This window comes from Hyperoodon ampullatus, assembly GCF_949752795.1.
Source record: "Hyperoodon ampullatus genome assembly, chromosome: 4".
In the NCBI taxonomy this organism is placed as follows: domain Eukaryota; kingdom Metazoa; phylum Chordata; class Mammalia; order Artiodactyla; family Ziphiidae; genus Hyperoodon; species Hyperoodon ampullatus.
The window spans coordinates 150176715-150248803 of record NC_136917.1 but is presented as its reverse complement, the minus strand read 5'-3'; the positions used below and the strand labels follow the sequence as shown (position 1 = coordinate 150248803).

The following is a 72089-nucleotide window of genomic DNA, read 5'->3' as shown; positions in this document are numbered from 1 at the left end:
TCCCTGCTAATCATACATATTTTATTTTCATCCAACTTTCTAGGCACCTTAATTTAAAAAAGAATCCCATAGTGAAGTACTTAGTCAACACGATGAAAGTTCCCTTGCTTGTGCAATTTCTGTTTCATGACAGCCCTCCCTTTTTATAGTTCTTTTCATCTCTTTACTTTAAGGACTTGTTTTAGACTATAATTATTCTTGAGACCTGTGTTAACACAACCATTAAATCTTGTATAGGTGGATGATAAATTGGGAAGCTAACAAGTTGTACGATCTTTTTCTCAGAATTCTTCTTGTTTGAACTCAACCACCATAAAGCAATATGAAGAAATATCTATATTTCAGAAAGCAAAACGTACACACACAAACACACACACAAAATTTTACTGCCAGAAAATCTAGATATTATGAAAGATTATGGATAGTACCTTGAAAATAATTCATTTCTATTTGCCTCTTGGCAAGTGATTTGGGGAAAACTTCTAAAAAAGTTATGTCATAGTTTACAAATTTTACTTTTGGTAGCTTTAACCATTTTAAAAGCTCTGTGGGCTTCCCTGGTGGCGCAGTGGTTGAGAGTCCGCCTGCCGATTCAGGGGACACGGGTTCGTGCCCCGGTCCGGGAGGATCCCACATGCCGCGGAGCGGCTGGGCCCGTGAGCCATGGCCGCTGAGCCTGCGTGTCCGGAGCCTGTGCTCCGCAACGGGAGAGGCCACAACAGTGAGAGGCCCGTGTACCGCAAAAAAAAAAAAAAAAAAAAAAAATCTTAGTCTTCCCCCTCCATCTCTCCAATAGGAAATCATTGAATTGGCGTTTCCCTTAAAATAGAGGTAACGTGGAATTCAAAGGTTTTTTGTTTTTCTATAAATAAAAACACTGAAGTGAAAATAATCTTATTTTCATTTTCAAAAATGACACTTCAGAACTTTATCAAAAATTCCAGAGCGAGCAAAATAAAGATTGTACCCAATACCCTCTTTTCCCATATAGCTGAAGCTGCATTTTATAGATATTTCAGCCCATACCTATCAAAAAGAAAAAGAAATTCTGGGACAAAAATCTGTATTTGGGGCCTCTAATGCTGATCCTTTGCATCTTAATTAATGGTTGCCCATGACCTGGAGCACCAAGTATTGCACTTCTGGCATTATTTGTAGTTGGCTAAGATTCAATTAATTGAAATTTTTTGCTGTTGCTGAAGAAACTGTGAAATGGAGTATTTATAATCATGGATACCTGATTTTTATTTACAGTCAATTGAGAGAAATTTTACAACAGTGACTGAGCTGCAACATCTAAAGTTCAGGATGTCAGAAACACTTGACTCTCAGATGCTTTTAAAATGTTTTTAAAAACATATATATAATATGTACTTTTTTTCTTCCTATGGAGAAAAATGCTCATTTTACAAAAACTTTCTACTGTGGAAACTTCCTACTGTGTCGTGGAAAAAAATAAAGTTACATTAAAGTCCACTCATCAATTGCTAATTAAATAATTCCTGATGCTCCAAGTGGACCTATAGCTGAGTTTGACAGTATTTTATAGGACTAAGTTATATTTTGACTTAGTTTTAATATCCAAGGAAACTCATTTCATAATTGGTAGGTGTGTAAATATGCTGGAACTTCCGGTTCTTTATTTTGTTAGGAAAAATATATTAGGAACTTCTCTTTCCCCTGCCAACTGAAATTACGGAGCAAGTCAGCATGCTTAAGTACCAAACACACCTTTTTCTAGGGATAAAGAAAAATAATATATAGAAGGAAAGGTTTTTTGTTTCGTTTTTTAAGCAGGTCGCATTTTATGATATTTCAACTTCATGTTTTTTACTAATATTAAGTGGCCCAACGACCGCAGAATGTTTTATGTACTATTGTTGCACTGCATAAGATCAGCTCTTGGTAAGCGATGGTATCAAAAGCAATACTGGCTACTATTTATTCTCTGCTTAGGTGGCAATGCAGTAAGTGTTTTATATACTGTATCATATTTAATTTTTATAACAAATCAGTGAGGCTTAACTCAGCTGTCTGAAGTGGCCTGGCCAGGCCCATCAGTGGAAGTTCAAAAAGCACATTTAAGGGAGGCCTGCTCCTAAGTCAATGTCATTTCCCAGACTTGCACAGGTTGTGGCTTTTTAGAGGATTTGAGAAATTTGGTAATCAGCTTCAGCAATACAGGAACAAACTATAATAGGACTGATGTGGGACATGCTGATTAAGAGAATAATTTCCTTCATAATGGTAGTTACCGTTAATGGGATATGTACATTTTCTTTCTCCAAAAGATTTCAAAATTATTTTGAATACTTTTTCTTCTGAAGCTACTTTTGAATACTTTTTCATAAAGCTACTGAGATAACAGGGCATATCCCAGAAAGATTTCATTTTGTTTTTCTAGTAGATTATCAACTGTTTTCCAATATCTGTCTTTACTAGCACAAGCAGTATGGTTTACATTAATAGATGAGGAAAATGGGGATTTTGAAAAGATAAAGCTGAAAAGTTGGTGGCATATTAAAATTAGAACAAAAAACTCTATCATCAAAGTTTTCTTTTTCTACATATTATGCTCTTTCTATTAAAAAGTATTTTTCTGTGGCTTTAAATAAGTAAAAGGCCATATTACTGACCTATTAAAAAAGTAATGTGAACATTCTGATTTTCTACCATGGAATAATTAACAGGTGAATGAAATTGAAAAGCGCTTGATTTGATGACTGCAGAACATCAAATAACAATGTACAGTTATTTTGAACAACAACTTCCAGTGAGAATTAGCTTTCTGCGGGCCCTCATTGTGCTCTGGTGCCCCATTGTTTATAATTACACATGTACACTGTGATAGTGCAGTCGTTAAATTAGAAATTGAATTTCTTTGACAACTGCAGTGAAACTTGACAAAAGATGAATGTGATTTTTTTTTTGTTTCCCTTCTTCCTTCACTTATTTAAACATGTATTAATTAACTTGTTCTGGCAAGTGTTTAGTAAACACTGAGCAAGGGCATTTCTTTAGTGGTATAATTAAAATTCCCTTTTAAAATGTTTTTCATGATATTTTATGCACAATTTGACTCAAGTAAACAGAGGTTCTAATTCAAGTTTGTAAATGAAGACCATCAGAATTGATAAAACACCCAGCAACCCATTCAAGCACATTGTCTTCCTGTCTAGTTCAAGTCTAGTGTGATGGTCGGTTAACATTAGCCTGAATCAGTTAAGATGTCCCCAACTTCACAGGCCCCCTTCTACTTTAGTTAGTCTCAGGGAATAAACCTTTAAATGTTGCAGTACCTCTTGAAGTTGTTATACAATATTTATTCAATTAAATTTCTTCAAAGATACTACACCAGGATATTATGAGAAGGATCTAATTTAGGTTATGGATACTCTGAAAATAAAGTGTTGCATAAAACACACTGAATGAATGAAGCTATCCAAATAGCAAGTAGGGCTTCAATTATTTTTTCCCAGTAACAACTTGGTGTAAAAGGTTACATCTCTGTAAATAGTGCTGTCCTTCTGGGTGAGAACGGCCACTGTAGCTTTTCAATGTTAACAGGTAAATGTCCAAAGCACGTCCTCCCTTTTTTGCCATATTTCTCTGTGTGTGTTGGGGGAGTGGGGCTGGTGAGGAAGGTGAAGAGAGATGGAAAAGAATTCATTTTGCCTGTAATGCAATAACTGACCTGAAATGAGAGATATTTTAAGAGAAGCTTTAAACTCCCAGTCTTTAAATTATTCATACTTTTTTTCCTTTTAGTGATGCTGTAAACAACTCCAGAAAGCAAAGCTTTAAGTGCAAGAATTGTTGGTAATTAATAAGTGATTTCCTGGCTCTCAGGATCACTGATGTCTCTAATGATCTGTTTTTAATTCATGGGGGTTAAAACAGATTCTGCCCGATCACTTCCTTCAGACCTCCGGGTACTCTACCTGAGCCAGCTAGGGGTGAGAGCAGAAAGTTATTCCCTCTGGCTCTGAACTGTAGAATCGGAGCCTGCTTTCCAGAGGTAACAACCACTTCTGCTTTTGTAAAAGAAAAGCAAAATAGAATGTAACCCCGACTCCAGCGGGGAGTCTGCCCATTGCTGGGTTTACTTAGCAAGCCCACTAAGCTCTCAAACTAAGCTACCTTTTCAGCCTGGCTTTTTGTTTTTGTTTTTTTTTTTTTTTTTGGTGATAAAAGTGAGATTTTGGTGTCTAACACTCCTTCGTGATTGTTGTTGTTTTCTTAATTTCTTTGAAGTTTGAAAGAGAAAGAAATGCTATTTATCCGGTGCTGCCACTTAAGACCCTAAAACTGTACTAGTCCCAATCTGAAGATGAGGAAATCGAAGCACAGAATATCAAGCCACTTGCCCACTTCTCAAGACTAATAAGTACTGATGCTGGGATACATGTGGGTGAACTGGCTCAGAGTGTGCATCTAACCACAGTGCTGTTCTATCCGTGGATATCAGCACACCAGCCCCAATGTCACACGTGAGAAACAAAAGGTCAGAGAGGTGGAAGAGCTTGCCTGAGATAAATAACGCGGGGAGTAAGAGAGAGAAGGACAGTGAGGCCTAACACCCAGCAGCGCTTCTAAATACCACTGTTGTGGGACTTCCCTGGCGGTCCAGTGGTTAGAACGCTGCGTTCTCACTGCCAAGGGCCTGGGTTCAATCCCTGGTCGGGGAACTACGATCCTGCATGCCGCACAGCACAGCCAAACAAATATCACTGTGGTAACTTTTGACAGTATTGCTTGTGTTTATCCTACATATCCATGCCTTCTCAAACCAAACATTCAAGATAACTTGGAACTCTTCTTAATGATTCAGAATCCTTATCATGACTATTCATGTGCTGGATTTCCTCAAGTGCTGTGAGGTTTTTGTATGTCCATTATTTTTTATATATATATATAAATTTATTTATTTATTTTTGGCTGTGCACGGGCTTTCTCTAGTTGCAGAGAGCAGGGGCCGCTTTTCGTTGCGGTGCGTGGGCTTCTCATCGCGGTGGCTTCTCTTGTTGCGGAGCATGGGCTCTAGGCATGTGGGCTTCAGTAGCTGTGGCTCGCAGGCTCCAGAGCACAGGCTCAGCAGCTGTGGCGCACGGGCCCAGCTGCTCTGTGGCATGTGGGATCCTCCCGGACCAGGGATCGAACCCGTGTCCCCCGCATTGTCAGGCAGATTCTCAACCACTGCACCACCAGGGAAGTCCCTGTATGTCCATTCTTACAGTCATTAGTCCTATCATCAATTCAGGTGTTCAGTCATCCTTACATTCAGTCGCTCATGCATTCATCCATGCATCCACTTATTTTACAAATGTTTATCTGGTGTCACTGTGTGTAGACTGTTCTCAGCATAGGAGCACAGAGTGTCGCCTATCCACCAGGGCCGGCTCCTTACCTGTCCACTCTGTCTTTAGTTTTCTGCCTGTCTTTTGAAGCCTTTCTCTGGGCCTTTCAGCCACCCTCTCCTACTAATGGGACTCCAGCCTCCAGCACTCCTTACACTGTCTCTTTAATTTGCTGGGGATTTAGAAACCTGATGATAAATTTGTTCAAATTTTGTCTGAAATGAAAGTAAATAAAACCTAGATGCTGTTTCCATGAGCAAAATACAAATGAGATAGTGAATGTTATGGTTAAAAAGGAGCCTCTAGGGCTTCCCTGGTGGCGCAGTGGTTGGGAGTCCGCCTGCCGATGCAGGGGACACGGGTTCGTGCCCCGGTCCGGGAAGATCCCACATGCCGCGGAGCGGCTGGGCCCGTGAGCCAGGGCCGCTGAGCCTGCGCGTCCAGAGCCTGTGCTCCGCAACGGGAGAGGCCGCAACAGTGAGAGGCCCGCGTACCGCAAAAAAAAAAAAAGAAGGAGCCTCTAGATTAACTGGGTTTGGTCCAGGTTCTGCCAACCACTAGCTGTGCGCCCTTGCGCAAAGCGTCCGGTCCCTCCAAGCCTCTGTTTCTTGTGTTTGGAGTAAAGGATAAGAATGGTGGTCTCCATTTCAAAGAGTTGTTGTTTAAGACTACATGTTTACAGAGCATTTATCCCATTGCATGGCACAAAGCAAACTTTGTTTGCTGTTCTTATTTAGCTTATACATTTTGTGACAACTATTTTTACCTCTCAGAGACCTGTACTGTGGTTATATGTTTAGGGGAGTTGTGAAGATTCAGTTGTAAGGTTGCAGCTATAATGAGCCAGCAGCCTGGCCTGTGACTCCTCAGAGTGAGTTCAGAGCAAGGACTCCAGAGTCTGATGCCAGGGCTAGAGTCTGGCTTCATCATGTACCCATTACCTGACCATAGACAAGTTACTCAGCCTCTGTAAGTTTCAGTTTCTCCTCTGCAGAAATTATAAGAATATTATCCACCACACAGATTGTCATCAGAATTAAATGAAGACGTATTTGTGATGTGCGTAGCACAGTGCCTAGCACATAGTGAGTTCAGGAATAGAGCACAGCAAATTTAACTATTATTATGAGCTAGACTTCCTATAATTGGCAAAGGCTTAGATATTATATCAGCAAGGATAAATACAACATCTCCACTCCTCATAGCACTTTCATGAGTATGAGCCTTTAAAAAGCACCTGTAACGTGCCAGTCATTTCACAGTGACTTAATGGTAAACCCAACCACGTGACTCCTTTTGCAGTTTAATAAAGTTAAATCTGTTCCGAACTCCTCACGCCCTCTACGACACCCCTGTAGCTCCTAGTCAATACACTCGGGCTGCCTTTTCAATGAGCTATTGGAAGAAGACCAAACTCACTGAAATCATGCGCACTAATGCACAAGTGGGTTTTGACATCTTGCAGTCTTGTTCAAGCGTCACTGTCTTAAATGGCTGTGCATTCAAAAGAAGTAAAGCTGCCAGAGAGCCTAATGTGCAAGCAGGGAGTAATATGAAACCAAGTCTTTCATAGATTTCTGCAACCTAAACATACATAGTTTGCTACAGAAATGTTTAAAATTCATGCCATAAATAGCTAGTTAAAGGCATAAAATGCTTTCTCTTCTCCTTTGTTCATACAAGTTAAAGAGAGCATCCACAAGCCCAAAGGCCCTGTGGAGCTGGGCAGTCAGGGAATGAAGCAAGCAGGTTTCATAACTCATAAAGGAATGAAGCAAGCAGGTTTAAGAAAACTGCAGAGAATGTGAGATGGCAAAAGACAATTAAATGACAATTGAACACACAGTGGGCAGGCATCAGTAAGGATCATGGAGAAGCACCAGCACTGATTCAGGAGGCAGCTCCCTCCACTCCAGAAATGAAGATGTCACCAGAGCTTCTGTGGTTTCAAGTTAATCCAGAAATAGGCATGTACTGATCTTTTTTTTTTTTTTACATCTTTATTGGAGTATAATTGCTTTACAATGGTGTGTTAGTTTCTGCTTTATAACAAAGTGAATCAGTTATACATATACATATGTTCCCATATCTCTTCCCTCTTGTGTCTCCCTCCCTCCCACCCTCCCTATCCCACCCCTCTAGGTGGTCACAAAGCACCGAGCTGATCTCCCTGTGCTGTGCGGGCCGCTTCTCACTAGCTATCTATTTTACATTTGGTACTGTATATATGTCCATGCCTCTCTCTCGCTTTGTCACAGCTTACCCTTCCCCCTCCCCATATCCTCAAGTCCATTCTCTAGTAGGTCTGTGTCTTTATTTCTGTTTTACCCCTAGGTTCTTCATGACATTTTTTTTTTCTTAAATTCCATATATATGTGTTAGCACACGGTATTTGTCTTTCTCTTTCTGACTTACTTCACTCGGTACTGATCTTTAAAGATGAGTGACTGACTGCAGTTTCTCAATTGTGAAAGGCAGAAAAAGAAATGTGCAGGAGGCAAAGTGTATCCTCTGCTAAGATATTCTTTGACAACTTAGGTAGTTGTGACCATCTTACTAGCTAAGACCTCACATAGAATCATTCATTTTATCCTCACAGCCATCCTACAAGGTAGGCACTATTAATATCATTCCACTTTATAGATAAAAAAATTGAGACACACATTGGTCCCCTATTTGCCCAGCCAGTGTTGGGTGGGGCTGAGCTTCTAACCTAGACATGTGACGTGCCGGAGTCTGTTCTTAACCATATTCTGATACTTCCTCTCACAATAAAACAGTTTGGACTCCCCCCCCAAAAAAATGTGGAAAACGAACTGTGTCTTTTTGATTCAAGTTTTGGGGTTTTTTGTTCCCAAGTGAGTATTTCAAGCCAACAAATATTCCTTGAGCCTCAACTACATATAAAACGCCCTTTTATGGTGCTGTAACACATTTGATTTTATCTTCATTAATGCAATGTCTGGAATATGATTTTAGAACAAGGGTAATACTGTTGAAATAGGTTCATCTGGAAACACATCAGTTTGCAAACAGATTGGCGTATGATCCACAAATATAAACATTTACAAAAAGTTCGGGCATCATTCGATGACTGCTGCCATAATGATTCATTGGCACAAGAGGAATGCTATGTGATGAAAGATGCCAAGGCTGTTTGACACATTTCAGTGGAGTTCATTACACACACGAAATGGAACCAATTTTACTCAACAGTGACTTTGACATTTACAGAAAAATGAAATGGAGGCTTTGAAATGAAGACTTCATGTGAAATCTCTACCAAAAATTTTAAATTGGTTCTATCCTTATGTCACCACTTCTAGAAGATCAGCCATGTACTATAGACTTATTTTTATTCACAGCAGGTGGCAACCTATTCAAAACAAAGTTCCTTGGGTGATCAGAAAATCAATCGTGAACGAACTTAATTGGCTGTAAAACTCTTCTCTTAGAATAAAGAACGTATATATATTTTTAAAGATTTACTTGTAAGAAGACATGTCCGTTTGGCTTCACTCTGTTTAATTCATCCTGATATCACAGTCCTGTTTCTTTGATTTGCCGGTTTTAATGGAGTAAATACCATCCTTGTCCCCACTGCACCCAAAGATAGTGTGAGAATGGAGAGATTTCAGGCTCTCAAGAGTTGGAATACAATAGGGTCAGGAGAAATGTTAAATAGTTGTAAATAACCAGCTGTCTTCTGCTTCATTGACCATAGAATGTGAGAAGATGTACCAAAAATTCGGAAGGGATTTATGGTACATATGCTAAAAGCATTACTAATGGGTTATGCCAATGGGTTAGGATGACTTATGGGTAGATAATATTCTGTGAGCAGCATCATGCAAAGTGCTATGCTCTAGTATTTCTGTGCAACACCATTTATTTGAAGAAATAATTTCATAACAGATTTTAAAACATTCTCTTACTAGGGTAAATGGTTCAAGTATATTAATAATGTTGCTTTATTGAATGCTTACTTGCTTTCAATGCCAAAGTTAAGGCTCTGCCTGCCAAAGAATGAATGTACTTGGTTTAATTTGTAAGCCTAGATGGCATTATAGTAATATTGCACTGATTAGAATTAATCAAGAACACCAGAACAAATGTATGCTAAATCTGAATTCTAAAACTTTAAAGTAATTACATTGCTTTTAAATCTGTCTAATATTTGCTTGTTTGTCTGTAAATAGTATAATAAAATCAGTATCTCAAAGCCAGATAATATAGTTGAGTCATTCAGACTGTTATCAAACATAAGTCACTGAAGAAGCAATTCAATCAATAGAGAAGTTTTCTAATTAGCATATTAATTATTTGCAAATAAAAGGTGATTCCAAAGTACTCCAAGGAACTTGAAGACATTGTAGTTTGTCTTCTCATTATATATCTCCTATGAAATATTTTTACATTATTAATTTCCAATGATCTAGTGGAAAAGATTTTGCTAATCAAAGGAAAACTTCAGCCCAGCTTCTGACATTAATTATCACATATTCTAAATTGGTAGACCCTGAATTAATGAGGCCCAGGCTTCTTCTAACTGCCATGCATTAAAATAAAAGCTAGACTTGATTATGTACTCTTGTGAAGATTGAAGTATATATGCATATTGGCTGCCAGACAAATAAATTTTCAAAGTATGTAATTATCAATGTTATGTGGGCTTTGCCCCACTATCCGTAAACATCTTAATTACCTTCTACACATGACTAAGAAAAGGCTTCTGCAAAGATTCAAACTATTGCCTATAAGAAGTAGAAATCCACCCCCCCCAAAAAAAATACAGATTCTAGCAAAAAGAAAATAAAAAGTAGAGACTTGGTCTATTAAGTAATCTTTTTTTTTTTTTTTTTTGCGGTACGAGGGCCTCTCACCATTGTGGCCTCTCCCGTTGCGGAGCACAGGCTCCGGACGCTCAGGCTCAGCGGCCACGGCTCACGGGCCCAGCCGCTCGATGGCACGTGGGATCTTCCCAGACCGGGGCACGAACCCGTGTTCCCTGCATCGGCAGGCGGACTCTCAACCACTGCGCCACCAGGGAAGCCCTATTAAGTAATCTTTTAACTTCATTGCTAAACTGTCATTGGGCTGTAGTTAGGCAGGTCAAGTTTTATTTTTATAGAGTTTTTGATATCTCTAACTCATTTGCTGTTAATGTCATGAGGGGATGGGGGCAAAAAGATACAATATCCACATTGTTTTGTATTCTTTCCATTCCCACTGTCTAATCTTCTGGTTCTTTCCCTCTTGAATAACCATACCTGCTATTTTAAAATTCATTGTCTATGTAGGCCATTACTTTCTTGTCATTTTAGTTTACTTTCTGAGACCTACAGAACGAGCCAGCACATCTGATTACTACTTGCCATGTGGTTTTCCTGTATTCTGACTGCTCAGAAGTCAGCGACTTTCCCACATTTCTCAAAGTTGTGCTATACCAGGCCCTTTCCTTCCTTTCCTTGAACTCATGGCCATTTATCACCTTAAGAATCCTGTTTTTTGCATTTAAGGTCATGTTTGGAATATGGGTTTTTTTTTTCATTTCATATTTTTAGATTAAAATCTCAAATCTGTATATCATTAATTTCAACTATATCAAATTCTTATCCAATATAATATCAGCATGTTAAGTTACAAGAAGACATGTATGTCCAGTCCCATTTTCACAAGGGCAATATTGCTACATTGAAGCTAGGTCTGATTTTTTTTTCACCTGAATAAAGTAAAGATGATTTTCAAAACTTTAACAAAATGGAAAGGGGAAAAAAACACATAGATTGTATGAATGACTCTGTCCTCCAGTGAACTTTCCTTTTTGCCCATATTCTTCCTAAGGCAGGCAGTGGGCATAAAGCTTCTGCCTTCTCTGTTTCTACACCGTTACTGTGAAATACTGAATCGAAGTCTACACAAAGGCAAACAATTGGCAAACGGACTAATTCTGATTTTTAAAGTGCTTCTATTCTTTAATTTTAAGAGAATTTGACTTGCTTGGAAATGCCTCTTGAAACATAAAAAAGTATTTAAAGCCTAAGAGGTAACCAAGCTATCTTTTGCAGACTTTTGCAAGCTGCTGTAGATGGATTCTACACTTGCAATGCAAATAATAGTAACAATAGTAGTAGTACTAATAATAACAGCTAATACTTATTAATACCTTACTGAGTGCTAGGCACTGTTTTAAGTGCATGCAATGACTCATTTAATCCACATATAACACCCTATGAGGTAGTTACTGTAATTACCCCCATTTACAGAAGAAGAAACTAAGGTGCAGTGAAATCAAGCATTTTCCCCAATTCACAGCAATTTAAACCCAGGCAATCTGTCTCCAACGCTGATAATCTTAACCACTATGCAATCCTGACTATTAAGAAGTATTATATGAGAATTGCTAAGTTATGTATTCAACAGTGTAGAGTTTGTTGGAGTTTTTTTTAACTATAGAATTTCACAGAGAAATCTATCCCTTTAAACAGCAAATATGAGTGGATCATGGTAATTTTAGTAATTTTGCATATTGAGTTTTAACAAGGACACACCCTACCAAGTTGATACAAAAAGAGCTGGGTTATAGCAAAACTACATGTTCTACCATACTTGGAAACTCTGCTTAAATTTGTACCACTTTAAAAGCTTATTACCAGCCAAGCAGAAAAAAATATGAAATACTTGACATTTTGGTATCTGCGATATTCAAAAGAACTAGTATTTAATAGTCAAGTGGCAACAGCTTGTAGAGTTTGCATACAACATCCACAGGGATCGATTTTTCTTTAAAATGGGCTTTAGGAGTCTGCCTTTTAAACAGCTGACACCTCCATTCTCTGCATCCCTCTTTCCTGCCAGCACTGTGGGCCACACACTGAGTGCAGCAGCAGATGTGTAATTCTTCACTGCAGGATTTGTCTATGCAAATAATGGAGAGTGTGGGAAATTAAGAAAAATGTAATTTCCACTGAATCAACTTCAGTGTAATCTCTACTACTAGAAATGAATAGATGTCTTTAGAGGGCTTTTCTCCGTATGGTCTCTCAGTCCCCTTTATATACCATCCACGAGAAGAGAGAAGAACCGCCGTTACCTAATTGATCATCAGTCATTCCACACCTGTACCAAGGCCACATAATGACAAATATAGTTACCTGGCATTTTTCCAGCATGACTAATTGTCACAGTACTAATTCACTCACCTGTGGAAGTTTCAACTTCCCCGGCCTGCTGTCAAGAAGATGCATAATAATGGAATAAAGCTTTAAAAATGCTGAACACTGTGAAATATTTCACTTATATTCCAACAGAAAACTTCCACTTAAACATGTGTTGGGTGGCTATAATTATTCATTGCTGAGGTTAAAAAAAAAAACTGGTCATATATACATTTACCTGGTAGAAAAATAGGAGAAAAGGGAACAAATCTTTTCTGACATAGAGGGAAAAAAAATACTGATCAGATTACCTACAACCTGTTTCTTTATCTGCACTTATTTATTAACTGTACCAGCTTAATTACTACTGTGTTCTACATTACAAAGCCCTTCATTTTTTTATTAGTATTATTTAAGAAAATATATTTTCTATATCAAATAGTAAGATGAAGGAATAATTTATTGGATTTTTTTTCAAGAAACATGGGAAAGTTTAGGAAGGAGATATAGGCATGTATTACTTAACTTACATAAGATATTAAACCAAATTGTGACATCTTTGCCAGGCACTCTGGCCCAAGGATTTGTTTCAAATGCTAGGTTGTGTTTTTGAAAATTAGTATTTGTCATGGAAGATTATTACCGCGATTATAATAGCTGACTTATCTGAAGATCTTGACGTCGATTGCCCTCACTGTGGTATTGAGGTATATCTGATGTACCTGTGAAAATTACATAGAAACTGTTGGACCAATTTTAATATATATACTTGGTTGCCTCTGATACAAGTAAAATTTAGAGAGAAAAGCCCACCAGGATTTCCTAAAGAAATTGGAATAGAATTGTTCATTTTATTCTTTATTCTATTAAATACAAATTCCATAGGTTGTTCATTAACCCATCCTGTAGTGTTAATTGGGTTGTATGAGGAAAAAAAGTTTCCTGGTCAAGTTTGGGAAATACTGGATTAAATGCAGGCTTATCATCATTGCTACAAAATTTCACTTCAGAAACGTCAATATGTATAAAAAAATATTTTTCAAAAAAAAAAACAAAAAAAAAAGAAACCTCAGTATGCTAATGAGCATCCTGAAGGGAAGGCATTAGGTCTTTTCCAAGCTTATTTGACCCAGGCTGTTCCATCACAACACATCTCCGAAGCCAAGAGTCTGCAGAACAGGCTTCTGCCTCCACATCACAGGTGCTCAATACACTGTAGTGAAATTTCAACATTATCCACTTTCAATTGAATCAAAACTGTCTGTGATATTCTTTCATGAGGATAAATATGCAAATAGAATCAGAAACACAAACTCATTTCTTCTAACCAGATCTCACCCCACATACTCAGAGGTAAAAGAGTAGTGAAATAATCCACTCTGGCATGTTGACCTACAGCAATGCTATTACTTAAAATAGGATTTTTAAGTGATAGAAAAGGAGAGAGGAAAACAGCAGCTTCCTACTTCCATTTAGCATATCTGAAAGACTGTTTTCCTCATTTCAAAATTGATTGACAATTTATTTTTTGTTGTTTTGCTATTCAAATTTATGTCCTCTTTTTTTCCCAGAGCTTATTTGCTCTAACGCTGAATTTTAAGCATCTCTAAAAATGCTTAATATGTTATTATTCTTTCCAGATATCCTCTGAGAGCCAAGCCAAGAACATTAAGGAAGAGAGGAGGAATGAGGCTGGATACAGTGCAGTGAAAAAAGACACTTCAGGGAGAAGGGTACCCACTACTCAGAGACTGGACTGTGTCATCAAAATGAGAACTTACCGATACTTCTTGCTTCTCTTTTGGGTTGGCCAGCCCTACCCGGCTTTCTCAACTCCATTATCTAAGAGGACTAGTGGTTTCCCGGCAAAGAAAAGGGCCCTGGAGCTCTCTGGAAACAGCAAAAATGAGCTGAACCGTTCGAAAAGGAGCTGGATGTGGAATCAGTTCTTTCTGCTGGAGGAATACACAGGATCCGATTATCAGTACGTGGGCAAGGTAGGATTCCACTGGGCTCTTTGACATTCTGGTTTTAAAAGCCTGAAGAAGTTACTTCTCATAAATAGATGGGGAAGATGTGAAATATTCCCCCAGTACAGTAAGAACTGTTGTTTATCTGGTAAGACTTTTTTTTTTCACTTGAGTAGTTTCAGGAAGACTGTAGCAAGAAGCTGAGAAATGTTAGCACTGCAACAAAGAAAGAGAAATGCTTCCACTGAAAACGAAACACCTACAACCAGCTGCATAGGATTATCATAAATCCTTGAATTTTTACTTTAGCTTGAAAAATGTGGTCCAGCTATTCTATAAAGTAGTATGTATTAAAAAAAATAGGAATAGAGCGATTAAGCTGTAAGGAAAAGAAGTTTCCTTTTTCTCATTGTGAAAGGAAACATTCTGAGCTTTAGTCCTTTGGCCACATTCAAATTAACTATTTTTTAACTCTGCTACCTACAGAGCCATCCATTCTCTGAGCAAATGGAGCCCTTTGTCCTCAAAACCCACCACTGCCTTAAATTTAGTTGTTACTGCTGTTGCTGCTGTTTTGTCTTATCTCCAATAATTGGCAAGAGCCAGGCATTTCAAAACTTATGATTTAATTGTGGCAAGGTTCACAAAAGAGAAAAAATGGTTATGTAAAGGTGTTATTTCAAAATATCATCTGACCATCTTATTGACTCCAGAAAGTAAAATGAGGACGTATCGCTTATTACAACCCTTCCAGATTACTGGAGCTGAGTCAGGGAACCAGCTTAGTTATACTGTCATCATGAGTTTCACTGAAATTTTATCATCAGCTACATTCCCACTGCAGAATATCTGCATCCCGCAAATAAGTGAAAAAAGACAGGGACACAGGTTTGTACTTCGTAGGTTCTCTGTTTCAGAACATGGTATTGATAAGAAAAATAATTGTCATACATCCTTTACATAAACAAACTGGGAACAAACATAATAGAGATGATAAAATGTCTTTATGATTACAGCTACAATTTTAGAACATCTATATTTGGATATCACTCAAAAAGCATAAATTTTACAGATTCCAGGGGCTGCATGTTCACGCTTCAATCTGTTATCAAATATCCCTGAATAACCCTGTGCCAATATTCTCTTTAAGCATTTACCACAATAAATGAAGGAAAGCCATCCATGGCTTGGGCTGAGGTAACCAGGCATCGTTCCAGTGAAGTGAATTATTAATGTGGAATAAAGTAGGAGAGGAAGTATTCAGTGAAGGGGTGAACATCAACATGGATCCCCAAGGGTCTAACCTTGTATTTGCTGTGAAATTCACATACTGTGTGACTGCTGAAGACAGTCCACTTACTTGCACTTCACTCCATTTCCTCTGGGAAATTTGAATAGCACTACACTAAAGAGGCTAAAAAATTATTGTAAAAATAACAATAATCTTATAATCTTTAAAGCACTTTCTACAATACAAATAACATTATTGTTATAGAAGATTAAGTTTTTTAAAGTGCTGTATTTAAATAATTGATCCCCCCTTTCTTTTCTTTTTCTTCTCAAATTGTGATGCCATTTTACATAAAAATACATGTATTTTTAAAGAAAGGCCAGGTAGGGCTTCCCTGCTGGCGCAGTGGTTGAGAGTCCGCCTGCCGATGCAGGGGACACAGGTTCGTGCCCCGGTCCGGGAAGATCCCACATCCCGCGGAGCGTCTGGGCCCATGAGCCAAAGCCGCTGAGCCTGCGCGTCCGGAGCCTGTGCTCCGCGACGGGAGAGGCCACAACAGTGAGAGGCCCGCATACTGCAAAAAAAAAAAAAAAAGGCCAGATATTTCAAAATACTAGAAGCAACAATGGATAAAACCTCAGAAGAATCAGTTTTATGATTATAATTGTGAGAGGTAATATTGCCATGGGGAAAAATTGCGAGCTGTGGAGTCAAGCAGATCTGAGGCTGCATCGCTGTGCTGCCAATTGCCAGTTGTCTGGCCCACGGCAGGTTATTAACCTTTCCAGACTTTAGTTTCTTCATCTAGAAAATGCATGGAGCAATGCCTACCTACGGCATGGAGTTGCAGTGTAAAGTGAGACAAGAACTAGTGGCTGGCACGTAGTAGGTGCAGAAAGAAGTTATTGATGAAAACTCCATTGTATACACTCTATTAAATCTGTCTGTAATGCATGGAAGTGGATTACTGACTTTTATATCATTGAAAAAGTAAAATGATATAATTAACGGATCTCTCAGTGGCTGGCAAATGTAGAGGACTGTGGGAAAACCCCTTCACAATCACAGCTTCAGTTTGATTTGTTGGATTTGGATATTTTATTGGCAGCAAGATAAGTTTCCTTTCCTCATCATTATCTGCCCCTGCCCCACATCCTTGAAGTTATAACCCATAAAAAATATACACTGGAAAAAAAAAGTCAAGGGCAATAATTGAAGTTATCGTAGGTGCCAGCATTGCTACATCAGATGCATGTAAGAGGTGTTCCTGAACTATTGATAAGGCATTTTCCTGAATCTGTCTTTGGACTATATGTTTTATCAACAGACAAAGGGATTAGACTACAATTTGTTTTTTACCACAATTAAACGTAGACAAAAAATAAATATTTAAAAAGAAAAAAAAAGGTTCGTTCTCATGTGGCAACAGGTTGGTCCACTTTAAAAAGATTTGGAGTAAACAGGTACCTGATGAGATTATCCAAATCCACAAGGTCAAGAAATTTGGGGGAGAAAAAAAAATTAGACTATAGCAGAGGTTCCAAACCTTTCTTGGTTCGCAATGCCTGTAACATCTCGATAATTTTTTCACAATGCCCTTAGGCCAAAAGGAATAATTAGACCCAAACAACTTAATACATATTTATGTTCTAACAAATAAGTAACCAAAATAACAATTAATAGAAAAAATAATATTTTTATTTCACTCTTAAATAACCAGTTACTTCCTAATGGAATGTGGGCACGTATTGGAATCTGCACAACTTCTCAGATTGGACACCGACCCCTGGTTTCCTTTTCCACATTGATTTTCACACGGTACTTGCTTTTTAACACGGGCACTGTGGGAAACCCATCTTAATAAATATATGACATCATCGAAAGGAATGTAGCACCACCTACTGTTGAAACTGTGATCTACGCTGAGCTAGTAATTCGCAAGATGTCTGATAGCTCGTGTTGCTGTTATTTCCCTCAAATTTTTAAAATATTTCCTGGGGGGCTTCCCTGGTGGCGCAGTGGTTGAGAATCTGCCTGCTAATGCAGGGGACACGGGTTCGAGCCCTGGTCTGGGAGGATCCCACATGCCGCGGAGCAACTAGGCCCATGAGCCACAACTACTGAGCCTGCGCGTCTGGAGCCTGTGTTCCACTAGAAGAGAGGCCGCGATAGTGAGAGGCCCGCGCACCGCAATGAAGAGTGGCCCCCGATAGTGAGAGGCCCGCGCACCGCAATGAAGAGCGGCCCCCGCTTGCCACAACTAGAGAAAGCCCTCGCAAGGAAATGAAGACCCAACACAGCAAAAATAAATAAATTAATAAACTCCAACCCCCAACATCTAAAAAAAAAATAAAAATAAAAATAAAATAAAATAAAATAAAATATTTCCTGGTGCTGCAGTGAGTTCCCTGCTGCACCCCAGGGTGCCTTGGTGCACACTCTGGGAACCGTAGGAATGTGGTTAGATTGGTATATAAAGGTGTACAAAGGCTAATAGAACCTTAAATTGTGCCATTAGCCCTACTAAATAATAGCTACTTAGAGCCTATTCTTGAGACCTAAAACTGAAAAGGTTGATCTGTACATGTAACAGATAGAAGCATTAACTAAGGAAAAGTAATGTGGTTGAGCAAATACACTTAAAGTAGAAGAAAGAAGTTTTTACATTATAAGCAGCTGTTTATATGTGTGTTCCTTGGTTCCAGTTATTTGGAGGTAAGTCAATAGGGATGACAGTGACTTCACAATGGGGGAAAATGTGAGAATGGGTATGGGAGCAAGAGGCTACCTGGTGTAGAAGGAGAAAAAGAAAGTCACATAAGCATCCAAGAAGCAGCAGGAGATGGAGTCTGGAGGCTGCAGTGACAATGAAATGAATATACAAGATCATGCTTTAAAATTGAAGCACAGGGACTTCCCTGGTGGCACAGTGGTTAAGAATCCGCCTGCCTATGCAGGGGACATGGGTTCGAGCCCTGGTCCAGGAAGATCCCACATGCCGTGGAGAAGATAAGCCCGTGCGCCACAACTACTGAGCCTGTGCTCTAGAGCCCACGAGCCACAACTACTGAAGCCCGTGTGCCTAGAGCCCATGCTCCGCAACAAGAGAAGCCACCGCAGTGAGAAGCCTGAGCACTGCAACGAAGAGTAGCCCCCACTCGCTGCAACTAGAGAAAGCCCGCGCGCAGCAATGAAGACCCAAAAATAGGTTAATAGCCAAAAATAAATAAATTAATAAATTAATTAATAATAATAAAAAAATTGAAGGACAAGCAAAGGTAGCAAGACCTTCCTTCTCATGCTGTCTTAATGCTCCTCAGCATTTCTCTGTGTCCAGTAAGATTAACGCAGAAACATGGACATGGCACAGCTGGGGAAGGATGCACTTGTAAATAGAAGTGAGGAAGGCCAGTTACAGCTGAAATATTGACACCCAAACTCTGATTTATGAGACAGTTCTCAACACCTCTACATACCTGAAAAGGTGGTGGCAGGTAGAGGTATCGGAGTAGAAAGAAGTGGTCTTATATTGGGTAAAAGTTTGTGAGCTTAAGATATAGATGTGGATACGGATACAGATAAGGAAGATGCTATTTTCTGAAACAGGGGTCACAACCCCTGGGCCACGCGGCCTATTAGGAACCGGGCCGCACAGCAGGAGGTGAGAGGCGGGCGGGCCCCCCGGGCGAGCGAAGCTTCACCTGCCGCTCCCCATCGCTCGCATTACCGCCTGAACCATCTACCGCCCCTCCCCCGCCCCACCGCCGTGGAAAAATCGTCTTCCGCGAGACCGGTCCCTGGTGCCAAAAAGGTTGGGGACCCATGTTCTAAAATACATAACCATTTGGGGGAACTTTTATGCTGATTTAGCATAAGTGGCATCTGTGTCTGGGAGCCTGTTAGAACTTTAGAGTCTTAGGCCCCACCTGAGATCTATTGAATCAGAATCTGCTTTTCAACAAAAGCAGAATTTTAGGTGAATTTTATGCATATTAAAATTTGAGAAGTGCTGCTTTTAACAGTATGTACGTTGGCCTGGCTCTCACTTCCCCAGAGATTCTGATTTAGTTGGTTTTTAATTAAGTATTTATGATCCAAATATGTGGCGAAACTTGAGAACCATTGCCCTAGGAGAATATTATTGGCAATAATTAGAATTAGATGTGGCAAGCTCAGTGATAAAATAGGCATCCCCAAAGTATTGTGGAAATATAAAGGAGAGGGGCCACCTGGGCTCAGGGGTTCAACAGAGCTTCCTAGAGACAGTGATGGTGTTGGGACCACATCTTAAGGGAAGAACAGATGTTAGCCCATCTGGCAGAGGGAGAATTACCAGGACTTCCCAATTAACTGTTTGCAGAAGCCAAAGGAGAGAATGCAGGAGGTTCAAAAAGTCGGAGGTTTCAAGCTAGAACAATCAGGGTAGTGAAAGTGTCACTGATGCTGGCACAGAAAACAGAAAGAGGTAAATATTTTCTTGTCAAGGGCTAAAGGAAAGAGTATTTGACTTTATGCAGAAACACTTAGATTATCTTTGGCTTTATGTAAGCTGAATAGAAAAATAAGAGGGAAGCATTGTAATTCCACATTTTCAGAAAACCCCATTCCCGTTCTTCCAGATTTACATAATACAGCAATTCTTTGACAATAGCTGGTATATAGTCTAAGATTAAATTCAATAAGAAAAAAACATAGGTAGATATAGATTAGATTTTGAAGACATGGTTATTCATTAATATAAGAATGAATATATTTAAAATCTCAAAACTATACACAATTTTAGGCAAAAGATTCCCATTTTATCATTAAACAACCCACAGCAACACTTAATTTCCTTGTCTCCACCATTTTATCCCTCACAATGTTCTTAATCCTCTCCTTCCACACAATGTATAGTCTCCATTAGAGGCATTTAAGATGCTTCTATTTTTAGCAGCATATCAAGAGATCTGTTTTTGTGGAATTTGATAAACCATATATTTCATAGATATTTTCTGATGTTAGCTTTCTGGAAGTTGGTGATGGTTTCTTTTTTTTTTCAATCTGCAATTTTTTTTAATTCCTAATATGATTTATCTATGCCTGCCCCCTTGGTTTATTTATTAGTCTTGCTCAAAATCTTCCTATTTTGTCTTTTCTTTTTTGGAAATTTTGAATTTTATTTTATTTATTTTTTTATACAGGAGATTCTTATTAGTCATCCATTTTATACATGTTAGTGTATACATGTCAGTGTATACATGTCAATCCCAATCTCCCAATTCATCCCACCACCACCCCAACCCTCCGCTGCTTTCCCCTCTTGGTGTCCATACGTTTGTTCTCTACATCTGTGTCTCAAGTTCTGCCCTGCAAACCAGTTCACCTCTACCATTTTTCTAGGTTCCACATATATGTGTTAATATACGATATTTGTTTTTCTCTTTCTGACTTACTTCACTCCTTATGACAGTCTCTAGATCCATCCACATCTCTACAAATGACCCAATTTCATTTGTTTTTATAGCTGAGTAATATTCCACTGTATATATGTTCCACATTTTCTTTATCCATTCATCTGTCGATGGACATTTAGGTTGCTTCCATGACCTGGCTATTGTAAATAGTGCTACAATGAACATTGGAGTGCATGTGTCTTTTTGAGTTATGGTTTTCTCTGGGTATATGCCCAGTAGTGGGATTGCTGGATCATATGGTAATTCTATTTTTAGATTTTTAAGGAAACTCCATACTGTTCTCCATAGTGGCTGTATCAATTTACATTCCCACCAACAGTGCAAGAAGGTTCCCTTTTCTCCACACCCTCTCCAGCATTTGTTGTTTGTAGATTTTCTGATGATGCCCATTCTAACTGGTGTGAGGTGATACCGCATTGTAGTTTTGATTTGCATTTCTCTAACAATTAGTGATGCTGAACAGCTTTTCATGTGCTTCTTGCCCATCTGTATGTCTTCTTTGGAGAAATGTCTATTTAGGTCTTCTGCCCATTTTTGGATTGGGTTGTTTGTTTTTTTAATATTGAGCTGCATGAGCTGTTTATATATTTTGGAGATTAATCCTTTGTCCATTGATTCGTTTGCAAATATTTTCTCCCATTCTGAGAGTTGTCTTTTCATCTAGTTTATGGTTTCCTTTGCTTTGCAAAAGCTTTTAAGTTTCATTAGGTCCCATTTGTTTATTTTTGCTTTTATTTCCATTACTCTAGGAAGTGGATCAAAAAAGATCTTGCTGTGATTTATGTCAAAGAGTGTTCTTCCTATGTTTTCCTCTAAGAGTTTTATCATGTCCAGTTTTACATTTAGGTCTCTAATCCATTTTGAGTTTATTTTTGTGTATGGTGTTAGGGAGTGTTCTCATTTCATTCTTTTACTTGTAGCTGTCTGGTTTTCCCAGCACCACTTATTGAAGAGACTGTCTTTTCTCCATTGTATATCCTTGCCTCCTTTGTCATAGATTAGTTGACCATATGTGCTTTCTATCTCTGGGCTTTCTATCTTGTTCCATTGATATATATTTCTGTTTCTGTGCCAGTACCATATTGTCTTGATTACCATAGCTTTGTAGTATAGTCTGAAGTCAGGGAGTCTGATTCCTCCAGCTCCATTTTTTTCCCTCAAGACTGCTTTGGCTATTCGGGGTCTTTTGTGTCTCCATACAAATTTTAAGATGTTTTTTGTTCTAGTTCTGTAAAAAATGCCATTGGTAGTTTGATAGGGATTGCATTGAATTTGTAGAGGTCTTTTGTCTCCCTAGATAGGTTTATTCCTAGGTATTTTATTCTTTTTGTTGCAATGGTAAATAGGAGAGTTTCCTTAATTTCTCTTTCAGATTTTTCATCATTAGTGTATAGGAATGCAAGAGATTTCTGGGCATTGATTTTGTATCCTGCAACTTTACCAAATTCATTGATTAGCTCTAGTAGTTTTCTGGTGGCATCTTTAGGATTCTCTATGTATAGTATCATGTCATCTGCAAACAGTGACAGTTTTACTTCTTCTTTTCCAATTTGTATTCCTTTTATTTCTTTTTCTTCTCTGACTGCCGTGGCTAGGACTTCCAAAACTATGTTGAATAATAGTGGTGAGAGTAGACATCCTTGTCTTGTTCCTGATCTTAGAGGAAATGGTTTCAGTTTTTCACCATTGAGAATGATGTTTGCTGTGGGTTTGTCATATATGGCCTTTATTATGTTGAGGTAGACTCCCTGTATGCCCACTTTCTGGAGAGTTTTTATCATAAACAGGTGCTGAATTTTGTCAAAAGCTTTTTCTGCATCTATTGAGATGATCATATGGTTTTTATTCTTCAATTTGTTAATATGGTGTATCACATTGATTGATTTGCATATGTTGAAGAATCCTTGCATTCCTGGGATATATCCCACTTGATCATAGTGTATCATCACTTTAATGTGTTGCTGGATTTTGTTTGCTAGTATTTTATTGAGGATTTTCGCATCTATATTCATCAGTGATATTGGACTGTAATTTTCTTTTTTTGTAGTATCTTTGTCTGGTTTTGGTATCAGGGTGATGGTGGCCTCATAGAATGAGTTTGGGAGTGTTCCCTCCTCTGCAATTTTTTGGAAGAGTTTGAGAAGGATGGATGTTAGCTCTTCTCTAAATATTTGATTGAATTCACCTGTGAAGCCATCTGGTCCTGGGTTTTTGTTTGTTGGAGGATTTTTAATCACAGTTTCAATTTCATTACTTGTGATTGGTCTGTTCATATTTTCTATTTCTTCCTGGTTCAGTCTTGGAAGGTTATACCTTTATAAGAATTTGTCCAGGGCTTCCCTGGTGGTGCAGTGGTTGAGAGTCCGCCTGCCGATACAGGGGACACGGGTTCATGCCCCGGTCCGGGAAAATCCCACATGCCTCAGAGCGGCTGGGCCCATGAGCCATGGCCGCTAAGCCTGCACGTCCGGAGCCTGTGCTCCGCAATGGGAGAGGCCACAACAGTGAGAGGCCCGCGTACTGTGAAAAAAAAAAAAGAATTTGTCCATTTCTTGCAGGTTGTCCATTTTATTGGCATAGAGTTGCTTGTAGTAGTCTCCTAGTATGCTTTGTATTTCTGTGGTGTCTGTTGTAACTTCTCCTTTTTCATTTCTAATTTTATTGATTTGAGTCTTCTCCCTCTTTTTCTTGATGAGTCTGCCTAATTGTTTATCAATTTTGTTTATCTTCTCAAAGAAACAGCTTTTAGTTTTATTGATCTTTGCTATCGTTTTCTTTGTTTCTATTTCATTTATTTCTGCTCTCATCTTTATGATTTCTTTCGTTCTGCTAACTTTGAGTTTTGTTTGTTCTTCTTTCTCTAGTTCCTTTAGGTGTCACATTAGATTGTTTATTTGAGTTTTTCTTGTTTCTTGAGGTAGGCTTGTATAGCTATAAACTTACCTCTTACAACTGCTTTTGCTGCATCTCATAGGTTTTGGATTGTCGTGTTTTCATTGTCATTTGTCTCTAGGTATTTTTTGATTTCCTCTTTGATTTCTTCAGTGATCTCTTGGTTATTTAGTAACATATTGTTTAGCCACCATGTGTTTTTGTTTTTTATGTTTTTTCCCTATAATTGATTTCTAATCTCATAGCGTTGTGGTCAGAAAAGATGCTTGATATGATTCAATTTTCTTAAATTTACTGAGGCTTGATTTGTGACCCAAGATGTGGTCTATCCTGGAGAATGTTCCGTGTGCACTTGAGAAGAAAGTGTAATCTGCTGTTTTTGGATGGAATGTCCTATAAATATCAATTAAATCTATCAGGTCTATTGTGTCATTTAAAGCTTGTGTTTCCTTATTAATTTTCTGTTTGGATGATCTGTCCATTGGCATAAGTGAGGTGTTAAAGTCCCCCACTATTATTTTGTGACTGTTGATTTCTTCTTTTAGAGCTGTTAGCAGTTGTCTTATGTATTGAGGTGCTCCTATGTTGGGTGCATATATATTTATAATTGTTATATCTTCTTCTTGGATTGATCCCTTGATCATTATGTAGTGTCCTTCCTTGTCTCTTGTAACATTCTTTATTTTAAAGTGTGTTTTATCTGATATGAGTATTGCTACTCCAGCTTTCTTTGAATTTCCATTTGCATGGAATATCTTTTTCCATCCCCTCACTTTCAGTCCGTATGTGTCTCTAGGTCTGAAGTTGGTCTCTTGTTGACAGCATATATATGGGTCTTGTTTTTGTATTCATTCAGCAAGCCTGTGTCTTTTGGTGGGAGCATTTAATCCATTCACATTTAAGGTAATTATCGATATGTATGTTCCTATGACCCTTTTCTTAATTGTTATGGGTTTGTTTTTGAAGGTCCTTTTCTTCTCTTGTGTTTTCCACTTAGAGAAGTTCCTTTAGCATTTTTTGTAGAGCTGGTTTGGTGGTGCTGAATTCTCTTAGCTTTTGCTTATCTGTAAAGCTTTTGATTTCTCCATCGAATCTGAACGAGATCCTTGTCGGGTAGAGTAATCTTGGTTGTAGGTTCTTCCCTTTCATCACTTTAAATATATCATGCCATTCCCTTCTGGCTTTTAGAGTTTCTGCTGAGAAATCAGCTGTTAACCTTATGGGAGTTCCCTTGTATGTTATTTGTCATTTTTCCCTTGCTGCTTTCAATAATTTTTCTTTGTCTTTAATATTTGCCAATTTGATTACTATGTGTCTTGGCGTGTTTCTCCTTGGGTTTATACTGTATGGGACTCTCTGCGCTTCCTGGACTTGGGTGGCTATTTCCTGTCCCATGTTAGGGAAGTTTTCGACTGTAATCTCTTCAAATATTTTCTCTGGTCATTTCTCTCTCCCTTCTCCTTCTGGGACCCCTATACTGCGAATGTTGTTGTATTTAATGTTGTCCCAGAGGTCTCTTAGGCTGTCTTCTTTTTTTTTTTTTTTTTTTTGTGGTACGCGGGCCTCTCACTTTTGTGGCCTCTCCCGTTGCAGAGCACAGGTTCCAGACATGCAGGGTGAGCGGCCATGGCTCATGGGCCTAGCCCCTCCGCGGCATGTGGGATCTTCCCGGACCAGGGCACGAACCCATGTCCCCTGCATCGGCAGGCGGACTCTCAACCACTGTTCCACCGGGGAAGCCCCGTCTTCATTTCTTTTCATTCTTTTTTCTTTATTCTGTTCCACAGCAGTGAATTCCACCATTCTGTCTTCAAGGTCACTCATCCGTTCTTCTGCCTCAGTTATTCTGCTATTGATTCCTTCTAGTGTAGTTTTCATTTCAGTTATTGTATTGTTCATCTCTGTTTGTTTGTTCTTTAATTCTTCTAGGTCTTTGTTAAACATTTCTTACGTCTTCTCGATCTTTGCCTCCATTCTTTTTCTGAGGTCCTGGATCATCTTCATTATCATTATTCTGAATTCTTTTTCTGGAAGGTTGCCTATCTCCATTTCATTTAGTTGTTTTTCTGGGGTTTTATCTTGTTCTTTCATCTGGTACATAGCCCTCTGCCTTTTCATCTTGTCTATCTTTCTGTGAATGTGGTTTTTGTTCCACAGGCTGCAGGATTATAGTTCTTCTTGCTTCTGCTGTCTTCTTGCTTCTGTAGTTCTTCTTGCTTCTGTCCTTTAGCTTCTGCTCTCTTCCCTCTGGTGGATGAGGCTGTCTAAGAGGCTTGTGCAAGTTTCCTGATGGGAGGGACTGGTGGTGGGTAGAGCTGGCTGTTGCTCTGGTGGGCAGAGCTCAGTAAAACTTTAATCCGCTTGTCTGCTGATGGTTGGGGCTAGGTTCCCTCCCTGTTGGTTGTTTGGCCTGAGGCAACCCAACACTGGAACCTACCCAGCTCTTTGGTGGGGCTAATCGTCGACTCTGGGAGGGCTCACCCCAAGGAGTACTTCCCAGAACTTCTGTTGCCAGTGTCCTTGTCTTCACGGTGAGACACAGCCACCCCCTGCCTCTGCAGGAGACCCTCCAACACTAGCAGGTATGTCTGGTTCAGTCTCCTATGGGGTCACTGCTCCTTCCCCTGGGTCCTGATGCGCATTCTGCTTTGTGTGTGCGCTCCAAGAGTGGAGTCTCTGTTTCCCCCAGTCCTGTTGAAGTCCTGCAATCAAATCCCACCAGACTTCAGAGTCTGATTCTCTAGGAATTCCTCCTCCTGTTGCCGGACCCCCAGGTTGGGAAGCCTGATGGGGGGCTTGGAGTCTTCACTCCAGTGAGTGGACTTCTGTGGTATAAGTGTTCTCCAGTTTGTGAGTCACCCACCCAGCAGTTACGGGACTTGATTTTATTGTGATTACGCCCCTCCTACCATCTTGTTGTGGCTTCTCCTTTGTCTTTGCTTGTGGGGTATCTTTTCTGGTGAGTTCCAGTGTCTTCCTGTCAATGACTGTTCAGCAGTTAGTTGTGATTCCGGTGTTCTTGCAACAGGGAATGAGAGCATGTCCTTCTACTCTGCCATCTTGGTGATGGTTTTCTTGGGGGAGTTTTTCCATAAATTGATATGCTGTGCTTTTTTAAATATCATGAAAATTTGGGTTCTCATTGATGCTCTAATGTACAGGTCCTCCTAATATGCCTTTCTCTTGAGTCGTTAATGTCTACCCAATTCAATGAGCCACTAGTCATAGGATAATTAGACAGTAATGTTTTAACAGCCCATAAAAATAAAAGTTGTCAGCCATATACACCTTTAAAATTAGGAATGAACAATTATTTGTTCCTAATTACGTAATCCAAATTCAGTCAACATGAAGCCATATTTTATTCATCTGAAAGACCATCTAAAAGATGCTGTCATTAAAAGATTGCTTTCTTATATTCCTTTTTTTTTTAAGAGCATAGACTTAGGAGTAGAGACCTCCTAAGGTGATTCAGAGACTAATTAACCACTGCTGCTTAAACAGGAACATCAGATTAAAGCATCTTCATAGCTAACACTTACTGAGTATTGTTTTGTTCCAAACACTCTGCTAAGTGCTTCAGGTGTACTATTGCAATGTATCCTCACCAGTGAGTTTCCACTGTAATCCCTGTTTTACAGAGGAGTAACCTAAGGCTCAGATTCGGCCAGTACTTTAGCCCAAGATCTCTGACTGCTAGAACCTGGCAGTCGACCTCTGTCTGACCTCACAAGTACTCAGTTACATCCCCTACCCTGTGCATCCAGTACTTCATAGAGACATTTTGAGGCACAAATGAAGAAACAGTCCTAGAATATGCTTTGGCATTCAATGATTGCATTCAACTCAATACCACAAATACCTACTGAGTACCTGCTGTGTGAAACCCAAAGGTAGAGAGAAACAGAAAAAAATTTTAGAGACTACTTTTAAAGAGCTACAGAGATGTGTTGCATTATTATTACATGCATTATTTTTAATTTTTCTTGTTTTAATTTCCAGAACACATCAGTGTTATTCAAAATAGTTATAGGTCAGCATTTTAAAATTAGATATGCCATTAGTGGTGTTTCTGGTCATCATGATGAAAAAGTCACTTTTCTTTTTATTTCCCTTGATAAACTTCTCTAAACTTCTGTTCTGATTCAGTCACCTGCAATAATCTTTTCTCCCTGTGTCAGGACAAGTGCCTTGGGCACATCTCTCTTCTTCATCATTTAAATTTAATGATCAGACATTTAACATTTTCATATTTCAACTGGTTAGTATATTTAAGAGAATGTGCCTTCACTTGCTCCTTGAACGTACTTTTTAAAAATGTTTCAAGAAGTAACTTCCCAACTGTCAATAACTGGCAGTAATGCTGATTTTGTTTCCACTGTCGGCCAACTGATTTCACTTTCTTTATGACAAAAGCTTCAATTTGCTATTTTATGCGTAAGAGAATGTCCTGTGTAACAGCAGTTCTCTGAGTCTTAAACCTCCCTCTCTGCAGTCACTCACATGGAGAGCAGAAGAGTTAGAATGTCTGACCTTGGTCATAAACCCAAAGGCACTGTTTGGCTACCTGGGTCACACAAGCAGAGTAAAGTATAGAAAGCCAAACAAGGACCCAATCCCAAATCCTCCAACTTCCATGTTATTATGCCTGTGGACTCCTATATCCTCTGCTTATAATTCAATTTGCTGAAAAAAATGGAGGGATCAAGTTGAACAAAAGAGAGTTAAAGGCTCAAATCCTTTCCATTCCCACTGAGTTATTTTGCCTCCGTGCTCCACAAGCCAAACAGAGCTAGAGGCTGTCAGAAAGTTATAGAGACTCTGCATGCTCGTTATAACAAACCCGCCAGAATCTAGCCTATGGACATTGTTAAGTATTTCTTTACTCATCACCTTAATTTGTTTATGAAACCATGTAAATATTTGATTTGCACCAGAGTTCGTCATTTTTTGTCATGTATGGGTCCACCCTAGCAGAATGGGAATATAAATATACAGAATGCCAACATCCCAGTTTACATATCTTTTAAAATCAAAATCCCTAATTATCATTTTGATTGACTCATTTCAAAAATCAGTTAAAAATCCCTGACATATTGGCAGTCAACGGTCAACATATTCTGAAACCACTGATTTTCTTCATTTCCATTGATGTGAATTAGTACATTATTTTAAATATGAGAAACTAAGAATATATTGTAACAAGAATTATAAATTTAACTTTTAGAGTATCCTACCTCTAGTCAAAATTAAAAACTGTCTTTCTAATATTCTACCCTTTTCTACCAAAAATAAATGGGTTTTTGGAAGGGGTCCTGCCTTTAACAACCTTCATCAAATTTAGAGATTATGTTTAGATGTTAATGTATCATTGGAAACTCAAGGATTCAACTCTTTTTGTATAGATGTAGGCTGCTGTTAGCAAGCTCCACCTTCCTACAAGTTTTTATGTTGCCAGTTATTAAGATGATAATGTAATATACATTGTCATCATATATTGATATATACATCATATATATCATATCCTCATGAGCGTGCTAAATATATAAATATTCTTTGAATACCTATCTTTCCACCTAGAATTGAAGAAGATATTGAAAGAAAGTACAGAATTCTCCATAAGAGAATTAGAGGCTTTTTTCTTATTGCCATTATTGATAACTAAGTAAAAATAACAACAGCTATTCTCAAAGGTCAATGTGAGGAATCAAATTTGAAATTATGCAGCCTGGAATAAGAAGAAAAGCAGCATGCCAAAATGTTTCACAGGAAAAATATTTATAGTTTCTTCCAGTTTTCTATTCACAGAGAACACATATGCACAAGAAAAGGGAGGCACTTTAAAAGATTAAAATGTATACATGTTTGAGATATATGGATAAATATTTTAGGTGAATTGGTGTGTTTCAGAAGACCTGAGGGCGGTAATGAAAGCATAACAAAAAGCCTGAAATATCCGTCTGGATGTGGGATTTAATGCTGACTAGAGGGAACAGAGATTGGAGTTAAGAAGGCAGTTGAAGAATTTATCTCAGCTATGGCATTTTCAAATAGATTTGGAGAGAAAATGGCTTTCATTCATTCAACAGTTATTCACCAGAGACTATAAAGTTAATAGCATGGGCAGCCTGCCTATGTTTGAGCCTCAGCTACACTGTGACTATCTGGGTAATATTGGGCAAGTTATTTAACCTCTCTCTGCTCTCCATTTCTTCAGCTGTTAAATGAGGGGAGTAATAAAGTTGTTGAGGTGAGAATTAATTAAGTTAATACGAGAAAGAGCTTAGGATGGGGTCAGCATATGGTACTCACTAGTAAGGTACTAAGGGAGGACCAGAATAAGGAGGGAAGACATCCTACTATCAAGTGCATCTTCAGAAAACAGGAAAGGTGAAGAGAAGGATGAACCAAAAGTGCCCAGTTGATGATTCCACTAATGTTCAGTCTCATTCTCTGAAGTCAAGTATTATGGGCCAGAAGATGGTGCCAAAGCAGCTAAAGCAGCTGCAAACACAACTCATCACTAGCAATTCAGAGGGCCAAGTATATATAACAGTACAAAGTTTTCTTTATTATCCCAACCAAACTAAAAATAAAATGAGCACTACACTTTATGTAATTTGATGATCCTCGTAACTTTTGTAGATCCTCCTATTAAGGCTATATATCATTTCATTTTAAAACATCATTGGGCCTCCCTGGTGGCGCAGTGGTTGAGAGTCCGCCTGCCGATGCAGGGGATACGGGTTCGTGCCCCGGTCTGGGAGGATCCCATATGCCGCGGAGCGGCTGGGCCCGTGAGCCATGGCTGCTGAGCCTGCGCATCCGGAGCCTGTGCTCCGCAACGGGAGAGGCCACAACAGTGAGAGGCCCGCATACCACAAAAAAAAAAAAAAAAAAAAAAAAAAAAACATCATTACTTAACACCACAATTTGGAGTTTATGTTTTTGAATATTTAAACTACTGTGAAATGTTAAGAGTCTGGTTAGGTCTTGTTATTTTTTTCAATAAAACTTCAATGCATCTAACAATCAAAAATGACTATCACACTTAGGGTATAATAATGTTTTAAATTGGATTATCATAGTTAAGTTAAGTAGGATTTAATATCATGAGATCCTTATATTATTGCCCCAAAGTTTATTATTGTGGGAAAATTACTTTTGATTTAATTGTTTAATTACATTTTTTAAGAGCAAAATAATTAATTCCTTGTTTAAGGTTAAACGTTGACCTTTAATATATTGAGTACTCTTTTATATTGGGTCCTAGGTCTGGTCTTTCAAATTAGTACTTTAGATATTGAACTTAAACCTTTGAATACTTATATCTTTATAAACTCTGCAGGACCTTAGACTACACCTCACTCATATTTTTATCCTTAAAGATATCTAGCACAGATTTTGCACATTGGAAACAGTCAAATATTACTTCAATTAAGCTGCAGGGACCACAAAAGATAAAAAACTGCTGTGTTATCTAAAAGCTGCCTCCCAATTTATTGATGTGGATGATTTGATATGGATATCATTGGTAGTGTTTTGTGTTGTTGACAACTGAAAATCTAGTCTTCAAAGTTCAAGGATATATTAGATAGTAAACATATAAACCAAATCATCATGAAAGTCTTTCCACAGAAACTACCTCTGGAAATTTCACATCAAAATGACATAGGTATTTTATGATATAATAGCAGAAAACTCAAGCTTCCTTAGTGCAAACCAGAGAAATTAAAGATAACACAGTTAGTTGTATGTGCATAAACTAACAGGAAAGATAAAAATGAAAATATATAGCAAATAATATCGCATAATAAAAGTTGGTTCCTTTAAGACCTTTACGAATGAAAAATCAGACATTATTTAGGATCTCAGTAGAAGAAAGTTTGAAACAAAATGAGAAAAAGCCGTAGTTCATTAATAGAAAACAAAATTTTTTCTTAAAATTCCTAAGCTACACTGTGCAGATAATTCAAGTGCTCAGTAAAAGAGAAGTCATTTAAGACCTGAGAATGTTGATTGCAATGATTCACAAAAAAATCAACTATACAGAAAAATGGGATAACACAGAGAGAGAAAAATTCTATATAATGACCAATTCTTTTTGTACCAATTATATATTCTTCTAATCAACATATTTTGAGTTCTCACAAGAAATATAATCATTTCTGGAAAATAATCACATCTTAACTCTTTCTACTGTTTATATTATGAGTACAATTCAGAAGCGAACATGAAAGAGGAGATGCAAAGACAGTTCTGCTTTAAAACAGTTATGCAAAACTTTAGCATGCTTTATTTTTTTCTTTTCACAAATCGTGAAGCATAAGAATGTGGCTCATTTACTTAATCTACATCTAGGGTTTCTTTTTTGTTTTTCCAATGAAGATACATACCCTCCAGGAAGCAAACTTTCCCTTTAGAAATCATGTAAAGCAATTTTTATATTTGCATCTTCTCTAAGTTTGAGATTATTGCCAAATAAAAGTGTTTAAAAATTTTTAAAAAGAAATCAATAAGGTAGAGTGGAGTATAAGAAATTACTTTATTATCCATCTGTATCTTGAGTGTTCTATCTGCCCTCCCAACTGTGTGTATTCTGTAAAAAGAACAAAAGGGGGGAATCGTTTACCTTGTATGAAAGCTATGATCTTGGTGATTACCAATCTACCTGCCTCTTAAAGGGAAATATTGTTTTAAAATCAAATCAAGAAAATGAAGTGACTTGGGCAGACTTCAGTGGCAGTACTTTATTCGGTTTTATCTCCTTTTCAACAGTCTAGACATCACTTACTTGAGTTTTAAAACGATAAGGAGACAGTCAGAATCTTTACTGCAATTCAAACCATCAAGTAACTTCAAGGAAGGGGAGGGTGCTGGGTGGGGAGGGACAGAACAGAAAACACAACACAAGGGAAATCATCCCCTGGTAGGTGAAGAGGCTTCTTAGATGGTTTTTTAGCAGCGTTTTATTGCAGAGAATTTGTAATGAGATAGGAGCAGTGATAATATTTTTCCACATTTTATCAAGTACTACAGTTTATAAAGTGTTTTCATGTGTACAAGCATTCCTCATGATCTGCCTAAGCACTCTTTCAGTTGAGCAGAATTCAATCGTGGGTGTAAGGAAACAGTCCCAGAGGGGTTAAGAGACCACAGTGCCATTGCCAGCAGAGTGCCAAAGGTGAAGCTGGAGTCCATGCTTTTTGACATGGTTTAGTCTAATACTCTTCCCTTATACCACATTATTACCATGTTCAAGTAGTAGAGAGTATTTCAGGCATGGTGGGCAATGGAAGAGTAGCACAGGGCTTAGGAGCTGGAGCACTTGAATTTAGGGCACTAACATCACCATGAGAACACTTTCCCTAGCATGACCATCCAGACAGCACACATTTCTCTTCACTGATTGTTCCCCAGTTATTCCCTTGAAGAAAAAACAAAACCAAAAAACAAAGCTGTTCAAATTATTTAAAAATTTATAAGCTGTTCCCATGCAATAAAACTAAAAATTAATTAATGAACTCATAATCATTTCTCCTAGAATTGCTCACCATTATTTCCTTGAGTATATGAGTGGGTTACAGAATTCAGTTTAATCATCATTTATTGGACATGTACAGGATGCTTGAGAGTTATGAATTTGAATGAGAAATAGTCTCTCCCTAAAGCAAACTACTTGTTTTATAAAGATATGGCTTTAACTTTTTAGATTCTAATTAAGAATCTACATAAGAATATTATATCCAATATATATATATATATATATATATATATATATATATATATATATATGTATTTTATCCAATATGTTTTTTACCTTTGAAGAAAAACACATTTGGGGAAAAGTCCATTAACTAGTGAGGAGCATAATTTTTTTTTAATTTCTGCTGCTTGAATCATCACGTCTCAGATGTCTGCATTTATCTATTAATATTTTCTTCCAAAGTGTATTTGTCAGAGAGAAAGAGACAGGAGGCAAGGGGAGTGTGTGTGTGTGTGTGTGTGTGTGTGTGTGTCCTTAGATTTGATAAGTGCTGAAGAGATTACATTATAAGGCAAAAAGTAGGATTGTAATTGGTGAGTTACAATGCCTTATTAAATCAATTTTTGACTGGATATCTGGCTCTCAGCTTGATTTACCACTGGCTTTTTTAAAATGAAAATGTTAGACTAAGCAGGAGCTCAGACTAATGTCTCAGTCTGCCAAAGACCTTGGACTTCCAGAGCCAAGCAAAAGGCAGTAAACAATGCCTTTTTGGGGAAATAACTTCATGCAGTGAATAAACCAAAATGCATTTGTTTAGTTGATAAATCCCCAATGAACAATAACATCTATTACAATTTGTACCATTTGTGCCAATAGAATTTACAAATAATTTAGCCTGGGGTCTAATATAATAATATAATGAATCCAGAAACATTTATAATCATGGTAGGGAGTGCTTTTTGGTAGTATTCTCTGATGTGAAGGAACAGACTTTGGGGTCAGGCAGATCTTGGTAACCTCCCTGGCTCTGCTCTTAACTTTGGATAAGTTACTTAACCTCCCTAACCTCAGTGTCTCTGAAACAAGTGGAGAAAATAAAGCTTACTTCCTGGAGTCATTATGAGTATTATTGATTAACAAACAAAGCATTCCTGCAGTACCTAACACATAGTAAGTGTTCACCAAGTATTAGTTTTCTTCTTTCTTCACTGAAATTCTTGAAGGACCACATGCAGTTCCAGCTCACCTTGAATTCCAAGGGTAAAGAACTACCTTAGTGGGACTTCCCTGGCGGTCCAGTGGTTAGGACTCGGCACTTTCACTGCCATGGCCCCGGGTTTGATCCCTGGTCAGGGAACTAAGATCCTCCCCCCTCAAAAAAAGAACAACAAAAAAACTCCCTTAGTTTCCTATTGCTGCTGTAATGAATTACCACAAACTTAGTGGCTTAAAATAGTACAAGTTTATTATCTTATAGCTTTGGAGGTCAAAAGTCTGAAATGGGTTTCGCTGGGTTAAAATCAAGGTGCCTCAAGGTGTCTTTCTGGAGGCTGTAGGGGAGGAGCCGTTTCCTTGTCTTTTCGAGCTTCTAGAGGCTGACTACATTCCCTGGTTCATGGTCCCTTCCACCAAAGACAACAGCATAGCATCTTCAAATCTCTCTCTATCTCAGTCACTCTCTGACCTCTGCTCCATCGTCACATTTCCTTCTTTGATTCCAGCTCTCCCCTACTTCTTTCCCTTATAAGGACCATAGTGATTACATTGGGCTCATGTGGTTAATCCAGGCCAGTCTCACTACTTCAAAATCTTTATCTTAATCACACCTGTAAAGTCTTTTTTGCCATGTAAGGTAACATAGTCATTGGTTCTGGGAATTAGGACATGAACATCTTTGGGAGAGCCATTATTCTGCCTACCACAACTATTATAGCACTAAAGTTTTGTTCATTTAATAGTTACTCTGGTACTTTTGACATTAAATTCAAGGTATTGAGTGTAAAGGATAAATGTCAAGGGAATTAATACATTTCTTCTGAATTTAGATTTAAAATTCTTCTGCTTTTAGCAGTTTTGTCAAAAATTCTCCTTCACATAACACAAGGTCTGTTTCAGTGCTTATTAAATCTAACAAAGGTAAAGATTGAATTGAGTGGGGTCATGTGGAATCTCTGCAAATGCAGAACACTTTACAGTATTATATGAACGTATTTTTAAAGTTACAAGGTATGCAATGAGGAAAAAGAGATGGAAGGATAGATTAGAGAGATAATAGATAGATGATAGATGATATTGATAGATGATAGATAGATAGATAGATAGGTAGGTAGATGATAGATAGATGATATTAACAGATAGATAGATATAGGATTCAATCAGTGGTTCTCAAAGGAGGCTATTTTGCCCCGCAGGGGACATTTGGCAACGTCTGGAGACATTTTTGGTGGTCACAACTTGAAAGGTGCTACAGGTATCTAGTGGGTAGGGGCCGGGGATGCTACTAAACATCTTATAATACACAGAATAGAGTTACCCAGCCCAAAATGTTAATAGTGCAGAGGTCAAAAAATCCTGAATTAGATAGATCTTTGTAACTCAGCACTTAAAATATTGTTTGGTACAGGATAAACCTTTAATGAATGTCATAGAACTGAATGTAAATATCCAGAGAAAATATTTATGTTGCAGTTAACAGACTAGACTGTGGTGTCAGACTGCCTGGACTCCAATCCTTCTCCCGTTGGTTGTATGATTCTGAGAAGTTACTAAACTCTTACCTTGCCTCAGTTTCCTCATCAGTTGAGGTGATAGGAAGAGGGTCATAATGAGTAACAAATTATATAATCTGTGTAACAGCAGCACATTTCCTGGCCCATAGGATGGGCTTCATAAATGTCTGCTATTATTATTTTCCCAAATTCCAGACAGACCCATTGCCAAATGATTGATTATATAAGAGAAAGCTTTAAAGATAAAAATATTTACACTGTTCTAAAAATCAATCAAATTATTTATATTATATAGAAGGATATAATGTTTTCTGGTCATGATAAGAGGCAACACAGTATAATCGAAAAAGAACATGGGAGATGGAGGCAGCCTGATCCTAGGTTTTGTCAGAGGAAAAGAGATTGTCCTGATTCTTTTAGAGCCCATTTAACATATCAAGAGATAAGCCTGGCCAATTAGAATAAAACTTACGAATCCCATTTATAAATGTAGTTACCAAAAGTTATTGGTGCCAGGCTCTGGGCTATTTGTCATTCTTACCCCCCAGTCATCTTCTCAGTTTTTATGGTGGGAATTGTCTCTTCCTCCCACCAAAACTTAAGTGGTGGGGTATTCCTGAAACTGAGGGAGGGATTTCACATTCCTGGCTATTAAACACAAAAACACACAGCCCTGTGTGTATCTAAAGTCATTTCTACTTCCCTGAGACACTGTATCTGTAGTCTGGAAAAGGGGGCAGTGGGAAGCAGTGGCAAGTTTGTAGATAAAGGTGAAGACAAAGTGGGTTTTTGCCCGTTTCCCTTTGAGGCAATCATGTGGTGGAGGAGAAGCTCCTTTTAGCTCCTGGGCTTCTCCAGGGCAAGAAAATGGTGGATGATCTGTTTGATGGTACCTACCAAGGACAAAGCAACCCTGTGGCTAAGTCCACATTTGCTAAGGGCAATGGAGGAGTGATACTCAGACATCAGGTGGTATGTGATACCAAGGAGGCAGGCAGGGTGGGACTAGTCACCTTGGACCCTGGAGAGCTGAGATTGTGATACCAAGGAGGCAGGCAGGGTGGGACTAGTCACCTTGGACCCTGGAGAGCTGAGATCGTGATTCCACTTGCCAAAACCATAGATGCCCCTGAGGAAAGTAATGGATGAGAGCTATTGTCTAGAGACCAGTGGACCAGAGGCAGTGCAGGACTGCCCTTAGCTCCAAAAGCCCCGAATTTCCCTCTGATTTGTGCCATGTGGGTCCCTCCTCTTCATACACCCAGATGTCATCTTGGAATGAATCAGGGGCAAAGAGAGAAAGCAAAACCCAGAAAGACTGGGATTTATTTAAAATAGTTATCTAAAGAGACTGAATTATTGAATCAGGCAGATTTTATTGGACTGCACTAAATTACTAAATATTGACTGAATATTCAACCTAATATCGAGTTCCTAATACTCAATGGGATTAGAGCTTGAGGGATAAGCTATTAAAATAAAGAAAGAAATAATAAGGAAGCTGCATCTTTCCGTGCACATCTGAATGCAGTGTGAGAAAATATGTGGCCCTGCACCTCAAGGGAAGGACGCTTCTATTTTAGCTGACTTTATTGCTTTTATTATTCCAGGCACATACTCAAGGCCTTCTCTGATTTTCTCCCACACAGAGCCTTGAAACCATGCCACATGCTCATACTGGTTGCCAAGCCATTTTCCTCCCTTCGGTGATCCAACCTTCTCCAAGAAGTCTTCCTAAACCATCAAAGAGCTAACATGTCCCCTGACTCCACCTTGCCCAACTCACAGGTTCCCTCTGTATTGTTATCTAGCGTTTCCTTTACCTTGTTATTCCTAACTAATACTTAATAAGAATACCAAAGTGTCTAATTTCTGCTTTTATTTGCTTTCTTCTATGTATGGGTAAGTATTTCCAAGACTAATTTGCAAAGGTATAGAAGGCAGGTATTAGATGTTTTTTATTCATTGCCTTATGCGCTCTTCAGGCTAATACGTGTTTTTAAATGGTCTTGGTTGACAGTTAAACTATACTTTAATAGAACCATGTTTCTGTGAAATGGAGAATTTTCCATTCATTTTCCATTAGCTTCATTCTTGAAACTTCTTCACCCTTAACAGATGACTTCTGTCCCAGCACTTATAATGGTCAAGGTACTTATAACTTCTGCTCTTTTGAACAAATCCAATACAGGTTGGCTTTATTATTGAGGTTTAATTGGTTATTAAAGAAAATTTTTTATATCTGAGGTGATAACTTGAATTGCTCTCTGACTGCTCAGATTAGACAATGTGCTTAGTGTTTGGTAGTAATTGCTAAATTATCTGGCAACTTCAGGAACATATATTCTTGATACATAGAATTATCCTAAAATCAAGTGAGAAAGGGGGTTGAGGACACTAAGATTTATTGATTACCTTCTATGTTCCAGAAACCTTCATTGATTATTGATATTTTATCCAATTTTATCTTTATAACATTCATTCATTCTTTCTTTGCAATCATTAATTATTGAAGATCTATAATGTGCCAATATGTTGGGTGCTGAGAATACGGAAGTGAACCAGACAGGCTTGATGCTTTTTTTATCATGAAATTTGCCATCTAGCTGTTTGCTGACTGAAACATGAAAACAGCTGTGAAATTCTCAGAAAAAAAAAATTGAGAATGTACTGATGGCTAACTGGGGAAGAAATTGGGAGTGTAGAACAGGAGGCTATAACTTAGACTAGCAGCTCAGGGAGAACTTCCCTGAGGAAATCAAGATTACACAGACCTGATATATGAATTGGATTAACCAGGTGAAGGTGTTCAAAAGGACTTTACACCAAGGGGACCACATGCAAGGAGGCCTAGATATGAAAGAGTCTAATGTATCTCCAACCAACTGCAATACGTACAGTACACTAGAACAAAGAGCGTCAAGGAGAGAATGATGGCTGATGAAGCTAAAGAGGGGCAGAGACTGTGGTGGACTTTGGAGGCCGTGCTGAAGGGGGCTGGGGGCCTTATCCCAAGAGTAAAGAGAAAACACTGAAGGATTCAGTTAGAAAAGAGTGGTATCTTGAAAGTTGTTGATGGTGTTGTTTAAGTTCATCTAGTCACAGAAAGGAAAATAGATGGAAAGGAAGCAAGACTGAGTGTGTGTTCAGAGAGCCTCATTGCAATAGGTCAAAGAGAAATGGTGGGGCTTCCCTGGTGGCGCAGTGGTTGAGAGTCGGCCTGCCGATGCAAGGGACAGGGGTTCGTGCCCCGGTCCGGGAGGATCCCACATGCCGTGGAGCGACTGGGGCCGTGAGCCATGGCCGCTGAGCCTGCGCGCCCGGAGCCTGTGCTCCGCAACGGGAGAGGCCACAACAGTGAGAGGCCCGCGTACCACAAAAACAAAACAAAACAAAACAAAAAAAAAAAAGAGAGAGAGAAATGGTGGTGAATTGGACCAGGGTGGCACCAGTGGAAATGGAGACAAGTAGGCGGTGAGTCAAGATATAGGTAAGAGGTAGAATTGGCAGGAGTTAGGGGCCTAATGAATTTGGAAATGGAGGCAGAAGGAAGATTCTAGGGTGACTCTCTGGTGGTCCTTACAGAGATGGGACATACAAGAGGAAGAATGGTTTGGGAGAGAAGGTAATGATGTCAACTGGGAAGTACTGAGTGTGAGTTGTCCAAGAGTCTTGCCTGGGAATCACTGTATCCTTGACTCTGTATCTCATGAAAATGTCTGTCCTGAGGTTATATAGAAATTTGGACATTAATGGCACAGAGATAATAGTTTTATCCATGAAAATAGATAATCTCATTTGGAGAGAGTATGTGAAATGAGGAAAGACAAGGGCCTAAGACATAGGCCTAAGGAATATCCACTTTTAATGGACAAGTAGAAGAGGAATATCTGGCAAAATTAATTATTTTGAGTTTTGTCTTAAAGATGACCTATGAAAACTATGATAACTTAATTAATTTAGTTGATTAATAGGAAAGTCAGAATTCAGACCCAAATGTTTCCACCTTCAAAATCCACCTTCTGAATACTTCCTGTTTGTGATGTAAGAATAATCTATTGATGCATATCTCTGAGCTAGGCCTTCTGTTAAGCATTTTACATACACGGTTTTATTAATTTTCAGAGCAACCTACCTGTAAACTAAGTATGGTATTATTCTTACGTAGATGAGGGAGATAAGACTTGGAGAAATTAACTAAGTTCCCCAAGGTTACCCAACTACTACATACCCATTTCTTTCCCTTGCCCAAGACCATGCATGCATTATGATTGTACTAGTTAAGGCAGTGATTCTCAAACTTGAGCTCTCATCAGAATCACCTGGAGGGCTTCTTAAAACACAGATTGTTGGGCAACACCCTTTGAGTTTCTGATTCTGGAGGTAGATGGGGCCTGAGAATTTGCATGTCTAGTTCCAACAACCTGCCACAAAAATATGCTGCCCTCAGCATTTTAACTTGTTAAAAAAAAATTAAATATAAATTAGATATAAATTAGTTAACTCATAATAATAATTAACATCCAAATACAGCATATTAAAATATGTAATATAAAATTTTATTAAAATATATTTTTATTTACCTACCCCTATGATCTCTGAAACAGAATCTACTCCTAATCCCTGCCATGTACTTCAAGAAATTTCTTCCTGACATAAACTCTACCTAACAAGCTCTTCACGATTTTTACATTAAGCATATTTATTAGCATTATGTATACATGCATTATGTAGAGAGATGTATGTATATACACACTCATATATACATATACATATTAAATTCAGTTAAGCTTCAATTTGTCCTAAGTTGATTGTAAATTTATTTTCCCAATTTAAAATAATATTCAATCTATTTAGCACAAAGGTGTTCTCTCTGCTGTAACTCCAGTTTCTATACTTCAATCCCAATCAGACAACATCTTTTCACCACAGCTGTTCTCTGATTCTTATAACATCTCAGATTAGCAATCATTACATTTCTTATAGGGCCACATGACACTCTATGAGCATATAAGTCATAATCCATTTTTTTATTTCAGCAAAAAAATCACATAATTCCTTCCCTAAGCCCCTTTCAGGCTGTTGTATGTACTTCCAGATGTGCCATGTAGGTAAACTTCTGTTTAAACTCTGCTTTCTTGTCTCAACGATGCATATGCTTAGAAGATTCAGTTTGGTTACTGACTTAAGACAAGTGACTCAGTGACACATAGGGAATGGGGGGAATGGGGCAGCATTAACTAGCTCCATAAGCCACTAAAAATCTGTACAGTTAGTGTTATACCTTTGAATTAGAGACAAAATCAAGCTGGGAGGTGGCATACGTAGCAGATAAAAAGATACCGGCACTGCTTTGGTGATGCCTGCAGTGGGGCCATATCTACAACCCCAGATCCCTGTATTTATTTATCAAGATGCTACACTTAAAAAAATAATGATAAGTCAACAGAAAAACAAGCAAAGACCAAGAGCTCCTTCTGCAACAAAATGCTCCAGGTACAGTAGTAAAAAGTCCTGCGAGCCCCAGATGAAATGTGACTTTCCGAGGGAAGTGGATAATTTTTACTTGATGGTGAATCGTTAAAAGTGAACCAGATGGTTAAACTTAATGGAACAGCCACATTAAACTGAAATTAGTAAAAACATGCCTCGGGCAGCCTACAACCTTTTATTTGTTGTTGTTTAACTTCTGCCTTTTACAGTGGCCATGATGAATGACATCACAAAAGAAAAAAATCCAATTAAAATCTAAGAGCTCAATAAACCCCTAATGTCTGCTTGTCACCACCGCTTTCACTTGCACTGATGTCTTATGTTTCCTCTTTCCCCAAGAAGAGGAAAAAGAACTGGCCTCAGGGAGGTTCAGTGGAAGGGGAGTAGAGGGGGGAAAGAGCACACAAAGGCTTCTGGAGGTTTCTATTCTGTGTGCTCCATCAGATGCAGACACTACACTGGGAGGGGGATGAGGTTAAATTGTTTTATTATTATACAATACCTGAGTGAAGAGATGCATTTTCCCATTAGTTTTCAAATATTGATAAATCAGAATTGGGATCTGCAGAGCAATCCCTGTCCACGCTCTTAGTTGGCATCTCCACTGCCCTTTTATATTGTCTTGGTGTTTGTTCTATAAGTCATCGAAATGGTCTCTCCTGACAGCTAAAAATAAGTTTCTGATTACTTTTACCTGAATAAATCTTGTGATCCAATGTGGTATTCACCTACTAATTGTGCAACAACTACATATTGAACGTGACGAAAGAACCGGCTGAGGGGAGTCTATAATTTTGTGGAATGCAGAATATAATAAATCATGTGGAAAGATAGCAATGGCCACCTGATAGAAGCATACTGGCTTTTGATAACAGATTTTACCTTAGAGATACCATGTGTTTGTAAAATTAAGTTTTCAAAGTCCTCAGAACAAAGTTCTCAAAGTCAAAAGCAAAAACCTGTTTATTGTGAACTAAGAGCTAATAATAGTAACAATATCTTAAATTTGGAAGACACTTTATAATTTATAAAACACATGCTTTTATCGCATGTTTATGTAGGAATTAACATAGTATTTGTATATAGTCTCATAGTATTTGTATATAGTATTTGTATATAGTCTCTTAGTGCTTCACTACAGCCTTGTCCCGTAACTCAATTATCTTCATTTTCTGATAAGGATCCCAGGGCTTGGAAGTTAATTGACTGTCCTATTGAGAGAGAGAGAATGAGCAAGGCCCACACTTGGGACTCCTGGTGTGGTGCCCCCTGCACTGTGCCAGGCTGCTGACCATGGCTGACCTAGGGCCAGATCCAATGGGCAGTGACATTGGTTTCATTACTCATGAGTTAATGAAATAGCTTTTTTTTTTTTGGCGGTACGCAGGCCTCTCACTGTTGTGGCCTCTCCCGTTGAGGAGCACAGGCTCCGGACGCGCAGGCCCAGCGGCCATGGCTCACGGGCCCAGCCGCTCTGTGGCATGTGGGATCCTCCCAGAACGGGGCACGAACCCGTGTCCCCTGCATCGGCAGGCGGACTCTCAACCACTGCGCCACCAGGGAAGCCCTGAAATAGCTTTTTTTTTTTTTTTTTTTTTTTTTTTTTTTTTTTTTTTTTTTTTGCTTTTACGCGGGCCCCTCACTGTTGTGGCCTCTCCCGTTGCGGAGCACGGGCTCCGGACGCGCAGGCTCAGCGGCCATGGCTCACGGACCCAGACGCTCCGCAGCATGTGGGATCCTCCCGGATCGGGGCACGAACCCGCGTCCCCTGCATCGGCAGGCGGACTCTCAACCACTGCGCCACCAGGGAAGCCCCTGAAATAGCTTTTTAAGAGCTCTCTTCAGTCATTAGAACTTGATGATGGAGAGTTAAAACTTTCCCCAGTGACTCTTTCTGTGTAGTCAGGGTTTCAATGTTTTCTTAGCATATCACATTGCACAAATCATGGAGTGCTCTTGTTTTACATTTCTTATTGCGTTTGTCTCACTTCTAAGCAATTTCCTCCCCGTTCGCATTTATCTTGCATGATTTCTGTCAAATTGCTTTCAAGGCCACTAATTGTATAAATAATATTCTCTTCCTCAAACTCTGCTATTAACTAGTGGTAGCTGTGTGGCATTAGACACAGTTTATCTCTCAAAATGAGAAGGTTGCACGGAATAATCTATAAGCCTCTTCTTGCACTCAAGTTCTAGTCTGACTCTCACATGAGCTGTGTGATTTGGGAAACACTACATACAGGAGCCTCAGTTTTCTTGACTCTTGCAGTGATGGATTCAATTATCTCATGTTTCCCAAAATGAGTTTCTTGGAAAACTGTTTTGGGGAATATCAAAATGGATCACACCCAAAAAGGACTCATTACATAAGAAAGTTCAGGAAAGCTAGATTAAATGATGTTTAGTACAGTTTTGGACTATAGGTACTCACAGCCTTTCCTAAGTTAATGGGCACTGGGTGACTCTAAGAATGAGGAAGAATATGAAGTATTTCCCCAAATTATTGGGTCACAGAACGCTTTTTCCTCAGCATTTTGTGTAAATGATATTCCATGGGACATACTTTTAGAAAGGCTGGGTTACATATTTATTAAGTCCCTTTTTCCCCTGAGATTCTATTTTCAAATGTGTTTGTAGACATTACTCTGAACATTCCATTCAGGATCAATCAAGAGAACACAGAGATGGTTTACCTGCTGCTGTTGTTGCCATTACTGTTGTAACATAGCCTATACTCCACTTAGACAGAGTTGAAATAAGGTAGAGACTGTTGCCAAACAGAACTTGGGTCTGCTCACCTGCTGCACGGCAAAGCCAATCTACTGACACCAGGTTGTAATGAAGGAAAGTATGGTGTTTATTGGAGGCACCAAGCAAGGAGAATGGGTAGCTCATGCTCAAAAGACCCAAACTCCCCAATAGCTTTCAGGAAAGGGTTTTTAAAGGCAACATTTGGCATGAGGATTGCAGCTCATGGACCTTCTTCTGACTGTTTGGTGGTGAGGTAACAAGGTGATGTTTCAGGAATCATAATCATCAACCTTCTGAATCTGGCACCTGCATGCTTGTGGTAACATGTAATCACCATCCTCTACCTTGTGTGGGGGAGCTTAGTTTCTGCAGAACTCAAAAATACATGTCAGATTGTTATGTATATCTCTTCAGGAGGAACTAGGACTCTGTTTTATCACTGAACTATTTGCTTTTCCTTTGTTTCTGCATTCCCTCACTTACCTAATTAGTAACTGCTTGAGTCTGCTCTTTGGAACTCAGGAAAGACCTAGGAGACTAAAGCCTTTCTCTACAAACAAGAAACAGGAAGCATAGAGGGGCTTTTGTACCCAGGAGGGCCCCACAGGGTCCTACTAGCCATTAAAGCTGACTTGTCTGTATGTAGCTGATACTTACAACTGAGATCTTACAACTTACAACTGAGAACAACAGTTCTCCTTGGTAAAAAGCACTTTTTGAAAAAAACTGCGAATAGGGTTAGATTATCGGAAGACCTATGAGATACTGCCTAAACTTTTGCTGAGGTGGGGAAAAGGGAACTAAAGAAACAACAGGGAAGTCAATAGAGTGGATATAAAGTTCAGGATAAGTAACCCATGGGCTACTTTTCCAAGTTAGGATCGCCCTCTTCACTTCAGTGATATCTTCATGTTCATTTCCGCAACCCTTTACCCAGACCCATTTCACTGGCTGTTAATCTTATCAGAGCCTCTGCTTGATGACCTTCAGGAACAGAGAACCCACTGCTTCATAAGGCAGACTATTCAATCTAATCTTTTAGAAGGTCCTTTCCCATATTAAACTAAACTATGTGTTAAATATTCTTTTCCAATTTATCTTGTAAATTTATCTTATTCCAATTTATCTTGTAAATCCTTATTCCAATTTATCTTGTAAATTACCTAGTCAGGGTGGTTTCAAGGCATTGTCCCTGGCAGCACTTAAGATGTTTCTCAAACACTTTGAGTTGAATTTCATAAATAAATTTCACATCTTCCTAGAAAATTGACTATAATCTCCATCATATTAGAATCAAGAAGATTGACTAGCTTTCCTAAATTTACCAAGATAGCAACGTGTAGAGGCAAAATGTACACTCTGATTCAAAAACCAAAATCCTTTTCTCAGTAGTATATTGCTTGTCTAGTGTATCTGTGTACATAAAAGTGAGGGGGAGAGTGTATTAATAGATCTGAAAGCTGTAGTGAAAATAGTTTCGTTCTAGCCAGGCCTATATGTCCTTGGGCATCTTACTATTGCTGTGGCCTTTAGTTTTCCATTCTTCAAAATCAGGATTACTAAATTTTATCCAAGCTCTGTTCCACTTCTGGAAATCTCTGTGATTATAAGGGAACATGTCCATTAATGAATGGCATTTACTACTGAGGATTTAAGTAAATAGTAAAAGAAAAAAATCTGCAACCCTTAGAAAGACTTTAATGAAAGTTAACATAGCATTGCATCATAAAGACAAACAGTTTAGGATCACATGCTTGACTTTTACTTTCTTTAATTTTTTTTTCTACACTAGTTACATTCAGACCAGGATAGAGGAGATGGATCACTTAAATATATCCTTTCAGGAGATGGAGCAGGAGATCTCTTCATTATCAATGAAAACACAGGAGATATACAGGCCACCAGGAGGCTGGACAGGGAAGAAAAACCTGTTTACATCCTTCGAGCTCAGGCCATAAACAGAAAAACAGGGAGACCCGTGGAGCCCGAGTCTGAATTCATCATCAAGATCCATGACATCAATGACAATGAACCAATATTCACCAAGGAGGTTTACACGGCCACTGTTCCTGAAATGTCTGATGTCGGTGAGTGAGATGTGATTCAACCATTTCCTCTAGTACATCAACTGAATAACAAGTCCTATGAGTGAAATTTGCTGAATTGAATGAACTTAGCTACTAAATTCTAGAAACACTGTGTTTCAGACAGTCTATTTATGTCCTTTTTGTAAGTGCACTGGTGTCTCCTAATATTACTCTAGTCTTATTATTTTTAAGAAAACAGCATTTCCTCTAGTGATTAGGGTATGAAAAGTGGCAGGGTGAGGGGGGAGGGAGGAGAGACCATTTCATCTAATTCCTCTCCCACTCAAAATGCCCACTTTATTTCTTGGACTGAAAGGCAGCAGCCCTCTCTATTTCTCTTAGCCCATAGTGGTATTAGGCTTCAGGTAAGGATCTCCCCAATGGAAAACAAAAGCCCTGAATTTACAGTCAAGACTAAAGAGTAATTATATTTGAGAAAGAGACTCAAAGAAAACTTTTTTAAAAATCCATAAACAGTATGCAGACAATATCTAGAGGATATGTTCTTTACTAAGTGGTAACAATTAAGAGAATTTCATGACATTAATATGGTAAATTAATATTTTGTGCACAACTCTACTACCAATTTTAAAGTTAATACGTGTGCATTTAATTTGCTTAGATTGGGAAAAGGTAAATAGAATTTAAATTAAGAAAAAAAATCCGACTGACATCACTGTCAGCCACATTAAAACACTTCAGGGGAGACAATGACAAATGTTCAACTATTGTGTAAAGGGTTATTTTAAGTTATATTCAGTGTCAAGTTCAAAAGGGCTAAATTACGTAATAAAAAACATTTCCATAATTCTGCGAGTCAGATATCAGAGACATTTCAGTTCACAATTCTAAGACTTGGAAAATACATAATCTACAGAAATGATTATAAAACATCTCAATTTTTCCCATAAAGAAGTTACTCATCTCATTACTTGAAGTCACCTTTTGTTAGAAAAATCACAAACCATCACCAAAGTTAAGAGGAGGATTAGAATTCTTTTAAGAGGAAGATTTGTTAGGAAAAATATTTTTCCTCTACGTGGTAAAGGGCAGGAAGAATTAATGAAGGACAGCCTGGTCATCAGCACCACGCAGGGCAACTCTAACCAGATGTGCAAAGTGTAACTGCACAGTATAAGGGGCAGCATACTCTTGAAGTCATTATAGAATTAAATATGTTTTATAAATATTTGAGGATAGCTGGCAGTAACAGGTCTTGAGGAAGAGAAGGCTTTTTCCAATCTGCACACAGGCACAGTTATGTTGACATTCATCATTATCATAAATTAACATGTCACTATTGTGATAGTAAAGGCATCCCAAAGGAAGTACATGAAGGTAGTGGGACAATAACAAGGTAGTAAAAATGGACTTCGGTGTCAAACAGACCTAAGTTTGAAACTATCCCTACTAACAAGCAGCAATGTGGCCTTAGGTAAATAAATGACTTGATGTCTCTGATCCCCCAGTTCCATATCTATAAAAAAGAAATAATAAACATCAACTCCTAATCCTTATCATAAGAATGAAAGGAGAAAACAAGTGCAGAGCCCCCAGTACCACATCTGACAGCTAATAGGCACTCAAAATATCCAGATAACCATATTCTAAAAGCAATCAAATTTTGTATTGATGTCAAATAAGAATATAGGTGTTTGTTGACTTCTACTACTCCTCGCTTTAAAATCACATGCTCTCATTTTCCCTACATACTTTGTCAAATTACAAGGATGGGTGCTCTATCTCATGCATCAACATGCTACATCCAGAGCATCCAACCCTAACACAGTACAGTATATTTGTTCAATAAATGGAACTGGTTAGATATTACAAAAGCAATGTAAAAATTCTAATATTCCCTAAATGTGACTTCCCTGCCCTGTTGATGGACAGGAGAATTCTAGCAGTATGCTTACTCTTTGTCTAATATGAATACCAAAAGTCAGCCATAAAATGATCTTAATCAGAGGGTCTTACCCTTTTTGGAAGTCACAGACCCCTCTGAGAATCAAGTAAAGTCTATGGAACTTCTCCTCATTGTAATATACATGTAGGCATACACATAAAAATTTGCATGGAATTTCTTGGGGTTTAGGGATACTTTGAAGGTTATTATTAACTGTGGCCTCTAAGATAAGAATGCCAATCTAAAACAACATAGCCTTCTTTGTGCATTTAATTATAATCATCTTTTGGGATTATAAATTCTGGATGTGTATCCTCTGCTATTCCAATTAATTCTTTATTTAATCCAAAACTACTTCTCATAAGGTTCAAGGTCTTTCAACCTCTTAGAATTATCAGATAGATTTATCACTTAGGATGCTTTTATTTGTAAGTAACAGAAAACGCAATTCAAATTACTTTAAACAATGGAAGTATTTATTGGTCACATTACTTAAGTCCAAAAGTAAAGTGGACTTTGAACATAGTTTGATTTGTGTTCTAGATATTTCTCTGTAATTTTCTGTCCTATTCAGCTTTGTCCTCAGGCTGTCATTGCTAAGATCACAAAATAGCTACTGCATTTGCAGGCTCCACATCAGCATGTTATAGTCCAGGAGTAAAAGCACCTATGACAGAGCAAATTTCCAGCAAAATCACGAATGGCCCCCTGATTAAACAATACCTACACTAATCCTTGTAGAAAAAATAGTGCAAGATGCCAATAGATTTAGGCCTAGATAACTTGAAAGAATTGCTGTAGCAAGAATCCAATCAAATCTCACCCTTGGAGATGGGTTGGAATCAGTTACACCCAAAGTCATGATCATTCCCGTGCTTCCCTTTAATTTAATCCTTACAATATTTATTAATGTTGATCACATTCCTTCAGAGAAATCCAAGGCTTTTTAGCCTAGCATCCCACTGTAGTTCTTCACTCCCTTGCCATGATAGTTTTCTGTAGAAGTAAGATTGTGCTTTTTCCTTATGTGTGGGTATCAAGGACCCATCATTAACCCTTAATTTATTTTCAATTCATGTTTCTGTCATTACAGGCACATTTGTTGTCCAAGTCACTGCAACTGATGCTGATGATCCAACGTACGGAAACAGTGCTAAAATTGTCTATAGCATCCTACAGGGGCAGCCCTATTTTTCAGTTGAATCAGAAACAGGTTAGAATTCCTTTTGTATCTTCTTTTTACAATCTTTAATTTTAATTGACATGCTCAACTGAGCTAGCATATTTTTTAATAAAAACAATCAGTGTGATTGAATTTTCTTAGATTCATCTCCCAAACACCAGTGATACACTTGTAAATATGACATCCAGATCATTTTAAGCAAGAAATCTGACATCTTTCATCCACCATGTTTATTCAGAGGAGATTCGGAAAAATTACACATTGTTTTATTGTCTTTTCCAGTTTGAGATGAAGCTAAAAGGCCAACCCCTTCTGATAGCCAGTAGGGCTGTTTATACATATTCTGATTCTTCTTTTTCTAGTTATTTAGTAGGATTGCATCTCTCTACCCTGCTGGGAAGCTATATGTAGCCATGTGATTTATTTGGGCCAATAAAATGTAGCAGTGATACGAGTCATTTCCAAGCGAAACTTTTAGACCTGGTGCACAATCCACCATGTTCCCTTCCTCTTGCCACAGTGATCGTGGATGGAAACCAGTATTGAGTGGATCTCCAGCCTGAATGTCTAAGGGTTTTCACGAGCAGAGCTTCTTACTGGCCTGCACAGAGCACTACAGCTCTGTTAAACCACTGAAATTTTACTTTTGTTGTCACGTTGTCTAGCTTATCCTAACTGCTACTGCCCTAAAAAACAAAATGGATTGCCTTAATGGAATCATTTTTCAACATCTCATTTTTCTGCACTATCTCCACAAAGTAGCATACTATCTTATGATGAACTGTTTTTTTAAATAAATATCACTTGTATTGTATAGTAAATTCTACACATATTTTTGCTGTCATAGTAGGAGTAGAGTTCCTTTTATACGATTTTTAAGCATCCATTGTTGTTAGTAGAAATCAAAACCTTTCTAGGTTACTACATCCAGTTGGAAATCGATATAAGAGGTGCAATGAACTTAGAAAGAATCCCAAGGAAAAAGAAAATGCTGAGTTTAAAAACAATGAGGATGAAAAATTAGAATTATTCAACTTAAAGGACAGAAGGCTAAGGTGACCTCCTGTGTTTAAATAGAGAAGTACTATTATCTGGAGAACAGAAAGCAGCTTCGCTTTCACTGAAGCCAGCACTGCAGGAATGAAATTGAGGTATTCATTCCCACCTATTGTCTGAGGTATTCTTGTTAAAAATAAAAAAAGATCTTTTCAGCTTCACTAGTCATTAAGCACTGGAATGTGCCACCTGAGAAGGTTATAAAGCCTTCTCCAGTGATTTTTGAAAGAATGCTGCTCATTTAAGCATACGCCTTACATAGAAATTAGACAAACTTTTAGAAGTTCTTTAAACTAATTATTTTGTAACTACCTAACAATAGAGATAAATTTTACCTAACTGAAGAATGTTGCTCACTGTTGGGACCTTTTGAATTGAAGTTCACATCAGCTTTAGGGAAGAAATTCTCTAGGATCATACAAGATGACCATTATGAGACAACTGATGTTGTGTTTTTATAAGACCACAGTTTTGTGGTTTAGAAGATCCTCAGAACATTCATTATGGTGGGTATATTTGATGAGGAATTAGTTAATTCAGCAATGTGAAACTCAGGAGTCAGTTCAAGTATATATGACTTTATTAATTTCCTCATAATGCACCTACTGTCCTTCATCAAGCAGCTATAGTAGTATAGCACTGTGCCACATGCCAAGTTATATTTTGCTGTGTCATCTTATACCACTTACAGTCTGCACTATTGCAGGATGTGACTTGTACTTGTTTTCATTCTCCTTGCATTATAGGTGTATGTTTTTTTCAATGTATCTATGTATCTACCTCCCCTATGTGGGTTTAATTTCCTTCAGTACAGGGCTTCCCTGGTGGCGCAGTGGTTGAGAATCTGCCTGCTAGTGCAGGGGACACGGGTTCGAGCCCTGGTCTGGGAAGATCCCACATGCCATGGAGCAACTGGGCCCGTGAGCCACAACTACTGAGCCTGCGTGTCTGGAGCCTGTGCTCCGCAACAAGAGAGGCCCCAATAGTGAGAGGCCTGCACACCGCAACGAAGAGTGGCCCCTGCTTGCCACAACTAGAGAAAGCCCTAGCACAGAAACGAAGACCCAACACAGCCCAAAATAAATAAATAAATAAATAAAATTAAAAAAAAACAAAAAAAAATTTCCTTCAGTACAAAGGCTACCTATCATCAATCATCTTTATGGTCACCCACGACATCTGCATAGTGTTATGCATATGGTGGGTGACAATCTATGTTTGTTTGCATAAATAAATGATTTTGTAAAGTATTTTTAATATATCCCTTTCCATTTCTGAACTTCATATCCATAGGTATCATCAAGACAGCCTTGCTCAACATGGATCGTGAAAACAGGGAGCAGTACCAAGTGGTGATTCAAGCCAAGGATATGGGTGGACAGATGGGGGGATTGTCTGGGACCACCACAGTGAACATCACGCTGACGGACGTCAATGACAACCCTCCCCGCTTTCCCCAGAGTAGGAACATTTGATTGAATGGGTGTCTTCAGTGCACTTTTGTAAAACTGTAACTTTAAGAATGATATTTATTTCCCATTATTATTATTAATTGCCAAAGTTAGTGAACTTAGTAAGAACTGGCACATTTATTAAAATGAGTTGACAACACTGATGCTCAGTAGATGTGAACATTTATTGGTAATTAGCTGAGTGATAGTCTGATATGGCTGTTATTATAAAAGCAACATCATTGTTTTATTTTTCCTTATTAATAAGACTACCACAGGCATAAATATGCTTGTGCAGAACATATGTATACAAGCGTGCTGCTATTGGTTAGGAAAAGTTTGACTTTATATTTTGTGAATTTAATCAGGCATATAATCTCCCTTAAGTCATCACGAGGCTTTGCAAGGGGAGGATTTATCATTTTACTGTTTCTAAAAATACAACTGTGGAAATAACTATGTACTTAATCCATTTGTAATCATAAATAGTTTTCTACATTATGGTTAATTGAGATACCAAAAGTCATCTCTAAAATCTTTAACGGTCATGATTAGGTAAGAAGGAAGGTAAAGGAGAAACCAGCATTCATAAATGCCCACTCTGTCTCAAGCAGTACACTTGACCCTTTCACTTACAGACCTCAAGTAGGTTCTGGTTTTAATGTCATTTTTCTTCCAGGATCAAAATTCCTTTCTGACTATGATTTCCTAAGAAAACTACCTGAATCCTGTCTTCCAGGAGAAAATAGCTGCCATCATTAAGTAGAAAACCCACTTACTCAAGCGTGGCCCTTTTGTAAAGCTGGTCAGCTAATAAGGGCTTCTTTTATAATGGAGATACACACAGATCAACAGGAAATAGTTTTATCTTGTTTACTTTTTTCAAGTATTTTAGTCACAGTTAGTTAAATGCAAAAACAGAATAGCTAACTAATTTCTGATTTAACGGGGAGAAGAAAGGTTTTATGAACGCTAAAACATCCCCCACAGAAGCCTGAAATGAAAGTATCAGGATCACCAGCACTTTTCCCAGAAACCTCCTTTTCCATATGGGGATGTCTTGGGGAAGGATAACAGAAGGATTACCCATACCACGGGACCTTCCCCCTCTGTGCTCTCTTCTTGAATAAATAGACTGTGATCATTACTGCGTAATGTCCCGAGGCAAGGGACCCGAGAATATAGAAAGGGGCTGGAGGCACCGAAAGGGAAGTGGAATACACTAGAGAAAAACTTGGCATGTTTTATCATTTTACCAAGGATGAGCTCAATCAATACTTAGTGGATTAAATATTGTTGAAGGACTATATTTTAGCAGTGTCATAGTCTAAATTTTTTTTCCAAAGCAATTTGTGTAAATAGTTGGCAAAATGTAATGGGTGAGAATAGAATAAGTTTTGTTTTTACTATATGTCTGTCCCTAAGCACATGCTGGCCTGACAGATCTAATTGAAACTCACATGTACTCTCCTTCAACGAACTTTCCAACATGAGAAAAGTGTACGTCTAGTTTTTTAATTAGTAATATAAATACAAGAATGGGAGAAATCTATGCAAAGAAAAAACACCAGTAAAATTTAAAGGAAGAAATTAGTCAAAATTAAAAAAAATTAAGAGCTTTTTTCTCAATGTATCTATCTATATCCCTAACTGCAACTAGACCAGCTTCATGTAGGAGTGAAGGAATCTCTACTTGGATACATTCTGGAAGTGCTATAATTTGTTTTCACCTTCAGTTATTATTAGCAATGACAGAAAGAGCTCTTTTAAAGAACACCTAGTAATTGGCTTAAAGTCACAGTTCAGGTTAAATTCTTTTTTATTCTTTCTGCTAGATTACATTAACAGGGGTCTTCACGACCTTCTGTGCCCTCCTTTCACAGTTCAGACTTTCTCACAATCACACCATAAACTTGGAAGCCTACTTACAGGACAAGAAAAGTGTTTTCCCTTTGCCACGAGACAGATCATGAAATAGAAGGAATATTCTTAACAATCATGAAAGGAAAAACGTTAAGGAGACTAGGGCACCATTAATTATTTTAAGGAAAGCACAAATCTGCCTGCATCCATGGTAACGTCTGAACGAACTGCTAGAGAATGGGTTTTGTTTTTAGTATGATGGAGTGTAATTAGTCTGTGTTTGACTTATTTCTGTCTGGTGATTAATAGGTACATACCAATTTAAAACCCCTGAATCATCTCCGCCGGGTACACCAATTGGCAGAATCAAAGCCAGTGATGCCGACCTGGGAGAAAATGCTGAAATTGAGTACAGCATCACAGAGGGAGAGGGGCTGGACATGTTTGATGTCATCACCGATCAGGAAACCCAGGAAGGGATTATAACTGTCAAAAAGGTAATGCATTTTTTAAAATACCACACAAATGAAGGCATTTACTTTTCTCTGGTCCCCAAGTAACTGGGGGCAATTACATCTCACATGAACGTTCCTCTCAAGTCTTATTTTATTAATTTGCTTTTTAAGACCTAGTCTAATTACATTGAGAGTTCTTTGGTTGGCTTTCAGGGGTCCTCAATAATCTTATACATTCATTAATTCCATACTTTCAATAAATTTTTATTAAAAACTTCCTAAGTAAATAAACAATATAAACAAATGATATACAAAAAATACATGAAATAAATAATGTAAGTGAAGAATAAATTTAAAAACAGTTCCAGACACTGTTCTAGATGCTGGAGGTGCAATAGTACATTCAACAGGATGGTCTCTCCTCTCAGGGAACTGCTCCCGTGGACAAGAAAGCAAATAAACAAAGAAACATGTATAACTACAAACTCCATTACATGCTTTGAAGGAAGAGAATAATACAAGCAGTGATAAAGATGGTTTGAATTAGAGAGGATATATAAAGACCACAAAAATAAAGTAACAAAATTTCCTGCAAGCTCTTTAGCTACTTTTTTGGAACACAATAATAAAATTTTTATATTCTAAATTCCTATTTTCCCCTAGTACTTATTCACTATTTAACCCCCAGAATTGTTTGGTACCACGGAGCAGTATACTAAAATATGGCAAAAATTAAAAACCAATAAACTGTGTGCTTCAAAGCTAAAAATAATATTCGTTTTGGTTACTTTTTTTTAAAGATTTCACTTTTATCATGTATGGTGTAATATTTTCTCTCTCCTGTTGCATATTGTTGTATTTGCTGGTAAATATAAGCATAAGTAGATGTAAATAAGAAGAAAAATTTTCCTTTTAAGCTTTGGATTACATGCCTTAATATCTGGAAACACAATAAAACATGTTTAAGTGACATTCAGATCAATGTTTTATACTATAATATAATTAGGAAGCCCATTAGTGTGCATTAACCTTTTTAATATTCTTGGTGCCTTATCATATTCAAACTGAAATTTTGCCTAGCCGACTAAATCACATTCACTAACGTCTTGATTAATTGTGTTTCTCGTGAGCCTTGTCATATTATCATCTAAAACTAAAAGTCAGCAACAAGCATTTGGGTTCACTATGTCTCCAGAAGCAGAGATACTTCTCCTAAAGACCTCTGACAACAATGATCATTACTTTCTTTGGCAAGTAATTAGCCGGACGCCCTTATCAGGATATCACTTGGAATATTTTATCAACTCATGCCAAAAAAAACCCATTTTTAATCTATTTTATCTGAATGAAGAACAGGGAATCATGCTGCAGACCAGTGGTTCTCCATCCTGGCTGCACAGTAGAATCACTAGGGGAGGTGTTTAAAAGTATAGATTGCCATCCCCACCCCAGATATTTTGGTTTAATGGTCCAGGGTGGGGCTCAGATATTGGCAGTTTTTTTAAATTAAAAAAAAAAATTCTTTTTGGCCGTACCACGCAGCATGTGGGATCTTAGTTCCCCGACCAGGGATCGAACCCACACCCCCTGAAATGGAAGCACAGAGTCTTAACCACTGGACCGCCAGGGAAGTCCCTTGGCAAATTTTAAGCACTCATTAGCTGTTCAGTTACAGCCAAATGTGACAACATCTGACACAGAAGGATCTACTACATATTTGCCAACCTGCCCCTGGCGAGGCTCCCTCAAATATAAGGATTTTTTTAAAGGGGGCCTATTCTAGGTTCCCTCCTGCTTCTAGGTTCCCTTTCCTGCCCATCATAACTTGCACCCCTGGTGTGTGATTTCAGCCCACACTTCCATCAGGATTGTGTGGTATCTGAACTCCAGTGTCTTTACCCAAAATCACGCTGTGTAGTGATGTCTCAAAGCAATATGATCACTTTCATTTATCAGTGATTTGCACTAAAAATGGCTCATACCTTGGCTTTCTGTGTCTTGGCTGCTTTAAATATGTCACTTCTTCTTCCCCACACCCCCCGCAAGCTCTTGGACTTTGAAAAGAAGAAAGTGTACACGCTCAAAGTGGAAGCCTCCAACCCTCACGTTGAACCCCGCTTTCTCTACCTGGGTCCATTCAAAGATTCAGCCACAGTTAAAATTATGGTGGAAGATGTAGACGAGCCCCCTGTCTTCAGCAAACTGGCCTACATCCTACAAATAAGAGAAGATGCTCAGATAAATACGACAATAGGCTCAGTCACAGCCCAAGATCCAGATGCTGCCCGGAATCCTGTCAAGTAAGCACACTTCTGTGACATGTCTCTTCCATAAGTTTGTTGATTTATATTCAAATATTCACTTGTAAGTTGGAAAAGAGGAATCCCGTTTTTCCAATTAGTTTTGTCTTCCTGAAAAACTACTTTAAAGTACCTTTACTAACTCTGCTCTCCTTGCTCAACATAAAATATTATTTTAGCAATGATGTAAACCTAAAAAACTTAAAATTTGGGGTAAAAAAACATAAAATGAGCTATAAGGAGGTTACTGCTTACATGGAAGTGGTAAAAGGTAATGCAGCTGAATGGTCTGGGATTTTTTTTTTTAATTAGGTCTTAGATTTGTCAGAGATTGGTGTGGAATGGAGAAAGCATTTTTAACAAACAAGGCGCTATGCTTGAAAGTCAGTTTTTCAAGCGTGGAAGAACCCACCATGTAACACTTACAGGCAGAGTTATGCTCCATTTGGATGCATAATTTTTTTCTGTTGCAGACATGGATAAAAACAAGCACTGTTTCATGATATACATCTGTGAAATCCTGGGGAAATTAAATTAATAGAGCTGAATCCAAATATATACTATGTAAGCAAGCTCTATTTTCCCTGTACTTTCCTTACACCTTTGTTGTAAATCATGTTGTAAGAAAGCCTCATTGCCCTTTGAGACCACCACTGCTTAAGTATTCTAGACTCTTATCATGAAAGCACTGGAGTCAACAACTTTGAGCCTTTACCAGTAGCTTAGTTGACTAGATGAGAAAAGTGCTAAACCAGAATATTATTGTGTAAATTATTCCTCATGAAGAAAGTAAGCAGACTGAGAAGCTGTACCAGTGAGTCTACAGATCTATTCTGATCAGGGCACTTGCCATGTGCCAGGCATGTTCTAGGCACTAGAGATATGACAGAGAACAGTACCAAGTCCTGATCTCATGGAGCTTACATTCTAATTGGGGAAGACAGAAATAAGCAAATGATAAATATATGCTATGTCAGGTGAAACTAAAGTGTAAGCAGTAAAATAAGACAGAGTATAGAAAACAAAGGGTATCTGGGGTGCTATTTTAGATAGTGTGGTCAGGCTTGGCCTTGTTGGAAATCATCTGAATAAAGATTTGAATGAAATGAAGGGATGAACCACACTGCTCTCTGGGGGAGGAACATGCCAACAAGAGGGGAAAGCAAGGGTAAGGTCTGCTATCAGAGCTTGCTTGGCAGGTAGGAGTAGAGGCCTCCGCAGCTGAAAGAGGGACGCAGGCGGGGAGTGGCATGGTATGAGGTGACAGGGAGGTTTGGTAGGTGGTGAGTGAAGCAGGGCCTACTGGGGTTTGTAGGCGCTGGTAACCACTGCATTTTATTCTGATTGAGGTAGGAAGCCGCTGGAGAGCTTTGGGTAGAAAAGTTAAGTAATCCAAAGCTACTCTCTAAGAGGACCACATTGGCTGCTGCATGAAGAGTATTATTGCAGATGAAAGAGTTTGAGGCTCTAAGGCAGTCGTTTTCCAACTTTTTAGCCATTGAGCCCTTGAGTTCAACTTTTTAGCCATTGAGTTCAAATGAAACCTCATGGCAAGTCCCACATCTAAGACTCAAAAATGCCTGGCTTATTTTCAGGGACTAATTTTAAATCTTTGGGAAAACAGACTCTGTTGTCTTATCATTCTACTGGAATACTTGTAGACTCCTTAAATTGGATGATGGGCAACCCAAAGCAGCCACATGAGAGCCCCATGGGTCAAGTGTTCCTCCGTATACATTTAACATTATTAATAAGGAAAATGAATGACGGCCTCTGCCCCTACAACACAAATAATCTTAAGTACTTTTCCAATGTGCAGAGTTCGTTCTACTGCATAAGACAAAAATCTTAGCAGGTCAACATCAAGACCAATTTAAAAGTGCTAATGCTGGAAGTTTATAAATATGAGCTTCGGTTACCTCTTTGATCAGTCAACATGCTTTTAATTGAAAGAGATAATGTCTTCTGGGAATGTAGGCTTCATTTTTATGTCTGTTTTACTTTTTATACCAAATACCACTTTTACCCATTGCATTTATTTTATGTTTTATTACAGGAAGTAGTTAGCTTGTCAGGTTAGGTTGGCTGTCAGCTAATTTTAAAGTTTTTTCTGCCAGCCTTCCCTTGGTACATATGGATTTCATATATAGATATAGCTTTAAGGATAAAAATGCACATAGATATATTGGTATATAGATGCATATTCCAGTGGGTTTTTTTATAGGATAAACTGATTCTTATATTCGGAAATTACAACCACACATAGTTTTCAGTTATGCAAGACATAAATATTGCACAAGTAAGTGCTAGACACAATGCTAGGTGCACAATTAATACTGGAGAATTCTTCCCCCAAACAATGCTTTATCATTATGTAAGCACAAATCTTTAATTCTTTAATCACATAAAATAATTTTCTTCCAACAACTTCATATCACAAATGTCCTTGATTTCCATGGAAGTCTTATAAAATGTCACTCTGAATACTTATTATGAAAAATTTACATGCAAACACATTTTCTTTTCCTGACCCACAAATCTCTCTTCAGGATACACGAGAAGACAAATTATTGAATCACAGAATACAGTAAAGTTCTAGGGGAAAAAACGAGGTACCTAGCAGAATGATCTGCTATAATCATGATGAGATTGGTTACATTTTTCCTTATCAGTTATTAATGTGACTGAACAGTAAATTTCTGGATATAAGTAGAAATTACTTTGGAAAGGAAAACAACAAACAAAGGAGGCCTTGTGTGCCTCAAATGAGATATCTTTCCTAAACAATGTAGACATTTTAGGTTTTCTATTAATTTTTAAATCCCCAATTAAGGAAAGAAAATAATATACAATTATGGTATTTCCTAAACAGTCCTCTCCCTTTAAAATCAAAAGCCACCTTCAAGTAAAAATTCCTCACCCCTTACCCTTTATTTCAAGGCTTGATTGGGAAATACGATTACTTGTAAAACTTAAAACTATAGCAGGAAGAAAAGAGGCAAAGAGCAAGAAAAGATTAGTGCTGTGTATAATTGTTAACAGCTTATAAAGGCAATAAGCATCATGTCTTAAACTTGACATTTTTCATGAAAGAAAAAAATATATTTGTAGAAAATTATTAAATTCCTTACAGAGGCTATGAATACTGAGATTTCCTTTTTGGTAATTATGTCCTATAAATATTTATCATTCTCAGAAATGAAGAAAGGTGATCAAGCAAGTTCAATGCAATCGGCTAAACTCTTAATGAATGTTGATTCATGACATAAATGGCAAAACAGTAGCTATTTCATCTGTTTCAACCCTTTTGATAATAAAACACTAGATTTATGTAAACTGAAGCTAAAATTCCATCTTGACATATATGAATCCATTGTGAACTTCATTAATTCTCTTTAAAATCAAGTTTAAATAGCCTACAATAATGGAATATATATTTTTTAGACACCTGCTAGATGACAAAAATAGATTTTATTCAGATAACATTGTTTATTATAATTCACTAGTAGTACTTTAAAACAAAATAATTAATTGAAATAGAATCTTGGAACATGGTACACTATTTGCAAGTTAGTAACAAGAGTTTTTTAAAAAAGCATTCATAATACTTCCACATGTGTATGATTAGGTAGGACATTTATTTAAAATATATTTCTACTGAGTTGACATTTTAAAATCTCCTATCATGATGTTCATTTTGAGAATTCAGCTAAAATAGGCAATTTTTTGTTCATAATGGCCTTCGCATATCAACTTTCTTCTGAGTTTTCTCTTTAATGCACCCCCCATAAAACAGGGTGTATACATATTTTTCCCTTACATATGACTATTCCAGACACTAGTAATAAATTTATAAAGAAGATAACATTTCTCAAAATCTACTAGTCTTTCATCAGTTTCAGCATTGAAGACTTTGTCCTGTTCGGGTTTCTAAAGCACCTCTTGGTTTTCTTTGAATTCTCCAAACTCTCCTTTTTAAAGATTTATCGAATTCCTACTCTACTCTGGGCACTGTTCTAGTCCCTGTGGGTCTCCATTCTCCCGTTCATCCTTTAAGCAACTCCATTCTTTGCATTTTTCCCCATTCTCTTCCTAGAGTGTTGAATAGGAAATCTAGATTGTCAGTCTGGATGTTTATCTTGAGCTTCCTGAACTTTCCTCAGGCACCTCAGCCTCAACATATCAAAACTGGAACTTATGATCTTCCCCAAATCCTGTTCTTCACTCCTATCATTTGTGACAGCACTGTCCAACCATTCTCCAAATTCAGCCAGTGATCTTTGTTAAGCATGAGTTAGATGGTGACACTCCTCTGCTTAAAATCCATTGGAAGATCCACATCAAGTTCAAATAAACTCCAACTCCTCCCCACAACCAGCCCATCCTTCTACAGTCCCGACTGTGGATCTCTCCGCAAGCTCATCTGCTATTTCCCTCTCCAGATTCACTAACCTCAGCCACATTAACCATCTTTTGCTTTTTCAACATAACAATTTTTTAAATAAAATGGATAACAGAACAGTAGCCAATAACCGTACTTATGCACACACACACACACACACACACACACACACACATTAAAGTCCTAACCAAATGTCTAAAAATTTAAGTTAAAATGTAACAATTACTATATAAACTTGATCTAAATTACATTTCTTAAAAATGAAACTTTAGTAATGATACTCAAAATCATGCAACTTGTCTAGTGGGTGTACTATTAAGACCTCAATTGTAAAGAAATAATTTATCAGAATATTTTGCTTAATATTAAGTTACCGATATTCAAATACGTGCTACAGGTAGAAAAAAATTCATGTAACGGATTTTCTGGGAATAGTTTTAGGATGTGAGAATAGCAAATCAAAGAAAACCTTTCTAAATTCTGCTCTGCATTATCAGGTATTCTGTTGATCGACACACAGATATGGACAGAATATTCAACATTGATTCTGGAAATGGTTCAATTTTTACATCGAAACTTCTTGACCGAGAAACATTGCTGTGGCACAACATTACAGTAATAGCAACAGAGATCAGTAAGTCCACCCTTTTACCACTGCTGTCCCTGACTGACAGAGAGAGCATCTCCACAAGGGCTAGTGAAATGTGGCTGAAACTCGTCACCATGTATTGATGATCCCACTCGATACTTATTGAGGGAAAGAGCTCTGCAATGATTTGCACTAATGTTTCTTCTAGACACATGTTGGTTCGTTCCTAAATACAGAAGCAACTGTGGAAGTTCTGCAGTTTGGGAACAATAAAACAGGAATGCATCTGTCAACCTGGGTTGAATTGGTACATGTTGGATTTGATTCCAAAAAGCTTATAAATCAGAACATTACAGAAGTAGCTAAAAGAAATGGGCTCACAGACGTTGTGTGTGTGTGGCTGGGAGGAGGGGGTGGAGATCAAGTATATTCTAAAATGTAGGCATTGTTTAGAAATATTTTGGATAGTCATCCTTTAGCTTTCTGTAGAATGTCTATTTCAAAATTGTTACAGAATTAAGAGATATAAATTGTAACTTTTTCATGGTACACCAAAGTGACTAATACTAATCACCAATACTAATCAGCACAATGTTTAGAATGAATTTTATGGCAGTCCCCATGAAATTTAAGGCAGAGAAAAATAGGGCCAAAGGAATACCTCAAATAAAATGGTTATATACAGTGAAAACTGTATAATGTAAACACAATGTATAGACCTAAGTAGATGAAAGAAAAAGGATCTTTAAAATAACATTTAAATGTTTGAAAACAGGCTTCTAAATTATAGCTCATTTTTTAGTTTTTGTTTTTGATTTTAAAAGTTCAAACATTTTTAGCTCAGTGGGGTATCTAGTGTGAAATACTCCATATCAAATGGTATAATACAGTAATATTCTTTGTCAACATAACTCATGAGATTTGAAGTGACTGAAAGATATTGAATAGAATAACAACCAACGTGGACAAAATGAAGCATTTCTTTCTGATAGTGATAAGAACTCCTCATTATAAATTTGTTAGGTAGGAATTTGATTTTCAGAATTTATGTGGACTATTGTGGATACCAATGACAGAATACTTAAAGCTTTAAAATTACAAAATTATTTCCCACTGAAAAGATCATTTTTTATAACATCATGAAATTTTATTTTTTACTGAAGTAGTCATCTCATGTGTATTTTAAACTTTGTACCTAAAAATTTCTGTTTTTAAGGTTTAATGTTTCTATGATATCTTTGAAAGTACTGGTGATAAAGATCTTTTAAAACTTCATCTTCTGCAGCTCTAACTTGGGAAGAATAATGTGAGCAAAATTTTAGATGCAAAGGAACCTAAGAATTTTACTGTCCAAACTTCTTAACTACCTTTGATGCCAAGAGCCAAGAGCTTGTATTAAACCAACTCTCTCCCACTCCAGGGCCATTGCACTTGCCATTTCCTCTACCTCAAGAGCCGGAAATATTCACATGGCTTAATCCTTCTCTTCATTCATATCTCTATGCAAATGGCATCTCATCAGAGAAGCCAATCCTGGTCATCCCATAAAAAGCAGCACCTTCATCTCTCTCCAGTCCCTTTTACCTGTTTAATTTCTCCATAGCATTTGCCATCTGGCACATTATATATTTATGTGTTTACAGTTTGCCTACCCCCATAAGAACAATGCTCCAGGAAGCAGGATCTTTGTTATGTTCCCCATGTATCCCAGCACCCCAAATAGTGGCTGGCACTAGTTAGATATTAGATGCTCATTAAATATTTATGAAGTGAACGAACAAACAGACATGAGTGAAGTGAGTGAAGAGACCTGAGGTAAGAGATTCCAGCTCCTGATTCTTTGAACAGGAATCTGCCTTCCATACTACCCAGGAGATTATCAGAGATGACAGCCAAAACACTTCACTTATCTCAGGTCTTCAAACACTGATTCTGCTCTATCATTATCCTAGATGAACAGCTTAGGCTTTGGAGTCAGACAGACCCAAGTTTGAGTCTAGGCTCCAGTCTTTACTATCTCTGTGAATATGGACAAGTTACCTAACTTCTCTGTGTCTCATCTATAATATGATGTGTTTCCTCATCTATAGTATGGGGGCAATAATTATATTTATCTCAGAAGTTTATAAGGATTAAATAAAATATAACAAAGTGCTCAGCACAATGTCTAGCTCTCAAACTAAAAAACTAAGACCATTAACAATCATTATTATCCCATCCTTTTTCCTTCTGCCCACATTTTTCCCATCTGCCTACTTCCTTGGCTTCCTTTAAAATATGCTTCTAAAATTCCTTTCCTGGAGAGCTTTTCTTTATTTTGTGTTACTCTGGGGTTTGTTATACAGTTGCACTGTACCAATAGAAGCAGCTTTGTCTCCTAGATATTTCCATCAGGTGTATCCAACTCCAGAAGTACCAAACAATCTAATTCTACTTTTTTGTGACTATGATGATACATAATGCACTGTGGTACTCACAGGAGCCTTGGAGAATCTATGTATGAATGAGAAAGGAGTGAGTAACCATCATCTAAAGGGAACTGGCCATCAGCATATAAATGCCTCTTCCTTTCTTTTTGGCATTTTGCAGATAATCCAAAGCAAAGCAGCCGAGTACCGCTGTATATTAAAGTTCTAGATGTCAATGACAACCCTCCAGAATTTGCTGAATTCTATGAAACCTTTGTCTGTGAAAAAGCAAAAGCAGATCAGGTGAGTTTCATAAGAAACTAAATTAATTAACTCAGATTAATTTAGATCTTCTAATAATTCAGATGATACACAAAGCTGAGGGCAAGTTTTGAATTATCCATGAAATAAATGCCAACAAAATTATTACTATAAATAAGAACGAGGATGAATGTTTAACTTGCATTAAGAGAACAAACAGTTTTTAAGAACAGGAAGTTCATCAGTGTCAAAGACTGATGCTGATCCCAAATCAGTCTTAAGTTTTGATATAAAATAGATTAGTCACAGCTTTATTGGAAAAATCTTTATTGGTGAGCAGATACTTTTAATTACCATATATACTGGAAAGTAAAAGCTAGAACATATTTTACAATTGCCTATAATTCATAGTTTCACTTACTTACATTGCCCATCTGTACAAGCAGTACAAATTCATGAATGTTTTACTGTTTTACACATTTGTCCCCACCTGAAATCAGTCTTTTCTGCCAGTGAAATAAAAACTATGTTACAGTTTGTCAAAATAGAATTGCACTGTTAAAATGCATGTTAAAATGAGAAGCTGAAGTTGTGTGTTTTATATTCAAACTAGCTTTTTTTGCAGGTTGATGGCTTGTGTATATGCCAAGATTGCATTTCTAAGCAGGCTGTCCAAAGAGTGCCTCCATTTACTTAAGTTGCAATATTGTCATAGATCATTGTGATATTTTATAGCTTGGTATCACTCTAGGGCCATGTTTCTCAACCCAGGTGATATTGCCCCCCAGGGGACATTTGGCAATGTCTGGGGACATTTCTGATTTTGTCACAAGGAAGAGGGTACTGCTGGTTTGAAAGGAGGAGACCAGGCTTGCTGCTAAAAATGCTACAGTGCACAGGACAGCTCCACAACAAAGTATTGTCCCTGGCTCTATTTCCGGCCTATTAGTTCTTTGCATACAGTGGATTCATTGTAAATTTTCTAGAGGCTATCATTTTAAAAGTAAAATTAGAAATCATTTGATCAAGCCATTTACTGCAAAACTGTAAGAAACACTTTTGAGTTAGCAAAACTTGATGGCAGCTTTATGGTTTCAATTTTAGTTGATTCAGACCCTACGAGCCATTGACAAGGACGACCCTTACAGTGGGCACCAATTCTCATTCTCTTTGGCCCCAGAAGCAGCCAGTGGCTCAAACTTTACCATTCAAGACAACAAAGGTAAATGAGCCCAAGTTGCCTTGTCTGTCTATATATCTATATCTGCATCTATTATCTGTCTACTCCCATCACAATTGATCCAATATATAACATGGTTTCCACTTCCATTCACCACTTTGCTTTCTGGTTCCAGACAACACAGCGGGAATCTTAACTCGGAAAAATGGCTATAATAGACACGAGATGAGCACCTACCTCCTGCCTGTGGTCATATCAGACAATGACTACCCAGTCCAAAGCAGCACTGGGACAGTGACTGTCCGGGTCTGTGCATGTGACCACCAAGGGAACATGCAGTCCTGCCATGCGGAGGCCCTCGTCCACCCCACGGGACTGAGCACGGGGGCTTTGGTTGCCATCCTGCTGTGCATCGTGACCCTACTAGGTAAACTGCTTCTCCCTGCATCCTATCTCCCCATGCTGAGGGGCACACACTGTTACTGTGGCTCTCTAGATTTATCCGCCTCCCCCATTAAGGCATACAGCCTGATCTAGGTGAGTAGAGTTATGTGCTGAGAATCTTATGTTGTTCACCCATGAACTAGTTTTTGCTTGAAAATGGCTTTGGAGAATGAACAGCTGTGAAACTTGCCCATGTCTTTCCCTACCCAGGGAGTCATTCCACCAAAAGAATCTCTTTTCTGTCAGAATGGGAATGAATCACAGGGGGATTTGAGGGCAATATAAATATGCCCTTTCCATTTCATTTGTTGTTTAATATTTAACCTGACAAATGTTAAATTTTCAAAGAACAAAAGTCATTGGACATGGGGTATGTGATGAAGGCCATTTCTACAAAGGTAAATTTTAAAGATCAATGGGAAAGTGGAAAGAGAAATGTGATGACTTTTTTTTTTTCTCATACAGGAGAATAAATAGTGGTGAAATTTTCTTTAACTCAGAAAACTTATTTGGATCCACCCACTTAAATAACTACCTTCTTAGTATTGCTCTCTTATTGCCACATACACGATGCCTATTATTTCTCAGACTCTCAATAATAAATAACTTTGTGACTAAGGAAATAAATCTTTGACCTAAAAGAAATGAATGAATAGTGAAAATCAAGATCTAATGGTGATTCAAAGGAAATTTTTACCCCCAACCAACTAATTAAGTGCACAAGTTGAGCTCAAAATGCTCCAAAGTCCCTTGACTGTTGTGAACTAAGAAATCAAACGTTAGCTAATGCAGCCCTTCAAAAAAAAAAAGTTAAGATTTGAGGAGCTTGCCTACACCATGGGGGGAAAAAGTAAGCCAGAGTAAACCTGGATTGCCCAGAAGGAGAAAAACTCCTTTTTAAAAAATGACAATATAGTGACTTCGAAAAGAGGAAAGGAAAACCTCCATTTCTCCAAGAAGAGAAAGCCTAGGGATCTCTGTTCAAGAGTTTCACGTTCCAGATCAACTCTGCTAATTATAACAGAGTCTTGAAACTCGGCTAAAGAACTGTGATTCTCTTTGTCAGCTAAGGTTTGGGGCAAGTATTTTAAGATATGAGGGTAAATAAAAACTGACAGTATGCAAAGACAAATCGGTGTTCCAATGGTGTGAGTCTGTAAAAATTGTTTTCCAAGAGAAAGATATGAATATTCTTTTTGATTAAAAAAGAGGTTATATGGGCTTCCCTGGTAGCGCAGTGGTTGAGAGTCCGCCTGCCGATGCAGGGAACACGGGTTCGTGCCCCGGTCCGGAAGGATCCCACATGCCACGGAGCGGCTGGGCCCGTGAGCCATGGCCGCTGAGCCTGCGCATCCGGAGCCTGTGCTCCGCAACGGGAGAGGCCACAACAGTGAGAGGCCCGCATAGCGCATTAAAAAAAAAAAAAAAAAGTTATTTTTAGAAGGGCTAGACTGGCATGCAGTACTCAGGTAGAATTCCATGGACTCGTGGTCTATGGAGGAAGAGCCAGCCTTCGCCTCATAGAGGTCATGCTTCCTTTCCCTCATCATCTACCCACTTTGTCCTTCCCCTTAGTTTCCTTCTAACCAGCTCCCTATGTCCTCTCTTTTCATCTTTTCCCTCCAGTGACTTCACTGTCTCCTCATTACTTCTAATTTGCCTCAGTGTTTCCCACATCTTGTCTAGTCTCTTTGGAATACTGTACCTAATTAAAAAGGAGAAAAATGGGATCTAATCTTTACTAGGCTCACAGCATGGGCTAGACACTGGGCAATACGCTTTACAAATATCTTTCTCACTGAATCCTCAGAACCATCTAGTCTATATTTACCTGCATCTTACATATGAAAACTGAGGCCCCAGGGTGTGAAGCCAAGTTACACAGCTAACAGGTGGTAGAGCTAAGTTCCAAACGCAGGTCCTTACCCTGCCAACCCCTGGTGCTTCCACACTGTACTCTATTTTCTCCATGAACTTATAGAATGCAGTGTAACTTTCAGGCTGAAAGAGAGCTCGAACTAAAAATGAGACCATTGAAGAAAGTGGCAGCAAACCTGAGAGTTGGTAAGAGAAGGAAAGCCACATTGATATAGGAGGAAATCTGCCATCAAGAAAGTGGATCATGTGGCATCTGTTGTTTTTGTCAATAAAGCAACAGTTAAAAACAACTACTACATCTCGTGCTTCTTTGGTGCTTTAGAGTTGGCATAATAACTTGCACACTGGGCACTGTGTTATTGCTTCCCTTTTACAGAGAAGGAAACTGAATTAGAAAGGTCGGATCGTTTAAGTGAACCTAGATCTGCTGATCTCAGATGCCTTGCTACCTTCCAGTTTTATGATGGGATTTGAACACAAATTTGTCCAAGCACCCTGGCCCCGAATATCTCACTGCTGTCCTCTGGTCTCAAGGCGGTAGAGAAAAGGGAAAGGCTCAGTTACAGAGAAGACAGCATTTTACTTTCTCAGAGTGTTTTTGTTCCATGTGCTTAGAACTCACATTTTCGGTTTATAAAAGTTAGCTTTGGGGCTTCCCTGGTGGCGCAGTGGTTGAGAGTCCGCCTGCCGATGCAGGGGACACGGGTTCGTGCCCCTGTCTGGGAAGATCCCACATGCCGCGGAGCGGCTGGGCCCGTGAGCCATGGCCACTGAGCCTGTGCTCCGGAGCCTGTGCTCCGCAAGGGGAGAGGCCACAACAGTGAGAGGCCCGCCTACCGCAAAAAAAAAAAAAAAAAAAAGTTAGCTTTGAAAAAGATCTTCCTTTTAGACAGTTACACCCTCAAGAAATTCTATTCAGATATGCATTGGGCCAATAGGAAAAGATATAGGCACTTGTAACAGTAGGAGAATTAGGCAGTGCACAAATGCCTTTAAATTACTGAATGCGCCCTCTGTCTTCTAGACAATTGCACTTTCAGGTGTGCACAGGAGTAAAAGACAAGATATAGGCACCTTAAGCTGGGGAAAAATCAGGAAGTGATAAATGCCTGCTATCTCGCCTTAAGTGTTGGAATGAACCTGTGTCCATCAGAATTTATTTCTTTGAGCGACAGTTAACTTGATTCTATTCTCTATCCCAAAGGCTGTCCTTACTTACAACCCTCTGTTTTGCAAATCCGCATCACACTGGAAACCAGCATAAAAGGTAGATTAAGAGCATCCCTCCACCCAAAGCCATGCAATTTTCCACCCACCTGGACCCCCCGGGTAAAGTGAAGGCGTACAAAACACCCACAGCCCCACTTGACATGGCCCTTCCTACTCCGCTCGTCTCCCCGACACCTCACACGCTGCAGGCACAGCCCCACCCCGTGGCCTTCCTCCTAGCTCTGCCCTCTTCTCCAGACAGTTCCTTGGATAACTCCTCGTCTCTTTGCTCAGATGTTACTTCCTCAATGATGCAGTCTCCCCCCAGAAAATATATACAGCCCCTCAGACGTACACGGAAGTCCTTCCCACCCTCCCTACTCTGCTCTACCTGTTTCCATTGCACTTATCACCTTATAATAATTTCCTTATTTATTACATACACTGTTTTTTTCTGTCTCTATCCGCCACCCCCCACCACCACTCCTGCCTCCCTTTTTCAGACAGGTTCTTGATCTCTTTGTTTTCATTGATAATGCTTAGAACTATACCTGGCACAGAGTTGGCACTAAATATATACTTATTGAATGAACAAATAAATAAATACCCTGAATGAAAGGGATAAATGAGGCATCAGGATACTCTGGCAGCAAAAGAGAATGTCTACCGTTACACAACCGCATGCTTGAAAACAGCAAAATTGCATATCCTTTAGAAATAGTCTGCAATCCAAACATGCTTCAAAGCAGGGTAATTAAGAGTACAGGCTTTTTAGTCTGACTGACCTAGATTTCAATTGTTTGTACAAGAGACATCTCTAAACCTCAATTTCCTCTTATGTAAAATGGAGTTATAATGACGGTACCTACTTTGTAAGACTATTATGATAATTAAATTCGATTCGGTATGTAAAGCACTTAGCACAGTGCTTGGCACATAGAACTATCTCGATAGATCACCAATTAGTAACACTATTAACATCTGAAATGTTAAATATATAGACAGCTGGGTGTGCCTATATCCATTAATATAGAGATAGATATACTCATCCACCAAAACCCATTATTCTGTAATTCTTATTGTGATAATTCAATTTGCATGGCTCATAAAAACTGGACCATGTTATGGATGAGAGTAAAGAGAAGTTACTGGTACTAATCTCCCATGGACAACCCCAGGTTAACAATGCATTTTCTGCCCTGGATGGCAGTTTCCTCTCTAAGCTGTCAGTATGTTTTCACTTTCTCATCCATGTGTTCATTCGTGGATGTGTCTCTTTACAGTAGCCAGCTGTTTTCTACCCAACCAGCTATGAAGAAACACCAGGAACTATTTAAACACAGTTCTTGCTTTGCCTCTAATCCGAATTAGGAAAAATCAAAAGAACAAACATTCCGGTCAACAAACTTACAGAACATGAAACTCTGAGAGATTTTTTAAGTTCCCACTTAAATGTGTTTATTTTGTTTAGCCTAAACACAGATAATCTGGCATGTGCACTATTACCTGCCCGCTTCAAGCTGATCTTGAAGTCCAAAATGGCTTTCTGAATTGTATCTGGGTCTCTGCAGGTATTACCTGTACTTATATGTAAGAAAGGTATCCAAACATCCACATCTCTACTTTGGGTTTTAAACTAACTTTATAGTTTTCTCAGGAAAAAAAAAGAAGGTATCAGTGCAAAAGTTATTTTAGAAATGGAGTTATGCAAACCCTTCAACACATCCCCGAAGGTGCCAGCCTTGTGCTTATAAACAGTTTCAGAGCATTTCAGGTGCTCAGCATAATTTTCACTCTTATTGCAGTACTCTCACTGTGTCTGAGCTCTTTTTTATTATTATTATTCTTTTCCTTAACTTGAAACTAGTCTGCCATTTTAAAGCAACAAGGAACTACTGACAAAACATGAAGGTGTTTTATCCACTACTTAAATCCTAACTTTCTTTCAAATAGTTACTCGATTTGGGGGCGGGAGAGGGTCGTGGTTTGATCATGCGTGGAGGCACGTGCAACCTTAAGGAAGCAAAAGTTGAGTCTCGAGTAGTTTCCTCGAAAACTTTGAAAACTTCGCTTTGGAGCAGTGTTTCTTCCTGACGTTAATTGGTCGGCAAATTAACTTTCCCTTCCCTCGCTGTTTTGTTTCTGCTTCCAGTGACAGTGGTGTTGTTTGCAGCTCTCAGGCGACAGCGGAAAAAAGAACCTTTGATCATTTCCAAAGAGGACATCAGAGACAACATTGTCAGTTACAACGACGAAGGTGGGGGAGAGGAGGACACCCAGGCCTTTGATATCGGCACCCTGAGGAATCCCGAAGCCATAGAGGACAGCAAATTACGCAGGGACATTGTGCCCGAAGCCCTTTTTCTACCCCGACGGACTCCAGCAGCTTGTGATAACACCGACGTCCGAGATTTCATTAACCAAAGGTTAAAGGAAAATGACACGGACCCCACTGCCCCGCCCTACGACTCCTTGGCCACCTTCGCCTACGAGGGTACTGGTTCGGTGGCCAATTCCCTGAGCTCGCTGGAGTCGGTGACCACGGATGGAGACCAGGACTACGATTACCTTAGTGACTGGGGGCCTCGGTTCAAAAAGCTCGCAGATATGTACGGAGGGGTGGACAGTGACAAGGACTCCTAATATGTTGCCTTTTTCATTTTCCAGTACGACACTGAAACATGTGAAGTGGCTATTTCTTTCTATTTATCCACCTCTCCGTGAAGGGTTCTCTGTTCTACCCGTTCCAAAAGTCAATGGCTGCAGTCCGTTCGGATCCAATGTTAGAGACTTTTTTTCTAGTACACTTTTATGAGCTTCTGAGAGGCAAATGTTTATTTTTTAGTGCATTCAGTTAACCATGTCAGCCCAACAGGCACCGTGCTGGAGGA

General features: G+C 38.4%; 1 protein-coding gene across 1 annotated transcript; it reads left to right on the top strand.

Moving 5' to 3' along the window:
- Positions 1–14268: 14268 nt before the first annotated feature.
- On the top strand, positions 14269–71841 carry LOC307052239 (cadherin-6; the record flags this gene model as incomplete). The annotated part of the gene is made up of 11 exons (XM_079703070.1): positions 14269–14511; positions 46319–46613; positions 49613–49732; positions 52052–52219; positions 54382–54569; positions 56574–56827; positions 61727–61863; positions 64408–64529; positions 65592–65709; positions 65843–66094; positions 71351–71841. Exons 1-11 carry the CDS (start codon positions 14284–14286, stop codon positions 71839–71841), a joined length of 2373 nt encoding a protein of 790 aa, XP_079559196.1. The 5' UTR covers positions 14269–14283.
- Positions 71842–72089: the final 248 nt, after the last annotated feature.